At 33.7% G+C, this 60,756-nt stretch overlaps 1 protein-coding gene and 1 pseudogene across 3 annotated transcripts; one reads left to right on the top strand and one right to left on the bottom strand.

The window, feature by feature from the left end:
- The first annotated feature begins 3,986 nt into the window (after window positions 1-3,986).
- Window positions 3,987-4,952, top strand: LOC123239004 (annotated as a pseudogene).
- Window positions 4,953-29,029: 24,077 nt separating this feature from the next.
- LOC123239005 (caspase-13-like) lies at window positions 29,030-47,401 on the bottom strand. 3 transcript variants are annotated; one of them, XM_044666273.1, is made up of 9 exons: window positions 45,558-45,813; window positions 44,573-44,650; window positions 40,619-40,713; window positions 38,402-38,575; window positions 37,304-37,538; window positions 35,524-35,670; window positions 31,336-31,445; window positions 30,930-31,063; window positions 29,030-29,084 (listed from the first exon to the last, which is right to left on the bottom strand). In XM_044666273.1, exons 1-8 carry the CDS (start codon window positions 45,811-45,813, stop codon window positions 30,965-30,967), a joined length of 1,194 nt encoding a protein of 397 aa, XP_044522208.1. In that variant the 3' UTR covers window positions 29,030-29,084; window positions 30,930-30,964. The 3 variants fall into 3 exon arrangements, with proteins under 3 accessions (XP_044522208.1, XP_044522209.1, XP_044522206.1); XM_044666274.1 differs by lacking the exon at window positions 29,030-29,084 and adding an exon at window positions 47,345-47,401 and having other exon boundaries at window positions 30,682-31,063; window positions 45,558-45,800; XM_044666271.1 differs by lacking the exon at window positions 29,030-29,084 and having other exon boundaries at window positions 30,682-31,063.
- Between the last annotated feature and the right edge of the window lie 13,355 nt (window positions 47,402-60,756).

The following is a 60,756-nucleotide window of genomic DNA, read 5'->3' on the forward strand; positions in this document are numbered from 1 at the left end:
GGTAGGATTTTGGTTTCTAATCCTCTCTGCTTTTTGTTTCCTTTTTACGGGAGAGTTCATCCCATTCACTTTCCAAGTTATAATTATCAGTTGTGTATTCCCTGACATTTTGGTATCCTCTCCTATTTCTACTCCTTCTTCTTACACTATTTCCTTTTAAACCAGTGGTTTGCTTTGTGCCAATAACCCTTGTCCCCTCCCTTGATATATTTCCCTTTCTACCCCCTCCCTTATTATTCCCCTCTTTTTACTTTTAATGTCTAATGAATTCCTTCCCCCTTCTTCTCCCCTCCCTTTTTTGACTTCCCCACTCCCCTTCTCCACTTGGTTTATCCCTTCTGACTTTCTCAGTAGGGTTAGATAGAGTTGTATATCCCAATGGATAAAGCTACTCTTCCCTCTCAGGGTTAATTACACTGAGAGTAAGATTTAAATATTACCGCTTAATGCTCTCTTCCTCTCCTTCTTATTATAGTATGTATCCCTTCCCCTTCCCATTCCCTTTTTGTGTGTAATACAATATCCTATTTTTCTTATTCATTCAAGTTTTTCTTGGTTTCCTCTACTATTCACCCCCCTCTTTGCCACCCACCCCCATATCATCTTAGACCATTTAATATTCCAACCTATCCCTATGAATAATTCTTCTAATTACTATAATAGTGAGTGGAGTTCCTTACAGAGAATTATACATAACATTTCCCCACATAGAAATACAAATGATTACATCATATTGAAGCCCTTTAAGAGGCAAATTTAAAAAAATATGAGTTTTCTTTCTTTCCCCTCTGTTGTGGCAGGTCATTGCTGCTGGGGCTCAGGGTTCTGGAACTAGCAAGATTAGCAGCATCAGCAGCAAGAAAAGCGACGCGGAGATCACAGGGACTGGAACACTGGCAGGCTTGAGGTCAGGAAGCGGTATGAATGGAGATTAAAGGCAGAGGAAACTGGCTGGGTTCTCTGGCGTTTTAGCATCCGCAAGGGTCACCAGGCCTGGGGCATTGAGCAAAATAATTCACATCCCTGCAGCCATTAAAGCCATTGTCTCTCTTCCCCGTAAAACAGCCTTCCAGGCTGGGGAAAATCGGGAGAGGACTGGGAGAGGAAAAAAATCGCTTCTGAGACTCGGGGTCTGTTTGAGCATGACTTTTTCCTCTTAGACTATCCAGAAAATTGAAAGTTCGAATTACTCCCATGTGGTTGCCATAATTATAACGATAAAAAATGATAAATGCTGCTATTTTAGGCTCCTGAGGTCTCAGTTCTAGTTGTTCTCAGGGTCAAGCCTCCTGGTGATCCCCTTGCTTGTTCCTCTGCTCAAGGCTCCTTTAACAGTATCCCATAAATTTTGGTATGTTTTCTCCTTATTATCATTCTCTTTAATGATATTGTTGATTGTTTCTATGATTTGTTCTATTACTCTCTTATTCTTTAAAATAAGGTTAGTTTTCAATTAATTTTAGATTTTCTGCAGTCATTTGTTGAATATAATTTTTATTTCATCATAGATATCAGGGATAAAGTTAATAGTTCTTTTCTGCATTTGATTATGAGGTTTTTATGCCATATTACAGGTTTAATTTTTAAGGTGCCATTTACTGCTGGGAAAAACAACAACAACAACAACAAAACACATTGTACTTTCTATTTATTTTTCCTCCAGATGTCTATCATTTCATAATTATCTAAAATTCCATTCAATTCTTTAACTTTTCAGTTTTTAACTTTTTGTTTATATTTACCTACTTATGAAATGGGAAAGTTGACATTCCCCACTAGTATAATTTTATTGCCTTTTTTCCTTTTGTAACTCATACAAATTCTTTAGGAGATACTACACTAGTTGTATATCTATTTTAGTACTGATATCACTTTGTGTCTATGGTACTTTTTACCAAGATGTAATTTTGTTTCTTAACTCTTTTAATTAGGTTAATTTTTACTTTTGCTTTATATGAAATGATTGATAGCCCTAAATATTTTATCTCATTTGAAACATAATTGAATTCTGCTCCAGCTCTTTACTTTGACTCCATTTATGTCACCATTTATTAAATATGTTTCTTGTAGGTCGTGTGTTGTATTATTCTGTTTTTTTTAATCCACTCTGTTATCCTATTCCATTTTGTAAATGAGTCCATCCCATTCACTTTCACAGTTATGATTCCTAAGTGTCTCTCTCCATTTTATTTTCCCTTCACTTATTTTTTCTCTCTCCTTTTAACCTTTCCCTGTTAATAAAAAAATTTTTGCTTCTGACCATCACTTCTCCCAATTTATCCTCACTTTTATTTACTCACATCCATTCTTTTATTCTAACTTCCCCATAGGGTAAGATAGATTTCTATAGCCCACATATTGTATATGCTATTCCTACTTTAGGCCAATTCCAGTGAGAGTAAGTCACATCTTCTCCTCCATTGTATTGATCAATATTTAGTCAAAAAATATATATCTCTAGACATTCACAACAATAAAACAGAGGAGCAAAATATTGAGTTGATCATCCAAAAAACAAAAAAGATGGCATACTAAAGATGGAATTCTCCAAGCTCGTACAAACATGTCTCCAATCAATAAAGTCTCAAAATGAATTCTGGAGTTGCAGATCCAATAAAAGTCCTAGTGAAACACTATCCCAGTCAAAGACAATGTTGAAAAGATAGAAGGAAAGACTCATATCATTGGAACAAGAGAGGAGAGCAATACAGAGCATATAGTACTTGGAGGAACTGCTTTTAGGTGGAAAAGAGTTCAGCTCAGTTCAGCATGCATTAGACATCTGGAGAATCTGGCAATGTTGGAATCCAATTTGTTCCTACATAGCATCTAGACAGAATAACTATGTGCCTATCCGTAGCAAATAAGCCAGGTTGCCCTTCAGAGTATACAGTGCCAATATATATTCTCTCCACCCATCTCTCCAGCTGTGAAAGAGAATTCTTTACTCTATTGTCTATCTTGACTTAACACTAACTTAAGTACAAGCTTGAACTAGGTGGAGGAGCTCTTATTGAATTCATACCCTACTTAGTGCTAGGTGTGAAGCCAGCAAGATACTTGGAGAGTTCCACTTTTTTTCTAACTCAAATAGTCAGAAACTTGTGAATTCTTTTAAGAGTTCACTCCCTCAGAAACTGTTCAATCAGGAAACTGTGAACCCTTTTGATGAGATGTTGACCTTCAGAAGGTATGAAGTCAATCTCACAGACACTTCCCCCTTGGCAGTGCTTGACAATTTGGCCCCTGTGAAGAGGGAAGGAGACAAGAAGTTACCATAAAAGTAAACCCTGAACTCAGTCTGGGGAGATAGTCTTGGAGAAAATTGTCTGAAGAGATTGTCTTCTAGAGATAGCCTTCTAACTGGGGAGAGTCTTTAACTTTCAACTGGACCCTGGAGGAGCTCAGACTGAGGATTGATTTCTACTTTCTATTGGGACTACCACATGGGAAAGCGAAAAGGGCTGATTTCCTTTCCCTGACTTGTTCTGGAGGTACTAGCCTCTGAAAAGGCCCCTCATCTTGGAGGAGGCCTTGTGTCTAAAATCCTTGTTTAATTTACCTCTGAGCCCCCTTTGCTGGGGCCTCTGAAGCCCTGCTGGTTTCAACCAGGCCAAAGTAAATCTACTCTCTCTGATTTTCTTACTTTAACTCCTTTTGCAAATAAACTACCACAAAAACCCATTTGGAATTGAGTAATAATTCCTGGCTACCACACTCTTATAAATTTAGTCCAACTCTTTAATTTTAAGCCCCTATATTCTGGCCCTTATACAGCTGAACTTCAACTCAAAACTTTTTTTAAAAAATGTACATTTCTACATATAAAGCGGGAAATAAAATATTACTATAAAAGAAATTGAGATATTTATCAACTAGAGATTGATTGAACAAGTCATGGTATATGATTGTACTGGAATACTAGTTGTGCCATAAGAAATTATAACATTATTGTGCTATAAGAAAAAATGCCTAGAGTCCAAGATCATGGCTCCCTAGAACCCTCTGGCAGGGGTGGGGTGGGGACGGAACTGGCCATGTCTGAGGTGACCTGGAGTCTCTGGCAGCACTGGGGCACCAGCTTCAGGAGAGGCAACAACTTCGACTCGTAGGGGCAGCTGGTGGAAGCGATAGACGAGTACCAGATATTAGCAAGACATCTTCAGAAAGAAGCTCAGTCTCAACATAATTCTGAATTCACAGAAGAGCAAAAGAAGACCATTGGTAAAATTGCAACATGCTTGAAATTACAAAGTGCAGCCTTACAGTCCACACAGTCTCAAGATGAATTTAAACTGGAGGACCTGAAAAAGCTAGAAACAATCTTAAAGAATATTCTTACTTATAATAAGTAGTTCTGCTTTGATGTTCAGCCTGTCCCATTAACAAGAATTTTAGCACCTGGTGAAGAAGAGAATTTGGAATTTGAGAATAATGATGAAGAGGGTGGTGCTGGAGCAGGGTCTCCAGACTCCTTCCCTGCTAGAGTTCCAGGTACTTTATTACCAACGTTGCCATCTGAACCAGTAATGACTGTTACTATCAAAATTGAGAAAATTGGTCTGAAAGATGTGGGCAGTGCATTTATCCCTATATTACAGTTACTGTAAAGGATCTGAATGGTATAGATTTAACCCCTGTGCAAGATACTTCTGTGGCTTCAAGGAAGGAGGATACCTATGTTCACTTTAATGTGGACATTGAACTTCAGAAACACATTGAAAAATTAACCAAAGGTGCAGCTATTTTCTTTGAATTCAAACACTATAAGCCTAAAAAAAAGGTTTACCAGCACCAAATGTTTTGCTTTCATGGAGATGGATGAAATTAAACCTGGGCTGATTATAATAGAACTATACAAGAAACTCACTGACTTTAAAAGAAAGAAACTGCAGTTGTTGACCAAGAAACCACTTTATCTTCACCTCCATCAAACTTTTCACAAGGAATGACCATGGTATGTATTATCCTGAAACTTCAGTGATCTGAACCCTTCACTACAAAACCATGGTAGCTCTATGTAGCACATTGATCCTTCAGTAGACTCCTAGGAAACCAGCCCTCCTCATGCCAACAAATGAAAAGTGAGATCTGTTCTATAGCTGTACCACAGAAATGTTCACAGCCCTGCCTGTCACTGGAGGCCAGAACTACAGCATTCATTCATAAAAAAAACTCCTTTGGTCTACAGGTTTTTCCATAGATTTTTAAAAATCTTTGAATTGTGTGAAGGGTAACAGTTAAGTTTTAAATTTACTTACTATAGGAAACAACACCAGAGGCAGCCAAGAAAAACTAACCTCCTTGCAGGTTTTACTCCCCTAATTCACTTTTGTTTCAGTGCACTCCTTTGAATCCATGTGTTTATTTCCCCCCGAAAGCCAAAAGTAGAGCATCACTGTAGATATATCACAAATCATTTTTATTTTCAATTACTAGATTGCACTCCAAATCGTGTAATGGTAATCAGTTGTGAAAAATAAGTACTTTGATATCTATGACAATCCCCATGTATAGTTGGAAAATCTTGAACCCCTGGAACTGCATTGCCCAAAATTCCTTTCTGTATTACTCACAGTTCCTTTTGCCTTTCATATACGTATGTTGTTATATAGTTTGTATATAGTTTGGGTTTGCTCTGCCACGCCCTCTCTCTTCCATGTGAATTGAGTGGTAAACATTCCCTGTGTTCTCTAGCTCTCTAGTTAAATATTAATAAATTTTTATAAATATTATACTTTGGAGATGTTGAATATTAATTTTAAAATCTACACATAATAATCTCAAAGTACCTATAATTTAAAAATGCTTTTTACCTATATTGAGAGAACTGATGAAATATAAATATAGATTAAAACTTTTTTTTTTAATTATGGGAAATGTGAAATGTTTTATGTGACATTGTTATGGTTAATGGGCATTGTATTTTTTTTTATTTCTCACTGTATGGAGAAGGGGTTGAACAAGGCAGAAAATTTGGAAGTGACAATAAAAATTTTAAATTCAAAAAAGTAAAAGTCAATGATTTTTTCACTTTTCAGTTTCTGTGTTTGTTTACCTTCATTTTATTTCTTCTCTTGTGGCATTTAAGAAGTAAATATTTTGTTTTGATTCTTTATTTCCTTCTAAAACTTCCTTTTAATATCTTTTAAATTAAATATGCAGCTCTCTTTCATTACTATTTAAGCTCATATTTATAGGGTACATAGTATTGAATACATTGTTAAATTTTAGTCTTATATATCTTAGAGGATGCTGCGTGTAGTTTTTGTATTTTATTCTTTTTTTCTAGAGAAAATTTTGTATTCTTTTTATTGATACTTTTTTCCATAGTTAGATTTTTTAGGAAATTTGCTGGAAGCCATCGAGGCTGTGAAGTTAGCATGGCTACTCATAAGCTCTGACAATCCAGCATGGCAGGTTGTCAGGAGGATGGAGATTCCACACTCAGTTTACAGTGACATTCACTTGCATTGAAATTATTACAATCAATATCCTTATCTAGCTCAAAGGAGACACAGAAAAACAATACAGGTTCATGGCAAGAACAATCACAACCATAGACTACCCACTATCTCAAAATAAACCCCTGTACAACCCCCTAGAGTATAGACATTTCCCCTAGAATCAGCCTAGCAAAAAACCAGCAGTTAGTGAGTTAATGCAAGTTCCTAAAGTTCTCAGCAAGAAAATACCTGGGCTGAGTTTGTTTCCAAACTCCTACAGACCAAAGAAACAGTGAAACACAAAGAAATTAAGGCAATGACAAATTAGCACAGAATCACCCTGTCAGAACTGTATTCTTAGTGATCCTATAACAGAAAGAACACCATGGGAACAAAACTTGGACCAGACTGATATTATTGTATCTTATTGGATGTAATCAACTGCCATAGCTAGCTCCTTGATTGATGATGGGAATGAATAGTATAATGTAACTATATACATAATATAATTAGTTAAAATATAATTAACTATTATGCTTAGCTAGGAACTGATATACTTGTACCTTACACATGGCTGAAAATAATAAGATCAAACTAAGCCAGATCATAATGAATAATTTTTGACAAGCTTGCTTCTTTGTTTAACCACAGTAAGATATTTGGTAAATGTCAATCTTATGCTGTTTCAAAAGTTAATATGGGGGGCAGCGGGGTAGCTCAGTGGAGTGAGAGTCAGGCCTAGAGACAGGAGGTCCTAGGTTCAAACCCGGCCTCAGCCACTTCCCAGCTGTGTGACCCTGGGCAAGTCACTTGACCCCCATTGCCCACCCTTACCACTCTTCCACTTATGAGACAATACACTGAAGTACAAGGGTTAAAAAAAAAAAGAAAAAAAAAGTTAATATGTGATTTTGAATGTATGGGAAGAAAAAAACCTGTATGAGGTTCTAATGTTACTTTATTGATTTGCTCAATCACTCCCTTTCTTATTTCCAATTAGTCTGTGCTAATTTGTCATTGCCTTAATTTCTTTGTGTTTCACTGTTTCTTTGGTCTGTAGGAGTTTGGAAACAAAGAAAAGAGGGTATAAAAATTAAAATTGGCAGATGGCACTTCAGATCACCCACTGCAAACCTACTAGGTCTCTGGCTCTTCTCACTCCATTTTCCCTCAATTGTCCCACCCCCAAGGGGAACTGGACTGCTGGTAACCCCCCAGCAGAAATTGTCTTGTATTAAAGCTTTCAATTTTTTTCAACTTGTGTCATTCTGTGAGATTTATAATACTTAAATAGTCTCTATACATCTTACCCTTGAATTAAAAATATTTTCTTGTATGATGATGATACATAGAATTTTTGTTCATCTTTTACATAATTTTGTTTCTATTCCAGATTATCCTTTAGTTCTGCCTATTTGCATTTAAAAGTATTTCTCTCATTTCTCTCTTTTGTAATACTTGCCACCACTGATTCAAGTTATTTCCTTTCATCAATGACTTCTGTTATGCAAGGCATAACTTCTGCTTTCACAATTATTATTTTTTTAAACAATTCTGGAACATTTTTATGTAGTTCAATGACCTCTTAGTATCCTACATATTCTTCTGCCTCTTCTGTTTATTTATTTTCCTTTATCTTGATGTGCTTATTCCTAGTATAGATTTATTGAATTAATGTGGAAATCGTATCTTCTCTTATTATTAATAACTTACTTGCTGGTTTTCTGCTTATGCTCCAGGTCTTTAACTGAGTTTCTTTTCTCCTGAGATATTTGCTTCAGTTCAGTACTCCAACCTCAACCTTCCCTCTTGTGTTCTTATTGCTCATTGCTCACTTTTTTCACTCCTTCTTTGTGTTCTTGTTCCCTGAGTGTTACATCAAATCCATTTTGGGAAATTCATATTTTATTGGCCTCAGACTCTGCGCCATATCATGTGACTTCTGGCTATAGGCTAGATTCTTAGCTCTTTAGGGTTGGTAGAGAAACACAAAGTCACATATACTCATATATTCTTCCCCATTTTCCTCTGTTTCTTAGTTTTCTAGCAATCTCTATTACAATAGAAAGGATGTTCTGCTGCTCAGAAACAAGGTGGGCTTTTTTGTTGTTGTTGTTTCTTTGCTTGTTTACTTTTCTGGTTATCGAGTTGAGAAAGGTTATCTAATTGCAAATTTTTGTGTCCCTGATTTTGAATTGTGAAAAGTGAGATAGAAATTGCTAAGTAAGTATTTTAGAGGTCAGGAAATATACTGTCTCATTAGTTTAACAACTTTTTACTTCATTAGGGATTTTGTTGCCTTAGACTAAGGAAACAGTTGAAATTGCATTTTCCCTTATGTCTAATTTCTTTAGAAAAGTTTAAGAAACTGAAAGGATCAGAGGAAATGTCTAATCTTCCACCTCATTCATCCCAAGAGGAAAAATTCTAATGTTACTTTATTGATTTGCTCAATCACTCTACCTCCCTTTCTTATTTCCAAGTTATCCCTTAGTCTTTTCTTAAGCTGCTATGCATGCACACTGCTTATACCTCAATCAGTGACATTTATGTTCCATAGTATTCCTCAGAGATGTAAAAATGAGAATTTTGTTTGAACCTGAACATGAAAAAAATGTATGGTGAATTATTTTAAAAGAACTTATTAAGTACTTATGATACTAGTACCTCAATGACCAAAAGAGATGTAAATATAAGAATAAAATGTACTTTGTCATCAAGAAGTTTACATTCTAATATGAAACTATAACACATATAAAAAGGCAATTGCCATGAAGGGATGTCATGGTTTTGAAAATCACAGCCAATTTACATATGTAGAGAATTGGCAAATTTTTTTCAGGATGAAATTAGAATTAATTAAATTAGTTTCCAAAATTTGAAGTGGGTAGAGAAACAAGTTATTCATGAGATGACACTATGGCTGCTGAAAAGTTCAGAAGCTGAAGTACTGCTGAAACTCTCTTAGATGTAGTGAGTGAATGAGGAAAATACCAATCAACAGAGTTAAACCATAGGACAAGAGTTGAGTCATGAAAGTTTGATCTTCTTTAGGGCTTGATTTATGGATTGGGAAGCATAACAGCCATTGATGAGATGAATGGGTAGCAGAGTAACCATTGGTTTCCTAGAAGGTTTCAATAAGTAGAATCTGATTCTTAGTTCACCACAGCACTGAAAAATTCAGGACTATATATATTTTGTCATGAAATTGAATCATTATTCTAAAATAGAAATACTCTTTGAGTTTATGACAATTGAATAAAAACTCAATGGCTCAACAGAATAAGACAAGGAGATGAAGAAGGTTGTAATTATCTTTTAAGGGGAGCCAATGGTAATTGAATGCTGATTTAGAATTTATATTCTTTGATAGTTGACTTGAAGAATGAGGAACATGAAGAATGTACTTTAGAAAACAAGGTTACTTTAAATAAATTTTTCTTCTGAGTCCCCATCCTCACTTGAGTAAGGAAGGGTCATCTTTCTGGCAAGCTGAGAATCTCTATGCCAGATGCTCTTTATTAAAAGCTGACATGCTTCTGGACTTTTCTGAATGACATATTCAATTATGGCCAGGGCTTTATCCATTGTCGTGACATTTTCATCTCTCAATTCCTCCATTTTTCCCTGTGTTATCATTCCACTCTCCAGCAGATCATCTAGCAAGCCATTGATTATATCTTTGTTCACTGACTCTACAAACATGTCTTCTTCTCCTTCAGTTGCTGAACTTTTAGAAGCACAGTGAATATTCTTTCATTTGTTAGCAAAGGAAAATGTAAATCTCATTGTTCTTACATCTATTATACAAATAGTAGTTATAGTTCCAGTTTACATGGAAAATGTATGGGTATATCTTTATATGTATATATATCTGTGAATGTGTTTATATAGAGGTATGCTTATATTTCAATACATAATAGAGCTTTAAAAATCCATTTTATGTGAATTATGAATTGTAACAGTATCTGGCTCACTCTTTTATGAATAAAACTTAGGATAATATAACACATTTTAAGAAAATATATTTCATGGAAATATTTTAGCTCTAAATAATTAGTAATCCAAATGTATGGAAATATTTAAGTTACTCTAAAGATGTAAAAAATAATATTAGAACATGAAATTATTTCTTTCAAACATTAAAATGTAGATATATATCTATACTTTAAAATATTCATATGGCAAAATAAAAATGTTGAATCATTTTTCAAAATTCAAAGTATCAGAAGCAAAAATCCAATCTGTTCTGAACATTTTGTAGTCATAACTTAAGGCCTACAGTTGTGGAAAACTACCTATACTTTAGATTCATGAATATTGGTTTAATTAAATTGATTTTTTTCCTTTTTTATTCTTTGTTACATGTCAGGGCTCTATGAAGAGAGGAAGAGAGCAAGTTACATTCAGAAGTGGAAATCAAAAGGTAAGGCTATTTAAAAATGTTTTAGTTTAATTTCTCCTCCTCCTTGACCTTTTCTTAGAATCTTAGAAGCAGAAAAAGTACTTAGTAGAGATCCTAGACTTTAACACCAGGACCCATATAAAGAAGAACCCTTTTCCTAAGAAACTACAGTGTTCATGGAAAGCATTTTCCAATTCTAGAAATTAATATCTTCCCAAGTTCCTTCTCAAATTTATTTCTTCACAGAGCTCTCTGGGATTGCTCTTCTACAACTAATATCCTTCCCAAGATTTTGCCTCCTCAGAACAGTTACAGAATGCTCACTCACCAGCCGTGGCTTCGTTCATTTAGCAACTGTATGACTCCTCTAATATGGATGAAATCAATGGAGCTCTTCTCTTTTAGTTAAGGCTTAGTCACAGAAAATATCTCTGTATCACATGGTTTGGCAATGAAGCAAAAGACAACACCTTGATTATTTAAATTAAGTAATGTCATTTTTGTAAACTGGAAAAACCTTTCTATCTTTCTGGACTGATCATAATAATGAAGTTCTCATTGTATCTTTAAAAGATATATTATCCACAAGCACTTCCCCTCCAAAGCCAGAGAGTTTGCATCTGCTGGATGTTACTGTAAGGAAGCATAAGTGAGGGGGTGGAAATCCAAATAAATTGGAGAGAAAAGTATGTTTCAAGACAAGAGAAGTTCAGTTTTTTATATATTACATATTTGCTTACTTTAATATGTGTTCTAATTTTGACTTAATTTGGAAAACTGAAGGAGGAGAAATGCATAAAAGGAGGAGAGAAATTAAATAAGGACAAAGACATTATGGAAATAATTTGCAAGGTTTGCAATATATGTCAGAAGTTAAATTTGGGAATGAGAAATCAAAAAAATTGGGGATAAAATAAGAATTTCAGAAAACTATAATTTCCAGGGTCAAATGCTGGTTGAAATTTTACTTCCATTTAAAAAGAGGATCAGTACCAAAGGCATTTTGAGAATATATGTTAGAATTATGAATATTATATTAATAAGTGAGTAGTCTCCAGAAAGAAAAGAAAAGATATTTAGCAAGGAAAAATGATTAAGAAAAGATAAATCAATAGTAAGTGGGCAAAGCAAACTAATACAATGGAATGATGTGTAGAGAAGAGGTTTAGTATAAGGAACATTATTCAGAAGGAAAATGGAAGGGAAATAATAAATATATAATGAAAATCTAATTAAGCAAATTATAGGTTTTCTACAAATATACCCTTAATTAGTGGAAAAATATACTCAGGTAGGAAGGAAAAAATATGTTAATTAAATGTTCAATATGTTCTAGCCACTGTGTTAAGCACTAGAGATACAAATAAAGAAAAAGATAATCTTTCTCCTCGTGAAGCTTCCATTCTAATGGGAGATGACAACACACAAAGTTGTGCTGGGAAGCATGGGAGAGGGCATGAATAAACTTGTTTCATTTGTATATAAAACTTTAGAATATAGAGAACATCAAGAACAATAACAAAAGGAGAATAACCCTAGACCAGCCTAGAACCCTTCACAAATAAATAAGTGAATGGGACATATTTTATTTTATTTCATTTTTAATTTGGAAAATTTTATTTTATTAATTATTTTAGAATATTTTTCCATGGTTACAAGATTCATGTTCTTTCCCTCCGCTCCCTGAAACCTCCTCCCAAAGCCAAAGTGCAATTCCACTGGGTTTTACATGTGTCATTGAATAAGACCTATTTCCATATTATTGGTATTTGCACTAGAGTTATTGTTTAGAGTCAATATCCCCAATCATATCCCTATCCGCCCATGTGATCAGGCAGTTGTTTTTCTTCTGAGTTTCTACTCCCAAAGTTCTTCCTCTGAATGTGGATAGCATTCTTTCTCATAAGTCCATCAGAGTTGTCCTGGATCATTGCATTCCTGCTAGTATAAGAAGTCCATTACATTCGATTGTACTACAGTGTATCAGTCTCTGTGTACAATGTTCTGCTGGTTCTGTTCCTTTCACTCTGCATCAGTTCCTGGAGGTCATTCCAGTTCACATGGAATTTCTCCAGTTCATTATTCCTTTGAACACAATAGTATTCCATCACCAGTATATACCACAATTTGTTAAGCCATTCCCCAATTGATGGACACCCCCTCCTTTTCCAATTCTTTTCCACCACAAAGATTGTGGCTATAAATATTTTTGTAAAAGTCTTTCTCCATATGAACTCTTTGGGGTATAAACCCATTACTGGTATGGCTGGATCAAAGGGCAGGCAGTCTTTTAGCACCCTTTGGGCATAGTTCCAAATTGACATCCAGAATGGTTGGATCAATTCACAACTTCATGGGGCAGATTTTATGAAGGAATATTCCAATTAAACATTTTGTCAATATGGCAGAATGTTCCATAGCAAGGAGGCTTGAGATATCAAAGAAAGCTCAAAGATGGGATAGCAGTAAAGATATAATTCTGAAGACCAAAAGAAGGAAGGATTGAATTTAGAGATTTTATATATAATATATATTTAAATAATGTGTATATGTTTTATGAAATTATTTCAATCTATGTACATTTTATTACAAATGGATTTATTAATATACATCTATAGTTTTATTTTAGGCATATATAGGAAAAACATTGTCAGGGTATATATCTGGAGTAATTTCTCTATAGGGAACATGTATAGCAAGCAATCACATGTGAATGGATATCTGTTCAGTGTCATATGTGCAAGTTCAGTTATGGAGAACACATGAATGGAGGGTGGGGAACACATAGAAAGAATAGAGAGTATATATGGATTGGATCACTCTTCGAGAGACATGCATACTCAATATATATATATATATGTATATATATGTATATATATATACATATATATACATATTTAGGTATTTAATTGCAATAAATATTTGTGACCAAAGCACACATGTAGAAAAGGAATCTCATGCTCAGGACACAGTCAGGTTGCAAAGACCCAAGATTCCATGAGTGCACCCTCTGTCCCCAACTCCATAAAATTATCTGCATTATATTTTCCCACTCTTGATTTTTACTTTACCAAATCTCTGGTATTATAAATTATCTCCTTATACTATATAATTTTCTTTCCAATATATTATGCATTTCTGAATTTAGGAATTAACATTGTAACAGCTAAAGCAAAGATATAATTGACAGAAAGATAAAATCATAAAGTTTCCAAATTATTTGTGGATAGAGTGTGTGTCAAGGATAATTTTTGAGGATTAAAAATTAGATTATTTTATTTGAGGAGATGGGTCTTTAAAAGCAATTTAAAGGCTTAAAGAAACTTGCATCTTTAGTATGAAGGATTAAAAGAAGAAAGGTACATGAAGTTTTTGCATTGATAAACTGGGGTCCTGATGTTTGGGGTATTATAAAAAAATAAAAGCCAGATGTGTAGAAATACCAAGTCAATGGTGCTATATGGAAGGAAATATAATGTAAGTGGGGCAGGCAAGAAAAAAAGCAAAATGTGAAATTTGAAAACAAAGATCAAAATTTTGTGCTTGAACTAAAGGAAGATGCCTTTCTCCTTCTGGTCTGTTGTGTAAAGGCAGAGACAGAAGAGAGTCACAGTTATAAGAACATTACACAGCAAGAAGATATTAAGATTTATAAGTTAACCTGTTCAACCTCCTCTTACCCTATTCTAGGTAGTCTTGTAGATAAAATAAGATAAAGGTATTTAGAAATTAAGTCCTATTTACCTCCTGTGATTACAAATATCTTCTTCAGTGACACATAGCCACCTATGTCTGCCGCTACCTAATAAATAAATCAGAGATTGATGCTTACCAAGTTTTTGGAGAGTCATCAGGATGGGCAGCACCAGATTTCTGGGGAGAAATGAGTTATGATCTCTCACTTCCTACAGTATTACTCTCTTTATTCATAGACCATTTCCCTATTTTACAAAGTGGAAAAAAGGTTAAAATGTTGGTTACTTTCCAGAGTTAAAGAAACTCTTATATGCGTTTTATAATAAGCTTTTTTTCCTATAGGAGGATGAATGAGCATTGCTTAATCACTGCTTGAACAAGATTTTTCTTTGACATATCACTAAAATTATAAGTTTCAGCCCTGTTCTGGTGGAAATCAGGCAGTTACTGTTGGGCATTGTGACTTATGTGACTGTCAGGATTAAATAATTGAATCCTTAAGGTTTACAAATTCTTCTTTCTGCCTCTTCTAAACATGATAACTAATATCTTTTCTTCTCTAGTCTTTTTTCTCTCTTTCATTTGATTTAGAAATGCTATCTCATACCTATTTCAGTGACATATTCTAAATTTGAAACTTTAAATTTAATGAATAATAGTATAATATGCTCAGAGGATGCCATAATAAACTACGTCTTTTTCCTGCTTAGAATGGTGCCTATCATATAATCAATGCTTTATAAGTGCTTCTTGACTGATAATTTTAAAGAATGGCAATAAATAAGTTCCGAGGATATTAATAAAGAGAAGAAATAGTTGTGAGATAAAGATATAATAGTTACTTTATTTTCTCATGCACAACTAAAAAACTCTAATAATTACATTTATCCCAATGTCATCTTAGCAACAAATCTGAAAACTAGAAGTGACTAAAACACTTGAAAGGTTGATAGAGGCATTGAGAGAATAAAGAAAAACTAGGAAGAGTAATAATAACAGTCAAGAGAGTAATAGTGTGCCTGAGGGAAGAGAGGGGATCTTGGCAGACATATCGATGGAAATCAAAGAAATGCTGATGTTTCATTTAAAATATTAGAATCCTGCTGACAATCACCTGGACAAAATTTTATTGTAATCTAGACCATTTTTTAAAACTTTTATTTTTTCTTCCTGTGTAAAACTTCCCATTTGGGTCATTTACATGGATGTTGTGGATGGATTAATACTCACAAATAATATATAATATATATATGTATGTATATATGCATATACATATATATGTACACACATTTGATTCATTAGGATTACACATCACATTCAGTTGTGCTCTGTTTATAATCCACATCTACCCTTTTTAGTGTCTTCAACACCAAGACTACTTTCACTCTATTTTCCATGTTCTATTCATTGTTCTTGGAAACATCAAGATCCATGTTGACACTTACACTCTCGAATCCCAAATTCTCAGTTCCTTGTATTCCATAACTCCAATGATTTTCATTTTTCCTTCACAGATTCCAAGCACAATTACAACCCTAATTTGACCAAGGACACACAGTTAGGAAATGTCAAAGGACAGATTTTAATCCAGGGCTTCCCATCTTTAGGCCTGATTCTCTATCTACTGAGTTACCTAGCTATTCCAACAAATTGAATTTTCTTCCTTTGCTATTTTTAAGCCCTTAACTTATGTCTTAGAATCAATACTAAATATCAATTCTGAGGCAGAAGAGCACTAAGGAATGGGCAAATGAAGTTAAGTGACTTGTTCAGGGTTACACAGCTAGGAAGTTGCTGAAGTAATATTTGAACTCAAGTCCTTCAAAATCCAGGCTTTATCTTCTGTGCCATATTGCTGGTTATATTTGAACTATTAAAGATGAAAGATGAAATTTAAGCCTTTCACATTCTTAGCCTACTTGGAAATAAAAAGGGCCATTGATTAGTATTTTCTGTTTACTATCTTTTCTTCTGCACAAAAAAATCACTTTATATACCTATACAAAATAATTAAAATGATTTGACTAGTTATGTTATCCAAAAAAAATAAAAAAGTAGTTTCAAATGAAATACATAATTTTACTTTTTTGGTGAAAAGGCAGTCCAGCCAGGAAAGGGACTGCATATGTGAAAATATAGTGATTAATTATAATGAAGAAAATTCATACACATTTAAACAATGTTTTTAAGTTTCAAAAACACTTTATAAACATTAGTTCACTTGAGGCCTATAAAAACCCTATGAAGTAGGGGGCAGCTGGGTAGCTCAGTGGAGTGAGAGTCAGGCCTAGAGACAGGAGGTCCTAGGTTCAAACCCGGCCTCAGCCACTTCCCAGCTGTGTGACCCTGGGCAAGTCACTTGACCCCCATTGCCCACCCTTACCAATTTTCCACCTATGAGACAATACACCGAAGTACAAGGGTTTAAAAAAAATTAAAAAAAAAACCCTATGAAGTAGAAAATATTACTATCTTCAATTTATACTTCATGAAGATGAGGCTGAGGATAAAAAAGTTGATTTCCCAGGGTAACAAATCTAGTAATTGCCTCAAAGGGAATTAAATTTAGTTTTCCTTGACTTGAGGTTCTATACTGCCTCAATAAAAAAAAGAAAGAAAGATACTTACAGGGAATAAAGCAAACAAATAGTATTAGTCACAAACATTATAACAAATAACTTGTGTTCAACAAAACTAAAGAACTAAAGTTTTGGGATAAGAATTCCCTATTTGGTAAAAATGGTTGGATCACTTTTTGACCTTTTGGCTAAGTTCAAGTGTAGTAAAAATGGTTGATAAAATTGAAAAGCAATCTGGGGAACAGCTGAGTGGTTCAGTGGATTGAGAGCCAGGCCTAGAGATGGGAGATCCTGGGTTCAAATCTGACCTCAGATACTTCCTAGCTGTGTGATCCTGGGCAGGTCACTTAACCCTCTTTACCTAGCCCTTACTACTCTTATGCCTTGGAACCAAAACACAGTATTGATTCTAAGATGGAAAGTAAGGGTTTAATTAATAAATAAACAAACAAATAAATAAAAAAAGCAATCTGGCAGAAAATATGTATAGACCAAAATATTATACCATTTAGCAAGATAAGATATGATATAAAGAGAGATATCATAAGAAAATTAAAAGAACATGTAACATTTTTCTAATAAGATCTATGGAAAGAAGAATTTGCAAATAAACAAGAGATGAGAGCATTATAAGATGTAAAATAAATCATTTTAGTTATATTGAATTAAATACTTTTGTACAAATAAAACTAAGGTAACCAAAATTATGGGTGGGAAAAAAGCAGTGTACAGGTATAGACAGTTTTTCAGAGGTCTCATATCTCAAATATATAGAGAATATTGTCAGATTTACAAGAATATGAGTCAGTATCCAATTGTTAGTGGCCAAAAGATACCAAAAGACAGTTTTGGATGAGGAAATTAAAGCTATATGTAGCCCAAGGTGATCATGACAAAAAATGAAGACCCTCTATGTTCTCAAATATTTATAGGAGCTTTCTTTTTTAGTGGCAATTGAGGAGGTGCCCATTTAGTCAGGGAATTGCTAAAGAAGTTGTGACATGATTATTATAGAATACTTGTGCACTAAGAAATTATGTATAGGTTAATTAAATAAAACATGTAAAGAACTACATGAAAATATGGAGACTGAAATGAGAAGAACCAGAACATTCTATAGAGCAACAGAAATATTGTTTTTTGAAGAATTAATGTGAATGTCCTCCTCCAGAAAAAGAACCAATAAATATAAACATGTGAGACATAGTTTATAAACACACTAATGTACATACGCACTCACATATCCAAATTATAAAATAATACCTTCTCTATTGTGGAAAGGGATGAATGGAAGGAGATACTTGGAAACTATAATATAAGAAACATTCATTTTAATAAAAGAACTTTTGATTCTTTGATGGAGCTATGAACTCACTGACAGATTCCCTCCAACAATGCAGATTACAAGTCATCTGTGTCTACTTTTTGACTATTACTCTTGTGCCTTTTGTAATCACAACCCAACCCAACATGTTAATAGCCTTTCTCTACATTTCTTGTATAGACATCAGTGAAACACAACAACTGTTTACTGATGATCTTTCATTTGTAATACATAACTATTCTCTCTTTACTTGATTTTTTTTTGTCTCTCTCCTACTTTCTCACATACAATATTCTAATTATTTGCTTTAGGTTGCTTTTCCTCTACCATTAATGAGCTGTCACATGCTCTATTTTCATCTGCCTTCATCACCCTATTTTCATCTTCCAGGTACCTTTCTTTTCCTCTGATCAAACCTTGATTACAGTTCTTTGGAAATTCCCTGATATAAAGGCATACAATATTACTGAAAAATATTTTCATAAAATAATGAGCCTTTTTTAGGGAAAAATTTTAAAAGAATGAACATGAAATTCTTCATAATTATGCAATTAGGTATATAGATTTGTTTGTGGGCATAATTGCTCATATGTAGAGAAAATGATTTTAAAAATCATTTATAAGTATTTCAGAATTAGGGAATCAAACATTTCTTCCATTAAAGTATCATTTCCTTGTTTCATAGCATAAAACTTTTTAGAAGTCCTAAAAGCAAAGCATTTATCTCGAATGATTAACATAGCTATAAAGCTTCAGATGTTAGCCCAGTAATTGAGTATTACCTAAAAAGTTCAAATTCAGAAAGAGGAACAAGATAAGGTTATTCACTAATTTTTTTATAAAGTAATTGATGATGAAGACCTTATATTTACAATAACTGAAATTTATATAGTTCCAGGGAGGATACAAAGAAATCGTAGTACTTTATCTCATTTAGTCCTTATAATTACCTGAGAAATAGATTCTATGGATATAATAATCCCTATATAACCAATGAGGAAACTGAGGCCAAGAGGCTTTGCTCTTCACACAATAAATGTTTCATAGGTAGAATTTGGACCTCTCTTTATTGAGTCCAAGTCAAAAACACTTTCTGTTTAAAAAGTATTATTTATAAGTACTATCTACTAAGGAATAAAGTGTCTTCAATTTGTGACAGTAGGAAAACCCATTAAAGAAATCATCTATTTTAAAATATTGAATTTTTTGTGTATATGTAATTTAGTTATGGAGGCAACTCTTGCTTATTATGTACTGTGTCAACAGAAAGTGGATTTTCCAGGTTCTTTGTGAAAGGTCTAAAATAAAGACCTAGTCATGGTCTGTCAAGCAGTTATTTTAGAACTAACCAAACTGGGTACACATAGTATTTTCATCAAGTCAGCTATATAATTTTCCAGGGACAGAATTTCACACACACACAGTCAAAAAAAAAAAAAAAAGGTAGTTCGCACAAGCAAATAATGCCTATGCTGATGATTTTTAGGTCCCTATTTAATTGAAACATATATGTATACATAAAGAAACACATAAATGAGCATATGCACGTATACCCACAAATATACAATCCACCTGACAAATTTTATTAGGAACATGGAGTTATATGAATCTCACACATTCTAGTATGGTATAGGAAAGAAAGGGTATAATGGCTACCATAGGCTCTGTTATATGTTTAAAAAACAACATAGAAAAATTTCTTTCAGAGAAGGGAAATCTATCATTAGTAGAGTAATTAACTATATGAGCAATGAGAAGATACTAGTGATTTGAAAATATTTCACTGCATTATTGAAAATACAGCATACAAAACAATACTGTGCAGAAAGTAGTCTATGTGTCTGAGGATTGGAAATTGTCTTCTGTTACTGATGTTGTTTTCACACTGGTATGAGGGAGTCCAAGGTTCCCACCCTCATAAGTAAGTATTTCATAATTCTGATAGAGCTCAACTCAGTTCCAAAAGTAATGTTAATCAAATTGTATACATGTGATCAAACAAAAGAAAAATAATTTTATAACTAGGGAGACTGCTACTCAATAATTAACAGGTAAGATGTAGCTCCTAACCCCTTACCATCATACTAACACACACACACATCTGTATATATCACACACAATGAACCTTGGACTTCATCCCCCAGAAGTCCATTAGTATTTCCCAAAATTCCCTTTAATCTCTCCTGTGTCTCCACATTTGTATGGTCACATTATTGTTTCATAAGCTCTGTAGCTCCTCCTTCTCTCTCTTTTTTCCTCTTGAAAGTGGGCTGAATAGATACATCTCTTGCTTTAGTTATTATTAATGAACTTTAAAATATAATACTCAGAATGTTGGATATTAATTTTTAAATCCTCAGTCAATATTAATAAAATTAATATGATGTCCACAATAAGGAAATAATAATTAACGTAATCGTTTATTTTATTCTTTTGAAAACTGAATATGTTGTTTCATCTGATTAGGAACAGGCTGAATAATAAATGTGCTTTGTAATCAATGGAAAAGAAAAATCTCAAGTTGTCTTTCCATTTTCTGTATTCTGACATTATCTGGAAAATAACTGAATGTTTTCCATGAAATAATTTGTGACAGACTTAGAATAAAACAGTTGGTATTTGGTAAGTTAATATCTGTTTCAAACTATCTTTTGTAGCACAATTCTTAATAGTTCAAGATCTTTTGATTTCATGAAATAGTGAACATAATGGGAATTCTCAGCATATTACATATGTTGATGAAAATATGATGTTTCCTTTTCATGAAAAGTCCTATCTCATTGAGAAACTTCATTTATTGATTTCCCCATCTAACTTCAAATATAAAATTCATTTCCTCAAATCCCTTGGAATCTCTGGATTTTCTAAAAGTTCATATAACATAAGATACCCAACTGAAAATATTTCCTATTCTCCCTAAGTGTTATTCCTTTCTCAAATGATTCTGCTTACTTTTCTTTCCCTACAACCTACCATTTCTCCTATATGATCTTTAGTCGTCTCAGCACAATAAATATAATATTTGACTACTGTTTACTAATTTATAGTGAGTGGCAGAGAATTTTATACAGAGCAGATAACTAATAACATGTTTACCGAATTAATAAATTAATGACAAAACCAACCAGTTTATCCATGAACTTCCTAATTAGACACAAATCTTTGAAACTATTCCTTCTCCTTTCTATGCTCTAAGCAGCTTTTAGGGTCATCTTCATTAAGGATAAGACACAGTATATTGCTCTCTTGAGTCAGAAGATATTGTAGTTCCCTATTTAAGGTAATGAAATATAAAATCTCCTGCATGTCAGTCTCTTTTTATCTTCTTCTAGTTTAATTTTCCAAATTAATTTCATATTTTTTTGTTTTGCTCCATTCACACATTCTTTTTTCCAGTTAATTTGACCTACCTGCCATTTTTTTGTATACAGCTTTCCACCCTCTATCTCCATGCCTTTGGACAGAATGGATATCTTCCTTACTTGGATTCACTACCTCTACATCCTTACATCTTAGAATCCTTAGACTCAGTGATTGTTAGTGCTTTATCCTAAAAATAATTTATATGTATAGGGGTATATACCTCTGCTGTCATAGTGTGATCTAGTAGAGTACAAATTTTCTTGAGGACTTTATATCAGTATTCCTGTCCCCAGCACAGAGACTTGTAAAAAACATTTGTTCAATTAATAATTATTGGATAGAATGGTATTAGTTCTCATTAATTCTCAGTTCAAAACCATGAATACTCATCAAAAACTACTCTGATTAAAACGCTGACTCAGTTGTTGCCAAAAATTTTTAAATAAAACAATATTCCTTCTCAGTTATGATGTAGTTTTGAGGCAAATGAAGGACAGAAGTAGAGATAGGCAGAGATTTTATTAGGTACAAGAAAGAAGGAAACAGAAAATGAATCAAAAAAAATCTTTGTCCTCAAAAAGCTTATATTTTATTGAGGAGATGTAAAATGTAAAAAAATGAGAATGAATTAAGTCAAGTTTTAAGAGGTAAAGGAGTGATCAGTTCCAAATACTATAGATAAATGTGAGGTAGGAAAGAAAGAACACTAATAATTATGAAGAATAGAAATAGGTCCAGCAGATTATAAGCAAGCTGAGACTTGAAAAAAATGTAAGAATTCTGAAATCAAAGGGTCAGAGAGATGAGGATTGAGAAAAGACCCACCAGAGTTAGCAGTTAAGAAATCTCTAGAGATTGAAGAAAAAATAAAATCAATTCTACAACCACTGATAACTCTTAAACCACTTCCAAAACAGGAATTGTTCACTACAGGTAAAGCAATTACAACAAACTAAGTACAAGGGGAAAAAAAGGTCTTATAAATAGTGAAGAATGCTCATCTTTAATTTTTATCAAATCAAGCTAACACAAGTTTTCTTTTGTTAATCATTCAGCAATTTATCTTCTCATTTGGTATTTTCATAAGCCCTATTGCAACAAGAAGGAAACTTGAATTGTGCCTAAACATGTGAGGATGAAGGAGAGGAAAAGGAAGGTAGGGTCCCTGATTTTCTTCCATCTGAAATAGATCTTAGATTAGGTATACCTAACTAGGCAGATCTTTTAGGAATAACTCTTCTGGTGAATATGATAACACAAAAGAAACTGAAGTGATACCTGAGGAAATCTTAACAGAAAAGGTATGAAGTTATATAAAATATAAGACTTATACAAAAAGTAATAAGTAGAATAGAAAAATGTGAATAAACAGTGGCTATGTGAAAACAACAAATTTTGACTACATATATATGTAACTTAAAGAAAATGTGAAAGAAAAGCAGAAACAACAAGAATAATACAATACCTAATTTCTGTATACAAGCAAAAACATTGACCTTGAAGACAAGATTCATAGAGATAACTTGAAGCTCATGTATTTTCTAGAACAATATGATAAGAATATCACAGATAAAATCTATATGAAATTGCTTACCATTTGAAGGGTAGGGAAAAATGGGAAGGAGGAAGAGAGAATTTGAGACTCAAAATTCTTTTTAAGATGTTGGAAACTATTTTTTCATGTAAAAATTTTAAATAAAAAAGAAAGGTCTACATTTGTTTATAAGCAATGGAGAAAGAATAAAGTAGAAGTTAAAATGAAAGGATGAATGGAATGGATTGATGATGCTCCTAAAATGAAAATAGTATTTTCAGCCCTATATTTGGGAGAAAAAGAAAAGGCAGATAGAAGTATTGCCAGGAGGGAATTTGGCATGGTATGGTTAGCAGATGGATAAAGGTACAAGGGTTCAAAGGTAGAAGATAGAAATTTCTAGTAAATTATCAAACTGGTTAACTGGCCAACAGTAATTCAATTTTGCCATTGTATCTCTAGAACCCAGCATAGTTTCTGGTACCAACACAATTAGTTTCATTATCTCATCTCTTTGAGTGATCCATTTCATACAAGGAGTTTCCACTTTTATTTGTATTTTATTGTGATCACCAGTGAAGAGAAACAAGAGAATGTAGGCTAGAGCTCTAATACATTTCCTTCTATCTTGCTTGGATCCTCATAGTCTCCAAAAAGAGCAATTCATTAGTGGCAATGCCAGAGGCATCCAATGCATCCAATGTATGTACAGAGTTCTAGTTAAGATAAAACAGGCAGTATATAGCAGCCTTTGGGGAAAGATTTATTAATAGTTCCATTTAATTCAATGTGAATGTCTAATGTTTAAGGCCTCTGAGAACAACTATACTCAGTTTCTTTATCTTTCTAATTATTCACTGGAGGATACTGGGTTTACAAAACCTAAAGAATTGCTTATGTCTTTCTCAGGATCAGGCTCATACGAAATTCAAATCTCTTAAAGTAAGACATATTTTTATTATCATACTTATAAAGGACAGAGCCTCTCACCACACCACACTCTTATGTTGGGAGTCAGTTCTCAAATATGGAGACAAACATTCTTAAAAGTTTTTGATACATAGGTGAGAGTCTTTAAAGACCTATTTTGTCCTACTTGATTAATTGTTTTATATGTTCTCATATAACATATAATATCATATAACAAATAAAACAAGCATGTAATATATTAGCATATGATAGCATATCAATAATAGGAATATGGAATTTGCATTATCTACACCTTTCATTCAATCTATTATAATAAAACTGTAGTCTACTGTGAAATATCATTTTCAACAGCCTATATCTTCTCTCTTAATAACAATCTTGAAGACATCCTCAATGTAAGTGTCGATTATTCTCATTAAAAAAAGATTTTTACGAGACATCGGGTACATATATTGGTAGTTTTTGAGATTTTCTCATTCAAATTTTGGTATTAATATTGATTTTTTTCTCTGAACGTTTGTCATTTTCTCCTTCAACTATACTGTGGAGTATATTAACAATATATTGTGAATCAATAATTCAATATTCATACCATTGAGCTCAATTGTTTTTACCTCGACAATAGATAACATTACTATATATTCTGGCCTAATCTAGATGTCCTGCTAAAGGTCATTTCTACTTCAACAATAAACATATAACTGTATAAGATATTGGATTTTATTGGATATATTTGGTGATGAAATAATTCATGAATTATTTTTTTTAATCCTTGTACTTCTGTGTATTGTCTCATAGGTAGAAGAGTGGTAAGGGTGGGCAATGGGGGTCAAGTGACTTGCCCAGGGTCACACAGCTGGGAAGTGGCTGAGGCCGGGTTTGAACCTAGGACCTCCTGTCTCTAAGCCTGAGTCTCACTCCACTGAGCTATCCAGCTGCCCCCTAATTCATGAACTTTTTTGGTAATTCTTTTGTATTTTTCTTTTATTTATTATCCTCTTCTTTGCTTCTATAAATTACCTTAGGAAGACTTTAGTTGAATCTCTTGTCCATCTTTTATTGAAATAGTTTTTCCCTGTATAACTTCTTTCTGCTTTGAGATTTGATTCTATTTATAAGCTCCCAAAACACCCTTTTCCCTAAGATTCCATAAACCATTTTATACATTCAATCTATGTTGCCTTTCATTTCAGTCTCTTTCCATTTGATAAATCATGTACATCCTCACATAGGTATTTTTAAAGTTTATTTTGGCCTACTTTTTAGGGCAATTGTTTCACCTCAATTAAATTTTTATAATCAATCATTTTAATTCATAATGATGCCTTTCCTTCTATATATTACCCAATAATCATGATAAATAACTTATTTGAATATAAAATTGAGGTATGATTAAATGTCATAATTAAAAACTTTTAAAAACATTTTTACAGATACATTTTTAAATCTTTGCTTTAAAACATTGGTGGTCTCACTATACATAAGTTGCTGATTCAAAACTAACTGAATTTACAGTAAGAATATCATGACTGATTAGATTCATCACATCCAGTAATATGCCTTTTTTATCATTGGATTATTATCTCAAATTTAGAATTCTAACTGTTGAATTTAAGTTTATAAAGATACTAAAAATCAATTATTAGAATCCTCTCCTCTCTTTTATATAAAACTGTCATCAGAATAGCACAAATGGAAGAAGGTCATATTGGGCTAAACATCATTTTTTTTTATTTTTTTGTTTTATGAGTTGTCACAGATAGAGAAGATATGAGCAGTCAATTTACCTGTGATGAGACTATCCAATAATATACTACTACATGTATATTTGTGTAATGAGTATGCAAATATGTAGATATATACATATATAACATATACAAAATTTTAAATTTTCCACTCATATCAAATTGTACATGTATATGTCTAGTTCATTTTTTCTTATCTTTCATTTTCAAGTTTATATTATCTAGGTTTAATATTCCATTGAATTATATGCTTTATAATTTTTAAATGAATAAAAACTCTAGGACTTGTCACATGGACTCAGTTTTTTTTTCATACTGCAGAGTTTTCATTAAGGACAGATATACTTCCTGCCCACATTCCATTTACATATTGATGGGCTGTTATTAAGGAGGGAGAGTATTAATAGGAACAAAAGAGGACAGAGGTCAAGAGAGAATTAATGGTAACTAGGGAAGTTCATTTTTGAGTTTTAACCTTATCTTGCTTGAGAAGATAGCACAGAAAGTACTAATGTTGATATTTACTTTGAAGAGGAGGGTTTCTAAGGAGGGTTTCAAGAACTGTGATTCTTAAATTTATATACATTTTAGGACTCATTCACTAATTAAAAGTTGTCTCTTTGCTTTCTTTCTTTTAACGTAACTATATTCTGAATTATTCTGAGAAGTAGCATGGTGCTGTGGACCGATGTCGTGGCCTGAATTCAAGAATAAAAGAGGTTCTGTGTACAATATCCTGGTTGTGCAGTGATGAACAAGCCATTTAACTTCTCTCATAAAAATTGATAAAGAGAGTTTCCATAACAAGTAGTTTCCTACATTAAAGAAGTCACAGGTCTAGAAATCTGTTCTTACTGGGGGAAAAAAAGTAGCGTGAACACTTCCAAGTGAAGTATGTATTTTAGAAGTTTGAAGAACAGAAAACATACATTTCCCTACATTTCCCTCCTGGTGGCAATCATCAAAAAAAAATGAGGAAATTCACAAAGAGTACATAGGTCTCTGAATCTTGAGTGTTTCTGACAAAATAGCCTACATGCTATTTAAGGATAAAAACATTATGCAAATATGACTTATTCTGTGAACAACAAAAACCACAATAATAATAATAATCTATTTCAATTACTTACGTTATAAATAGACTCCAGATAGTAGCAATTCCAGGAAAATATTATTTTATAATTATTCTTTTATAGATAATGCTCAATAGAGTATTATATAGGTAGATAAGAATTGCCTTTTAATGTGGAATTAAAATATTAGGACATAAGCTCATTGTGAAAACATGATCTGTGTGAGAAATTTCATGTATCATGTTATTTCTAATTGGTTTTTCTCTTGCTTGATTCTCTCTTGATAGCTCTCTATATTTTGAAAGTGATTGTTTTCTTTCATGTATTAAAATTTTATTCTTATTTTTTTATGGGACAATGCTATGTCGGTGTCGTTGTTGGGAATAGTTCTATATTTTACAGTTATCCATTAATAGTGGAATTGATTTGTTGATTTCCCAAAGTTATGTTGAAATTTGTACAGTGAAGTTTCTGATTTCTGTTAATTTCAAATGCCCTGATGTTGTAGCATGTACTGGAATTCATAACATTTGAAGTTATAATTAGGTAATTTGTATCATGAATATATTTGTAGTGCCAATATTCAATTGTCAACTTGTAATAAAAATATTATTACAACTACATAAGCATAAATTTCCATTCTAATAATATAATAATATAAAAAATAAAAAAGCAACACAAAATGAAATATCATTAAGAATTCTATAATTTTTATTAATTTTCAAAAATCTTTTGTTTTTGAAGATGACCAGTGACATTATGGGGTGAAATTTTGATTTGAATTGGATTTAAGTTAGACAACAGTGCACAAAATTATCAGCCTCACTTTAATTTCCAGTGGCAAGACAACAGTCGGGATACTGGTGATAGCTCAGGGTGCAGAGAATGATCTTTGGGTCTTTGATGTCTAAGCAAGCTCTAAATGCTGCATAGTGCTTGCATCACCTGCCTTCATGGCTATTGGAACAAATTGCTCTTATTGGACCATTCCTCGGGGGCAAGTCTTCAAATGCTTGGGGTTGACATCCTGTCTAACTTATTATAGAGTCTGAGGCATGCTTATTACACTCAACCTGGTTTACCAGGGTGCGGTCACTGTACATAACAACTTTGTAGAGTCATAGGTGAGAATAGGGTGATAAGTGGACATCAACGGTGAATAAATAGTATAGAAAAAGGCTCAGCAAGTGGGGGCACCTGAATAACCTATATCCCCCTGTATAGAGTATATCTTAGAGTCCAATAAAATATTATAATGGATAATACATCTCCCCTCCACTAAGCCCTAATGCCATATTGAGAAATGGTGGTAACTGAGTTTTTGAGGGTTAAGACAATAAATCATACGGTCTGAAGAGACCAAGTTTGGGAGGATGGTTTTAAACTCATATGTGTAATGGCTTAATGTTGGCCACCTAGTGGTGATTTTTTTCACTAATGAAGCCCATCTACTAAGATGTCAAAGTAATGATCTACACTAGATAGAGATAGATCCTAAATTAACAAAATCATACTCTATAGAAGTGAAAGAGATGGGTGTACTGGTCTTTTGTTTCTATGCCTTTCCCTCTAAGCAAGAGACTCACATCTATCTAACTTTATGTTGTCCTTTGTTACCATTTTTCCAAAAATAAGCTGCTTTCTCTTTTATTTGGAATTCCTGGGAAAAGACCCTGCCTTTTGTGGCATGAAAGAGTATCTATGATGATAAATTGATTCTACACAGCTGGACCTTAAAACTGGAGGATTTAAGGTATACACCTCCACTAGGGAATATGCCATATAATTTAATAGAATACATAGTTGTGTATTAAGAAATGATGTACTAGTATAGTGATGGATGACAATAATACCTGCTATTGATATAAAGGCTGGTGGATCCTTTGAATTCAGGAGTTCTAAATGTAAGTTCAAAAGTAATTGGGTATCTGCAATTTTGCAACATCAATACGGTGAGTTCCTGTAAATAGGAGACCTCTAGGCTACCTAAGAATAAAAAAAAAAAACTGATGGCTTAAGTTAGAAATGGAATTGCTCAAAACTTCTTTTCTGATGAGCAGTGCATTTCAAGTCTGGGCAAAGTAGAAATTCAGTTTCAACAATTAGGATAATGTTGATATTGAATTCAAAGAAACATAAAAATTGTATAAGAATAAGAACCAGGAAAACCATGTATTCAATAACTATATTAATGTAAATAAAATGATATTAAGAACAAGTTAAATGCTGTGCAACTGTAGAGACAAATCTTGGCCCCAAAAGAGAGATAAAGAAATGTATATAGATAATGTCCTTGCAGAAATGGCATGAATTTGCAATGCTACATAATCTGGGAAATCCATTCATTGGTACCATAACTGATTTTTTTCTTTCTTAAAAAGAGAAACATTAGATTGTCAAGGGAAAATCTATATAAAAATTGGCCTGTAAAAGGTCACTAATCATTTGTATGATGTTTCATGGCTAGCCTGTACACTGTAAAAATTTCAGTAATTGCTTCAGAACCAAATTGATTTATTTCATTCAGTATTCAGAATTAATAATTGAGGGTATCCTAGTGACCATAACTATGAAGATAAAGGAAATAGAAGACACTGTATGTTTTCTAAATCATTTGACAAAATAATAGAAACCATATGGCATATTCAAATAGAACAATTGAAATTTTAAAAAATTAGACAGGGGACTAAAACTGTAGTTTGAGAGACAAATTTGTTCCACCTCTTTTTGTATATACCATCAAGTAAAGATGTTGCATATATCATTTTAAAATTTAATAAAACTTTATTTAAATTATTTAAAACAACAACCCTTTCTTAGCACAGTGGATGAATTTGGTTCTTGAGCTATAGTTTGCCAAGTCTTGAATAAACTATAATCTTATCTGTAATGTACTAATATGTGACTTTAAATTTATGAAAGCATTAAAATATCATAGAAAGCTTTTTGGAGGCTGTGTGATTTGAGATACAACTTGAAGAATGAATTCTATTTGCTTAGACCATTATAGGATTTTAGAAGGCCATATGCAAAAATGTGGAAATACAGTTGAAAATTTGTGGTAGAAGCACCATAAGGAGAGAGTATGGAGGGAAAAAAGTTTTACACACAAAAAAAATATCCTTCTGGAAGAACCAAGTGTTTCAGGGCTTCTTAGCCCTGAAAAAGGAAAAAGAAAAAAGGATTACCAGGACAAATAATAGCTCTGGACCAGTCTTTGCTGAGAGGCCTTTAAAAACCAACAAACAAAAACATGATGAAATGTTTAAACCAGATTTAGAGGAAGATTTGAAATAGTCAACAAAAATAATAAAGTTTAATTTATGAAAATAACATTTTAGTAGTGCTTACTTTCTCCTAGATAAGACTGTAAAATGATCCTCACTAACTGAATGTGAGGACTATTTCACATTAGTTCTTTAGTTCACAAATCTAAATTGTGATTTTAAGTATTGAGAAGTTAAACTTGCTGATCTATGAACTCATTAAGAACTAGTTTGAAATAAACGACAAAACAATTTCTTCTTTCCATTATTTTAGTAGTATATCCAAAATCAGAAAGTCAAGACTAAATTTTTAAGGTCAAAATCATATGTCTGCTCTAATTGGGTTAATGTTGAACTTGTCTTTACCTATGCATGTAATGACCCATGTAAAATAAAACAAGTTTGAGGTTACTCAGACTGTCATCAAATCCCACATGCAAGAAATTGTAATATCCCAACTAGCAGAGTAGTTTATCCTCCACCAACTTTTCTCTGTGTTCACCAGAACTCCTTTTATCAATCTTGAGAAGGAAAGTCTTGCTTCTAATCCCTTGGAACCATTTACCTTTGTTTTAAAATGGCTGGTATTACTGCATAGTTTCAAATTCCTGGGAAAAGGTAAAAGTATCTTGTCATGGATTGCCTTTCAATGGTGGGCATCTGGATAGGGACTTGTGATGTTGCAAATGATTTCTGGACCTGAAGGAAAGAACAGATATTTGTAGACATCTTTTAGAAGGAAAATCAATTTCATGGATCATCTTATTAAGAAGTCTGTGTATTAGAGATAGCATCTGGACACTAGACAAATAGGAGAGGGAAGTGTCAGAAAATCAGGAGGGAGATTCAGTAAAGACAATAAAATGTTTTTATAGCTCCTGGACAAGAAGTATAGGTATTAAAATAATTTTGCCTAGCAGGAGGTTCTTGTCCTACAACAGTTCAACAGTTCCATAGGGGGGTCTACTAACCTTCTTGAAAAGATCTTCCACATGACAGCACCAGGAATATTGTTGGAAGCAATCAGTGAGTAGGGTGACGAAGAGGGAACTTTCTTGATTATCTTCCAAGGAAATGTCATCTGAACATAAAGGAAAAGTAAGATTTGAGGCCCTGAATTTTGTTTTTAGACTATGAGATCTAACTTTATGACTTTATGTCTATCTTAAGAGGGTAGAAGAATCAGTGCAATTCAATTGAATTTCACTTAATTCAACTAAACATGAGTTATTAAATCATCAGACCATCACTGTGCAAGCTACTGTGCAAATAATCCCCAGGGGAAATACCATACTTCTGATGGTCTGGTATACATTGTCCAAATAAGCTAATGGCAAAGAATGACACCTAGTGGCCAGGTATCTTAGAGAGACTATAAATAATATTTAAGCAAGAACTTGACTAAAATCTTCATCAGTTTGCTTTATCTTCTCCTCCTACCATTTGATTTTCTAGATAAGAACTTTTACTCCACTCATTATAACTAACCCCCAATGCTTGTGAGAAACATTCCTATTAAAAATATCAGAGTAGAGCATGAAGCTTACTCAACTTCCTAATACCTCCAACAAACAACTAAAAATAACCCCACAGGATAAATGCTGAAAGCAGCAGAAACAGATAGGAATCAGGAGTAAATTTGAACAGCCAGGGACAACTAGAGAGGATGGCTTCTAACTTCTGGCTTCAGTCCCACCACCATAAGATCTAGTGGCAAGAACAGAGTAAACAGAGTAGAATCCAGAAGGTAGTCTCATGGAGAAGGACAGCAACCTCACTTTGTTTGCTGAGTGCCAGAACTTACATCCATGACTATACCATGGGAATTGGCAGGTGGAAGGCCCTAGGAATAGCTATATTTGCTCTTAGGCCATGACTCTGGAAACCCCATTGGCCCAAAGAAGGAGTGGACACCACAGAGACGTCAGGAACCCAGTCCTAAGGGCAGAAACTAATGCTTCACTATTAACAAATAAGGGACTATAGAGGTCCAAACAATGAGGACTGTCTAGATACTTGCTTTATCTCAGTCTGGAGCAACATCAGAGGAGGAATGAAAGAGAAGCATGCACTGCTATGTGTGGATTCTGAAAGACTAAAATCCAGCCACCTGTGGTCACTTCCAGGAGGAAAACTGACTGCTTGCAGTTACAGGGGCAAAGCTGTCTGAGGGCTCTGGTTTGAACACTTGACATCAACCTTGGACTGGGGCTTGAGTGGGAGAACTCAAACTACATCATACCCTGGACTATAGAAATTAGAATAACTAAATAGGACTCAGGAAAAAAGCAAACTAAAAATTTCCTGAACCTAGGGTAAGATATCTTACTAGAAACTAGAAACACTAGAAACTCTGTGACGCCAGCAAAAAGTCAATGATTAAGTCTATTAGCCTGATTGCTAAAATGAAAATAATAAATATTAAAATGAAAAATAATAATTTAAATAAGCAAGCCAAGGAGAAAGAACCAAACTATTAATAACTACTAGTCTTCCAACCCCATCCTCCCAGTCTCTTTGGCATTTGCTTCACTCATTCCTCCTCAATATGAGATAGCTATTCCACCCTTTATCCTCCTGGTCTACTACTATTACTATTCAGCTCATTTCATTACATTCACCTTGATATCAAGTCTTACCTCAATAATACCCCGTTTAATATACCCATACAATGATGCCTTTCCTAGGAGCCATAAATAAAATTTTCTATACAGGAATTGAATAATTTGATCTATTAGGTTGCTTATGACTAGACTAGAGAAGATCTCAGACCAAACTCAGAAGGCAATGAAGTTAAAAAAAACCTACTTCAAAAAGAGCAAATAAATATAATAAATGGCCACAAGCTCAAAAAGAGCTTTTAAGGGGCAGCTGGGTAGCTCAGTGGAGTGAGAGTCAGGCCTAGAGACAGGAGGTCCTAGGTTCAAAACCGGCCTCAGCCACTTCTCAGCTGTGTGACCCTGGGCAAGTCACTTGACCCCCATTGCCCACCCTTACCAATCTTCCACCTATGAGACAATACACCGAAGTACAAGGGTTTAAAAAAAAGAGCTTTTAGAAGAGCTTAATAAAGATTTCAAAAACAATATAAGAGAATTTGAGGAAAAAATTAGAAAAAATAAGAGCAATGCTAGAAAATTATTTAATAAAGATTATTAAAATGGAAAAAGATCCAGAAATTCAGGGAAGAAATTAATTTATTAAAAATTAGAATTGGGCAATTAGAGACTAATGATTCCCTAAAACATAAAGAATTGATAAAGCAAATTTTTAAAAAATGAAATAATAAAGAAGAGAATATTAAATATCTTATCATAAAAATGAACTGAGCTGGAAAATAGACCAAGAATAGATAATATAAGAATAGTTGGGCTCTTGGACAGTTACAATAGAAAAAAAAAGTTTAGACATACTAGATACTTATACTCCAAGAAATCATGAAGAAAAACATCCTGGAGATTCTAGAATCAGAGGATAAAATGGAAATCAAAAGAATCTACTAATCACCACAGTCAGAATAACACAAAACTTAGTAGTACCATCCTTAAGAGATTGGAGGGCTTGAAACAAAGTACTTTATAGAACAAAAATTCTGGCAGTAAACCAAAAATAACAAATCTAGCAAAGTTGAACATACCAATAAAAGGTAAAAAATGGATATTTAATGAACTAAAGAATTTTTAGGGAAAAACACAGAACTCAGCAGAAACTTTGAATTGTAAGAAAGATACAAAGGTAATAACGAAGGACTAGTCATAAGCAACCTAATAGATCAAATTGTTCAGTTCCTGTATAGGAAATTTTATTTATGGCTCCTAGGAAAGGCATCATTGCATGGGTATATTAAAGGGGGTAATATTGAGGTAAGACTTGATATCAAGGTGAATGTAATGGAATGAGCTGAATTGTAATAGTAGTAAACCAGGAGGATAAAGGGTGGAATAGCTATCTCATATTGAGGAGGAATGAGTGAAGCAAATGCCAAAGAGATTGGGAGGATAGGAGTGGAAGACTAGTAGTACTAGAACCCTATTCTCATCTGGTCTGGGATAAAGAGAGAACAATATCCATAATTGGAAAAGTAAAAATCTCCTTAATATACAGAGATATGGGAGGAAAATGAGATGAGATAAGGAAGGGACTGGGGGGGGATCCTTTTGGGGCTGAAGGAATAAGAGAAGCAAGGTGGCTTAAAAGGGAGGGAAGGGATGGATACCTAGAGAGGAGTACATATCAAGAGGTATGAAGTGGGGAAGGTGAGGTGATACAGGAGGGACTCAAAATTAAAAATGGGAGAAATTTTTGGAATCAAATTCTTATCAAGAAGTTGGAGAACACAGTTTGGGGATAAGGAAGGGATTTTCAGAAAGGTTAATAGAATGAGAATTAAAAGATAAAGATGAAGGAGAAAAGGAGGGACATTTGAAAAGGCAAGCCAATATGCAACTAATAGGGCAAGAGGAGGGGATAAAGGAGTTTTGGGGGAAATAGTGTGACTTGGAGAGATACTGGTCAAAGGAAATTGGACATCTGAGGAGGGATATGGTGGAAAGAAAGGATGAAGGAAACAATCAGTGAGGCAGAATGGAATAGATAGAAATGTGCAGCTAGTAACTATGACATTGAATATAAAACCAGAACCTGACAATGTGTTGTTTATAAGAAACACACTGAAAATGAGAGACACACACATAGATTTGAAGGTGAGGGGAAATGGGTAAATCTGAAGCTAACTATTTACTTCCATTAGAGGTCATTAAACAAAATCTGGTTGATGCATATCATATAAGAAACTCTTTTTTAGGATGGTATTGACTAAATGTGTTCTAAAGTCTCTACAGACTTGGAAATTCTTTGATTCTATTGTTATTTTGTCTGTAATTTTTCTTAGGCTTTTTTATTTGATTCTGTGATTCAACTGCCTTGTCTGTATTGTCATCACAGTCTTATCGATTTGGGGAGTACCCTTAACGCAATAAGGCAGCAAGACAACTGGCATTAAAATACCAAGACATTAATTAGCAATCCTCCCCATCATCTAAATTCCCCTACTACACTAGGGACAGAGATTTACTGACTTGACAAGGGAGGAAATAGCCAAGGTCAGTGTATGTGAACTAGTCAAAGAGTTATAAATTTCATTCAAAGAAGCCACTTACTTGGAGTTACAGAGTGAAAACAAATGAAATCCTTCTCCACATGCTCTTTTCTAGCAGCATCCTTCTCAAAGCCCTTTGGGTCATTGCTGGAAGATTGGTTATAGCTTTCTGCAGAAGCTGCCATTGCACCTTGTTCTGAAATTATCCCTAGGTCATATGGGTAAAATGGTGTTACTTGCCTTGGCCACATTACTGCTAAGATGACTACTAAATTAGTCCATTTAGGGGAGCATCTTCACACATAATGTACATACATATGCACATGTACAAAGATAATCCCTTGTTACTGCTATGAAGGAAATTGTCTGTGGTTTTGAAATGAATAAAAATGTAAATTCAGAATAGGATAGATCAGCTTTGGAAAGATAGCCAATTTCCAATTGGACAGATTAGTTTTCAATATATGAGGGAAGTTGGTAATGATTCTAAGGAATGGTAAATATAGTTTGGCTGAGTCTATTGTAATTTCCCTTCCCTATGCTAGTGACTAGCATAAAACTGTGGGTCAAGAGCTGCTTCTTTCTCCCTAGGAAAGAATAGGCCAGCCTCTTGAGGTCTAGGTCCATAATGGCAAACCTGTGGCATGTGTGCCAAAGATGGCATGTAGAATCCTCTCTCTGGGCATGCTCAGGCCCCTGGCTTGGTGACTGGGAGGTTGACCTTGCCCCAAAATTCAGGGGGTGGGACATTCTAGCAGCTTTCCACAGTTGCTGAGTGCAGATAAACTGGGCTCAGCCCCAGGCCTTAGCTGCTCCCCTCTACCACACCTCCACCCCACTCCCAGGCTTTCAGGAGCTGAGCTGGAGAGGTAGCCACTCCCCTTAGATTGGACACCTATCACCCTGCAAAAGGTACAAAGTCCTTTTAGTTTTTGTGGATCCTTACTGGGTGAATAGAACAAGTAACAAACCTGCTTTTGTAAGCAAAGAATTGATTGGGTCTAGGCCCAACTGCACTGACCCTAATTAAAATAATTCCCTGAGAAAATCTAAGGCTGATCCTCTTTCACCAACACCTAAGGGAAAATGCTAATCAGATCCTCCCTAATCCTTCCCTGGAGGATGGAGAAATCTCACACCCAGCCCAAACAGAGGAATAGAACCAACTAACACTAAGATGGGAGAGTCCCTATCCTGGCATCCTATCCACCACCACTACAAAACTGGAAGAGCAGAATACATGGACTCAGAAACTGGTGGCAGTCTTCTCCTAGGTTTTGAACTATCCATACCCATCTACCTGGGCAGATAATTCCCTAATTTAATTATCAGTAGCTACAGTAGATCCCTCAAAGGGAAGAAAATCCCCAGCCCCTAGTGGTCTCAGTGCCTCAAAGGCCTACCAAATGCTTAGCACTTCCAAGAAATTTGCATCTACTCCATTTCTAATGGCAGCCTTATACTTTAAATATCCCCAGGCCCACCAGTATTAGTGTTTTGATAAGGGTTGGGTCACTGACTCTTTTCCTTTGAATATGACTTATTTACTGTGTAGAAATTGCACTGGGAATCCTGTCACCTTCAGGAAGGGAATGTGAGGATGCCTTCCTCCAATGTACATACTGGCATCATTGGTGGCCATGCCCTGAATGCAGTCAGGGGGTGGAGCATGCAGTTGGGGGCAGAGCATGGCATGCAAAGGGGGGTGGGCACTGACACTTAGTCTGGGGAGGCGGACAGGGCATGGAACGGGATCCCTAAAAAGTTCCAAAAGGTTCCCCATCACTGGTCTAGGTGAATGGCTGGCAACATTTAGTACAATATATAACCAAAATACTTACCTTCTTGGCATTCCTGGATAACGATAATCTTTGGTTTATGTCTCAATCTGGAACAGTTACTATTATTGAAAATTCTAAAGATAGTATCATTGGCCAGGACATCTGGTTCTAGCTGTTTATGTTTTATTCCACAAATACCAGCAGTGGTGCCATAAGACATGAATACGAGGAAGGTGCTGTCTGAGGACTGGTGTTCTGGGCGGGCAGCAAACTGCTTCAACACTGACTCCATGTCCTGAGAGACATTCAAAAATTAATGACTAGGGAAACTAAGCACATTTGAGCTACAAGTGAGGGATTGAGTGATGTAGATAAATATAATTGACAAGAGAATTTGCATTGAAGAAATAACAGCAACAGGTAACATTCATATAGCGCCTACTATGTGCCACATAATGTACAAAGAACTTTACAAACATTATCTCTTTTGATGCTCATAACAATCCTGAGAAGTAGGTGGTATTATTATTCCTATTTTACTATGAAAGAATTTGGGGCAATCAGTTTAAATAATTTTCCCAAGAATATGTTTCTATAGTGTCTATGGTGGGTTTTATTTTTTTATATTTTTATTTTTATTTTGAGTATTTTCCCATAGTTATATGTTTCGTGTTCTTTCCCTCTCCCCAAGGCCCCCAATACCCTTTTAGCCAATGCACAATTCCACTGGGTTTTACATGTACCATTGATTAATACCTAATTACATATTATTGATAGTTGGACTAGAGTTACTGTTTAGTGTCTTCATCCCCAATCATGTCCCCATCAGCCTATGTGTTCAAGCAGTTGTTTTTCTTCTGTGTTTCTCCTCCCACAGTTCTTCCTCTGAATGTGGCTAGTTTTCTTTGTCATAAGTCCCTTAGCCTTGCTCTTGATTCTTGCATTGCTGCTAGTAAAGGAGTCCCTTATGTTCCATTGTATCTATGGTAGGTTTTAAATTCAGGTCCTCCTGACTCCACCTGAACTCTATCCCCTATATCACCTAGCTTATGTATAAGATAAGGAAATGCAAAGGAGATGAGATTAGTTCCTCACAGTGTTTGCCTTTGGGGGAAAGGAGAGGCTAGGGTACCACTGTTGCATCTTTGTGACTCTTACCACTGATGAAAGTTCTTTTTTGACTTCTACACTATATCCCAGGTCCTGAAGTAGCTCCTTCATTCTCTCAATGTCAAACTGAGCCTTATTTAGCTCATTGAGGTGGTCAAATTGAGTGTTACATATGATGAGGGCTAGGCGTGTTCGGGATCCTTTTTCCATAACCGAATATATCTGTAAGAAATACATATGTATATAAAACATCTTTTTCTGTTCCACTTACAACACTCTCCCTTAGTTTGTACTAAACTCTCCTAGGTTTTGTGTTTATAATATTAGAAAAACACTCAGATCTGTCAGGAGTATAACTAGGAAAATGAGAAAGAAATGTATTCTCTTGAATTCTAGAGACCTATACGTTATTGCATGTGATCATTGGTAAGAAAAAGTTCAGAATCCAGATACATATTATAGATATTCTTTGGATCCAGCCATTCAACTAATCCTTAATCCAACTAAGTACATTTTCATTTATTCCAAATCTATCAATATTTTCCATAATATTATGAGATATTCTATAAAACTACTTTGTATGATTAATGATTGTTTCAGTTTGAGTCTACATTTTTTCCTTGATCTCCTGGTTTAGAAGTCATATCAAAAATTGAAATCAGGTTGTACTCATAGAAGCTATTCTTGATGAAGCTTTTTTTGGTGATTCATATTTCCTTTTCTCCACATGGTCATTATCTTTTAAAAAATGTATTCTAGAACTTGGTCAAGAATTAAAGTCTAGGTTCAACTTGACTATGGTTTATACTGTCCATCTAGTCTTATTTTTTAAATGATAAAATATTTTCTCTTTTTCTATTCCTACTATATTAATGTCCTCTACAATCATTCAGAATTCACTAATAATGACTCAATTATCACATTTGGTAGTTTAGTGTCCTTTGATGTAGATCATCTGAGCAAGACAACATAAGTTTGTAAAAAGACAAGTAGGTGGTTTTATGTTATTCCAATATTTGTATTTCTTATTAACTTTCTGATAGACAATTTTTTTCTGTTTTGTCTAGTCCAAAGATAATTTTCCTTGGCAAAAAATATATTTACATAAGAACTGAGCAGGGAAGTCTTCCTTCTGCTATCTAGTCTTATCATTCCATTAACTATTTTTATAAGTTCTTACCTTCCATCTTAGAATCAATACTGTTAATTGGTTCCAAGGCAAAAAAGCAGTAAGAACTAGACAATGTGGGTTAAGTAACTTGGCCAGGGTCATACAGCTAGGAAGTATCTGAGGTCAGATTTTAACCTAGGACCTCCCATCTCTAGGCCTGACTCTCAGTCCACTGAACCATCCAGTTGCCTCAATCCCACTAACTTTTATCAGTGATTCTTATTTTTTTTCTAAACTCCTTCTTTTGGCCCTTCCTTTTGTTGTCATTATTGTATGAATCTGAGATTTTACCAGTGGTTCATGAAATCCCTTTAGAAGAATGTCAGCTTCTTGGCAGCTAGTATAGTCTCTGTTGTTGTTGTTGTTTTTTTTTTTTTTTTTTTTTTTTTCTAATACTCTACTTCCCATCACCTTCGCAATATTCTTATGTTCATTCATGGCTCAGTTCAAGTGCCCCCTTCCTACATTTTCTCTCAGTTATTGGTACTCCTCCTCTTTCAGTATTATATATCTGAGTAGAAAGCAATTTCTTTGAGGGCATTTTGTCTTTGTATCTCTAGCATCTCATACAATATATCACATAAAATAGATACTTAACAGATTTTGTGGAATTGAGTTGAATCTTTTCCTTCTATTAAACTCATTTTTTCATTATTACATGTTTCTTGTAGCAATCACCATATCTTACCTTCTAGAAAAATTAGGTGAGTCTTTCCCTGATTGCTTCTCCAAAGTGATAAACAGTTTATGTTAATTTTCTATGTTTTTACCTAGAAGACTGTCACAAAGTAGATGTAATAAGTATATCTTTTAAATGAGTTGAAGGAATGCAGGGTCACAGGGTGAAAATAAGGGTCAGACTTATGATTTTTACTTAGGAAACAGAAAGGGAAATCAGGGGTATATATCAGAACTAGGAAATGGAAGGAACTCTAAATCCTGGGCATAGATATAGATAAGTTAGGGAGCTCTCCAGAGCATTTGGATCCCCTCAAGGCATTTTTAGACAATAGAAAAACACACTAATTTCTTTAGGCTTTATAATTTGAAGATCACTGATTCTCCTTTTATGGGGAATTCATCCCAAAATATACCTCTTCCCTCTTTGCTTCACTCAGTTCATAGTAGAATTCCGTAGGACTTAGTTTGACCTTGTTAAGGTATTCAGCAGCCTGGATAGCTGGAGGTGCTACAAGAGAAAGAAAAAAAAAAACATTCCTAATGAGCAAGGACATCCTTTAACTTTATACTTCTGTTAGAATCTACTCTCCTTCTCAGGAAATGCCTTTGAGAATGACATATTCGCATGAATAAAAGAAAAAGGGAGGGAGAGGAAACTATTTTTTAAAAAAAAGGCTTTCTTCTGAATTCCATTGGGAGTTATCTTTTAAACACTTAAAACACTGACAACTTCAGACTCATAATTTCTTTTTACCAATCTCTTCACTTTCTTGAGTATCTTGTATCTGATAATTCTACCACCATTTTCCTAGTCATCCTGTACTCAACCTTCTGAGAGTCCTATGATTCAAATGTGTGTTACAATCTGTATCCTGTTAGTTACCAAGTTCTTTTGTTTTGCCCTTAGAAATTTTTTCACATTCCCTTTCTCCTTTAAGTTCCCACCATCAGTGCTCTAGTACTATAAGTCTTTAATATTGGATCCTTCAATTATGACAACTTCCTCACTTTCCTTTCTACCTCTCCTCTTTCCCCATCCCAGTTTCTTCTCAGTGTTACTTAGTGTTGCTGAAACAGTGCCTTGATCATGTCACTCCCTTGTTCCAACACCCCCTTGCTCAGTAGCGCCTTTTTATTTACAAATGCAACATTTAGGGTGTTGTGTGTGCCTCTGAGACTCCTGTTACACAGATTAAAATTAAAATTCCTTCCTTTGGACCCCAAGTCTCTCTGTGATTTGCAGCATCTTTACAGTGTGGCTTCTCTAGCCTCTCCTGCTTCACTTTATACCCTAAAAAACTTGTCCAACTCCCATACACTGAGTATACTGTGAAACTTTTTTACTCTAAGAATAAGGAAGGAGCAATGGTATGAAGAATGAACTGAAGGAGCTGAAGAATGATAAAGACCAGAAAGGTATCTGGAGGACAAGAAAAAGTTCATGAAAAGATTAGGAATTCCATAGGCTCGAGGGCAAAATGAAAACTTATATGATCTAATTTTAACAGGCTCTTGAATGTAAACAATCTTTTTGTTCCTCTCTGTTTAATTCTCTAACCCAGTGATGGGCAAACTTTTTAAAGAGGGGGCCAAAGGAAAGGGCAAAAAAAAAACCTTTAGGCAGGCCAATATAATTTATTTAAAAATAACATTTATACGTTTTACAAAATTCTTGTATTTTTGTGATACTAAACCCTATTAATGACTAAAAAATTATGAAGAAGGGCCACTTATGGCCCACCGGCCATAGTTTGCCCATCACTGTGTCCAAAACTTCCTTCTTTAAACTTGCAATAGTATCTCATTTCTCAACTTTGTTTTAAAAATATGCTCTTTACTGAAAACTTCCTCTTTTACCCTTCTCATATATTGTTGTTTTTGAGTATCCTCCATCATTTCCATTATTATAGTTTTTGAAGAAGGATGAACTCTTGGCATATATGATGTGTTTAACAATTGATTTTGCTTTCTTTCATCCTCCTCACTGAGACCAATCACTCCACATGCACCATTGATCCTATACTCTCCTAAATGTTCTAGCAGTTTGCCTTTCATCTTATCTTCCTAGTCTTGCTAATCGTTAATCTCTCTATAAATATTAGTTCTGTTCCTGCTGCCCACAAATATTCATACATTTCTGTTTTCTCACTGTCTCTGTCTCTCCCTTACATCAACTCCCACGGGTTCAATTACTATTTCTATGTAGACCTCTCTCGAAAATCTCTAAATACAGCCCAATTAAGTCTCTTTCCTGATTTCCATTTCCATGTTAGTAATCAATCAGTCAGTCAATAAACATTTATTAAGCACTTACTTTGTTCCAGGCAATATGCTAAGTGCTCAGGATAAAAGAAAGGGCAAATTATGGTTCTTGCTCTCAAGGAGATACAGTCTAAAAGACACTAGTGTAATTACAACTTGAACCCTAAAACTACAATTCCCGGTACCCCACTTTCCTTCTCACATTGTGTGCTGATGTAGGGAGGATATAAATTTTGTGTAACCCGGCCTTTCATGCTCTTTCAGTGATCTTGTTTGGTGGAGGGGGTGTGAGGTGACAGTCAGGAGAATTTTGCTCATGTGGTCTTATTTTTGTTAGATAATTAGGTTTTTATTCCTTTACTTCAAGTGATTATTAATAAACTTTATAAAATATAATACTTGGAGTATTGGACATTGATTTAAATCCTACGTGATTTTTGTGTTGGATATTTTGAACTGGATATTTCATAAACATATCAATCACAAGAAGATAAAAATCACCATCTTTCCTTCAAAACCCATAGCTCTTCTGAACTTCTCTGGTAATGATGAGGACACTAATATCTTTGCAGACTTCTAGGAATGCAAATTTGGTGCTATTCATAATTCCACAGGCTCACTTAACACATCCATACCATTAACTGTCAAAGGTTTTTATCTTCATAACACATCTTCAAAAAAAAGCCCTCTCTTTTCCATTTAAATTTAAATAATAATAACTCAACTTTAGGCCCTCATCACATTCTTTATGGTCAATTATAATGGCCTTCAATTTCATCATCCTGCCTCAAACTCTATTTTCTCTGTTCAAATCTTTAATTCAATCACCAATGTGATTTTCTTAAAGCAAAGGTTTGATCATGTTTGCTCTCTGTTTAAGAAACACCAGTGTCTTCCTGTTTCCTCTCAGATCAAATATAAAGTATTTTAACATTTACATTTTTTCATATTTTTCTCCTTCCTATCTTGAACCTTACTTTTCTATTCATTCTCTGTCTCAGTAACACATGCTGAACATTTGCACTGATAGTCCCTAATGCCGGTAATAGACTCTCACCTACATATGTTAGACTCCATGGTTTCCTTCAAGTCTTTTACTTGGTTTACTCAATTCAAGTACCACATTATCACATTAAGTACTTCTTGGTTCCCCAGGTGATAGTACCTTTCATTCTAAAATTAACTTGTATGCATTTCTAGCTTTAAGTTGTACAGAAGGTGACTATTTCTTTAATAGTATATAAAATATGGGCAGCACAAATTTAAAGAAATCAGGTCAAAACAGGCACAATAAGTTTGTATATTGAAGTAAGAATTTATCAAAGCCGTATCATAGGCTCAGTGTCATATGAATTATACTTCCTCCAGACTAAATTGGGAATATGTTTATTTAAAGAATGTCTGGAACGAGAGTTGTACCATTAAAAAAATGGATCTAGTACTGTATTTGGGCATTACAGTAATAGAAAATTCATTCTATTTATACTGTATTATATAGATATAATTTTATGTAGGTGGCATCTAGGTGGCATAGTAATAGAGTAATGGGCATGGGGTCAGGAAGATTTGTCTTCCTGATTTCAAATTTGGACTCAGACACTCTAGGTATATAATCCTAAACAAGTAGCTTTACCCTTTTTATCTCAGCTTCTGCATCTGTAAAATTAGATGGAAAAGGAAATGACAAATCTATCCAATATTTTTGCCAAGAAAACATCAAATAGGGTCACAAAGAGTTAAACATGACTGAACAATAACAACATGTAAATATGAGAACAGTTCCACATTCAATATTTCATTTAATATTCCCAATGATCTTGGAAGAAATTCAGGATCAAAATTATTAGAGCCATTTTGGAAGTGAGGAACCTGAGATGCAGTCAGTTTAAGATCTGAATATGAATACTCAACATGTGTAAGAAGAAACTCTTTAATTTAAACCCAGGTCTTCTGTTTTCTATCCCTAAATTTCTCATTTGCATCATACCACTTATCTAAGGATATCCTGGCTTAGTACCCCACCCCTCTAAGTTCATTCATAGTTCAAGGAAGAGAGTAGTAGAAATAGACTCCAAAGTCATTTCTAAGTATAGAGACATAGTTACCTGATAAGAGGGAAGTCACTGCCTGGGACATCCCTTCATTTTCTGTTGGCTCCAAATTTTCATCTGCTCTTTGAGTTCCTTAAGCACAAAATGAAAGAGAGGAGTATGAATATGATATTGTTAATTTGGGAGCTTTTGATACATGTTGATTACTCATATGTCATTTAGTAGATATTTTAAGAGATTTTTTGAAGCTTATATAATTTGTCTATCATCACATAGCTAGTGTTAGTTGCAGCATTTGAACACACATCCTCCTTATTATAAGTCTAACAATTTACTCAATATAGCATATTGTTTCTTTCATATATTTTGAGTTTCACTAGAGCCATCTTTCATTGTAAATTCTGAGTTCCTGGAGAACAGGATTTGACATTCTTCAAATTACCTACAATAGCCAAATGAGTTCTCAAAATGTATGCACCAAGTAAGTGATATGGATTCTGATTCAGTGCCTGAGGGCTCTTGTGCTACCCTATGCTCCTGGAACTCAAACAGTGTGAGGTGAAGAAAGTCAGGGAATAAGAATCATTATTAACATTCCTTGAACCTTTACCCCATAGAAAAGCAATTAATGTGAGGAAAGATCAGAGAGGTCTGAATTTTAACATCCAAAGGTCACCTGGTAAAGAAAATTGGATAAGACCATAGATTGCTCTCAAAGGGCCAAATTACCCACACCCCTAATCCCGAAAGCAAGAATCTTTCAAGCTTAAGGCAGATACCAGGTTGGATCCCAATAATGTGAATGAGGGTTGAAGAGAATAATAGCAGAATGTTGAGAAGAAGCATTAAGATGAAAATAATGAAGAAAGCAGACCATTAGATTGTTCAAATTGAATGGTCCTGAAGATGGAATTGATCCATTTTTCTGTATCTATTGGAATCAATGATGAAGCCAGATATTGAGTTCTAAGTAGAAAAAAGATTTTTTAAGGGTTGTGGACAAGATGTGGGTCTTTTAGTTGATACGGTTGAGCCTTACCAGATTGCAGTTGTCTTGCAGATGTCAATACTCTTTTCGCAATAATTTCACCAATTTGGCTACTTTTATGAGTGACAACCTTAAGCAAGTCTTCACTCTTGTCCTTGACTGATGATAATTGTTTGCCCATATTCTTTATTTCATTTTTATTGAAAACCTCTTGCTCAATTAAATCATCACAAACACCTTTAACTATTTTCTTGGCTGAAGTCTTTAACACATCCCATAGATCCTTTTTTTGTTCTGTTGGAAGCATATCAGAAGCATTAGCCACAGTTTTGAAATATTGTCAGAAAATCATTTCATTTCAGAACAAGAAAAATCTTTGGAAATAACCCAATGCAATTTAATAACTTCACAGATAAGAAAGTTGGTATACCAAACAAATATTAGACCTATATCTGGTCCTTGCTTTGCTACTTTCTAAAAATGTTAGTAAATAGTTCTTTTAACTTTCAACCTCAGTCTCATCATCTGTAAACAGAAGGCTGAGACAGATGTAATGAAGAATCCTACATAGAGCCAAAGTTCTAAGATTATGAAATTGAAACCCAAAGTATATAAGAGACAACCACATTTTTCCATTTATATCATGCTGGATTGCCAGGGCATAGCTATTAATAAAAACTATGACATTTGGTTTAATTATTATGATAGTCAAGATAGTATTCCTTTAAAAAACAATATGAATTTTTTGAGCTGCTATGAAGTAGTACTATTTCTTGTAGTGGATAGAATGATGAATTGGGAATCCAGAAAATCCTGGGTTAAAATCTTGCCCCATATATTTCATTGTCAATTAATCTCAGTGGACATCAGATTTCTTTGTAAAATGAAGGTGGTGAGCAAGATAACCTCCAAATAACCTTTCATCTCTAAATCTGTGACCAAGAAGCTGTATTCAAAAAAAAATAGTTTGTGTGGACTTTGTTCAGAGCAGAGATTTAAAAATTCTTCAGAAGGAAATGTGCTGATGATGCTTTTTCTCTCTTTACATGTAACACTTTCTAACACAAGCAAATCTCTTAGAGTTCATAATTTGATTGTAGTGTTTTTTTCTTTCTTTTTAGTGAAGGATAGTGGTGGGGGTAGAAACATTAGTTAATGAAAGTAAGGCAGTTTTTAGACCAGGGTCATCGTACAAGGCTGAGAGAATTCTCCCCTTATTCAATTTCAAAAGTTTGAGATTGAAACCAGATCCTGGGGTTTTATAATCACAGTGGAAAGGACATCAGACAAGCAGTCAGGAGACCTCCGTTTGTTTCTGACTCTGCCTTTCACAATCTATGTGACAGTGGACAAGCCATTACTAAATCACAGTTTTCTCTTCTATAAAAGGGCACTTTGTGACACAACAGTCTCTTCCATCCCTTTCAGTAATATAATTCTATAAAACTGTGGACTCCAGACCATCAGCAATTTAATCAGTCATGCTTCTGGAAAGTAACAGAATAGGAAAGAAAAAAATTAAAAAAAAATACGGTTCAGAAGGCAATGAGAGGAAAATAGTATAGGGACTCAGTATAAAGTCAGTTTCTCCTTTACCTCTCTTTCTGAAATTTTGGAGATGGGATCTAACCCCTAGGCCTTTGTTCTCATCCCCCTCTCTCACCCCCACCACATAAAGTTAGCATAAGAAAAGTTCCAGTTTCAAAAAGCAGCACCATCATCAGAAAGCAATTCCCTAGTATGTCCTGCTCTGAACTCCCAGGTTTATTAATAGGCAAGAGATCCCTCAAACCAGGCCTGAATATTTTCCCCCTATTAACAAAAGTACCCCCACTCACCAGCCATGGTCCTTCTAACTCGTGGTAATGCAAGACTGAAAATGAAAGTATACTTTAACCTTCCTGTGTACACTCATCTGGGAAAAGGAAGGGAGGAGGGTATTAAAAGACTGAAAAAATTGCCTCAGTATTTCATTGGATCTTTCCCATAATAGGAGAGTCTGGCTGCCAGAACTCTGTAATACATGACTAAAGTTTTTTCTCTTAATCAAAAAATAAATAGAAATATGTGAGAAACAATAAGGGACACAAAAACAGCACATGTTCACAGACTTTCAAGTTTGGCTCATGATCGCATCCATTAAATCAAATTAAACACTATCTTGATTACTTCAACATGGAATGAGTGTACATTAAAAATCATATTGAGCTTCTGAATCCCAGTACCATAGATCTATGGTGTATTACACAAATTAAGGACCTTGGATATCATCAACATTTTCTTCAAACAGATAAGGAAACGTATGCCCCCAGAATATGAAATGACTTTTTTGAAGTTGTGCAAGTTGGTAGCAACAAAGTCAGAATTTAATCCATCATTTTCAAACTCTTGTTCTTTACAGAATATGATGGGGCCAGTTCTTTATATTTCAATTTGTTTCTTGGACATACTCATCTCAACATCGAAGAGTTATTAAAAAGACAGATACTCCATCTAAGATCAATAAAATATCTCTCTCTCTCTCTCTCTCTCTCTCTCTCTAATCTATCTATCTATCTATCTATGTATCTATATATATATATACATATGTATATGTGTGTATATATATGTATATATATAATTTATTATTATTATTTTCTTTGAGGACTATGAGTAAGTAGTCTTTTAGCCTAGGAATATTTTCTTCAACTTATTTTAATTAATGGCCAAAGATAGTCAGAAAACAAAAAAAAATGAAAATATAAAATTTATGTAATATGCAGACCATAAACTATCCATGTTCACATTCACTGAGAAAATGCTGAAATAAAAGAAACTATAGTCTTTAATTAGAAATTAGACCTTATGAAGAGAATTCTTTAATGGTTAAAAGGATAATCTGCATCCATAACTATAAAGGAAACATTCCCTCTTTCCTCTCTCAAAAAAATAAGAAGTCCTTTCTTTATTTCCTGTTAGATAATATCTAGACTGTTTTTTTAATTTCATTTTGTTTGGNATCTATCTATCTATCTATCTATATATACATATGTATATGTGTGTATATATATGTATATATATAATTTATTATTATTATTTTCTTTGAGGACTATGAGTAAGTAGTCTTTTAGCCTAGGAATATTTTCTTCAACTTATTTTAATTAATGGCCAAAGATAGTCAGAAAACAAAAAAAAATGAAAATATAAAATTTATGTAATATGCAGACCATAAACTATCCATGTTCACATTCACTGAGAAAATGCTGAAATAAAAGAAACTATAGTCTTTAATTAGAAATTAGACCTTATGAAGAGAATTCTTTAATGGTTAAAAGGATAATCTGCATCCATAACTATAAAGGAAACATTCCCTCTTTCCTCTCTCAAAAAAATAAGAAGTCCTTTCTTTATTTCCTGTTAGATAATATCTAGACTGTTTTTTTTAATTTCATTTTGTTTGGTTTTTAATCTTTCCAGCTTTTCATGTAAGAGAGGACATAAGCTTTTATCCTTCAGTCTACTTATCTGAAATGCCACTAGTTCTTCCCTAGTAAAACATTTTAAATTCTTTGAAAGGCAGTGAAGTATATAACGGATAATATAAAAAGTTGAAAGGAGAAAAATTTCCACTTCAAATCTATTAAAACTTTATTAACCACCATATTCTAGGTACAGTAATAGTAATAGAGTAGTACAGTAGTTCTATTGATATCCTAAGGATCTCAAGGTCTTATCATTTGTCCTCCACTAGTCTGAAATTTCTGTATTACTGGTCTTTGCCACCCTTACTGAAGTTGAATTCAAAGGTATTCTGAGACTTTCTATCTTTCTTAATGAAAACCACATCCTACAGATCACTGGATCTTTCCATACTCCATGTAGGTGAACCCTCTCATATACATACACATAACACTCAAAAATTTATTTATATAATCATTTCTATACATATATTTACATTTACACATACACATATACCTTAATTAGAATGTGAATTCCTTAAGGGCAAATGATGTGATTCCTAGAAATTCAATGCTGAAGATAACTTTAAATTCAATAAATATTTTATTTTCCTGTTTTCAAACCTCTCTTTCTTCATGAGCTGCCCTGGTGGAAAAAAATTTCACTATATTTTTTGTTTGTTTGTTAGTTTGCCTCTTCCCATCAAAATTTGATCTGGCTCTCATCATTTATTGTAGGAGATGTGACTGAGTTAAGGCAGAACTGCTAGCTCTTAATCCATTATATTTGCGTTGCCTCTTCATCGGAAATATTCTGACACCTTGTTCTTAACCCTAGTGTTTTGCTATATGATGCTTACTGTGCCCCACTCCATCAGACATTGACAAAAACTGGAGAAGACCAGTTGAGAAGGAAAGGCATACAAAGTTTCTTTTGCATGTCTTCCCACATCTGCCATACCGGATTTCTCAAGGAAGACATGAAAAATTTTAAAATGATGTTAGGAGTACTTTTTAGGTTTGCAAAATGATTCCCATACATTATCTCATTTGAGTTGCACAATACTGTGGGAGAGTTACTGAAATTTTCTTCTCATTTCAGGAAGGTTGAAATTGAGACAATGAAAAGTTAAAGGATTTGCCCATTATTTTTTACCTAGTTAATAAATTTCAGAGGGGACTTGGGAATTCAGGCCTTTATTTTTTTTTCTTCCTGCCTAGTATTTTATCTGTTGTGCCTATTTACTACCTAATAACAGTTTTAAAAAAGTGTCAGAGAATTTAGATTCAATGAAGTCAGCAATTTTTTTGACCATCTACCCCATTTCTTCACAGAGAGTCCTTCACCAGAGATGTCACTGAACCTGCATTAGCTGACACAGTAACAAGGAGATTAAGGGGAGAAATACATACTGAAGAGACTGATTCTGAGGATATTTGGAGTTAACAGGGGAATTCATGTAGTTGGACTGAGCGGAAGTTGGAGAATCAGATGTCAGCAGTTAGGAAGAGGAAGTACAGCTTGGATGGAAACATTCAGGATCCACCAGATGTCACAACATAAAAGGAGAGAAGTAGCAAGTAGCCTGAAAACCTCTCATGTGAATCAAGAATGTGATTCATAATTTATCCATTTAAGTGAAAAGATCATTTTAATATTAGATATTATATTACTATAGATATAGTACTAGTGATAGCTTGCAAAGTGAATAACACATTTCAGTGTTTGTTTTTAATAAGCACACTGGTAAAATGTGCACTGGTATATCTGTTTCTTTGTGGCTATAAAGGAAAAAGTCAGAAAAAAAGAATTGTGAAAGTACTAATGCCTTTTTCTTTGCCTAGTGGATTGCACTCTGATTCCAGAGAATCAGAAATATTGTTTGAATTTTGGGTTCCAGTAAAAACCCAGCTGGCTTCTTATCAAATTAAGATTATTTATTCTTTATAGACATTATCTGACTCAAAATGATACTTTAGTCTTGAAATTAGATTTGTTTCTTATAACATGCTAACATTACTTGCTTTGCAAATCTATCCAGTAGATATCATTATTTCTTCTCTTGTCCCTAGATAAAAGGTGAAGTTCCTTACACCTCATGGCCAATTCCTATACATTTCTATATCTCAATTCCTTTCTCTGTTAAATGTGTAACATTTTGATTATACTCTTACTCCTTATCTTTGTTCTCTCATCTAGTAACCTTCAATTTAACCTCCCTACCATGTAGGATTCTTTAACAAATGGTCACAGGCTCCTCCACCCCACCCCATACCATCTTTAGGCTTTAAGACACACTTATAAAATTTTGTTATATCCTAATCAAGTCATCAATCTTCCCACATCCTTCCTCCTTCACTCTTTGAAGTTCATCATGCAATAGGACATAGTATAGTTATCTGTGTTTTTGTCTTTAGTTTTACTATAATTTTAATCACCCTGGTGACTATGCATGGCGCCTTATATAAATTTTGGATCTCTCTTAGGGTTTATATATAAAATAAGGGTGATATAATTCATGTACCTAAAACCATCAATAAATGTTACTTCCAATGAGAATAAGATAGAAGCCTTCCCAATAAGTTTAGGAGTGAAGCAAAGATGCTACTTATTGCCAATACTCTTTAATGTAATATTAGAAATGCTAGCAATAGAAATGAGAAGAAAAATAAGTTAAAGAAATCAGAATGGGCAAATAAGTTATAAAATTCTTTTGTCAGGTGATATGATGGTTGACTTAAATGGAAAATCTTATAGATTTAACTAAAAAGTAAATTGAAACTATCAATTATTTTAGCAAAGTAGCAGGATATAAAATAAACACACACAAATTATCAGTATTTTATACATATATCATTAACAAAGTCTTGCAAGAAGAGAGGAAAGGATTCCCCGTTTAAAATAAAAATGTATAGAATAAAATACCTGGGAGTATACTTGTCAAAAGGAATCTAGAAATAAGAACACATTTATAAAAATACTTCTTTCACAAAATTCAGATTTAAATAATCAGAAAAATATGAGTTGTTCATGAGTGTGCACAGACAATACAATTAAAATGAAAATCCTATCCGATATATTTATTCAATTCCATCACAATTAAATTAGCAAAAACATTTATTGAGCTAGAAAGATAAAGCAAAATTCATTCAGTAAAACAAAAGATCAAACAAAAAGATAAAAACTAATGGAAAAAAGTAAAATACAGAGGTCTAGGAAAACCAGATCTAAAACTATATTGTAAAGCAGTAATTATCAAACCTATCTGATACTGTTTAAAAATAGAAAGATAGGATAACAAAAAGGCATACAACAAATATTAATAAATTATTATAATAACCTTGTATTTGACAAAAGTATAGATTAAAGTTCTTGATAAAATTACTTGTTAAAAATTGTTGGGCCAAATGGAATGTAGATTAGCAGAAACAAGGTGTATAAAATATCTTACAGTACTATTCACTAATATAAGATCAATCTGGATACATAAACTAGGCATAAAATGAGATATCATAACAAATAAGAACAGGGAACATTCTACCTTTTAGATTTGTGTATAAGAGAGGAATTTGGAAAGTACTATGAGGTGTCAAATGGATAATTTTTATAACAAGTTAAGATTATTACATACAAATGAAACTATTATAACCAAAATTAGAAGGAAATCAGCGAATTTGGGGGAAATTTATACACATTCGTTCAGATAGAGTAAACAAAAATCATTTAGATATTGAGGGGATGTCTATCAATTGGGAAATGTCTTGACAAATTATGGTATATGATTGTAATGCAATATTACTATGATGTAAGAAATTTTGAGCAAGTTAATTTTAAAAAGCTTGGAAAGATCTACATAGAGTACTGAGAGAACATTATATAGTTATAGAATTAATATTTGAAGAAAAACTTGTGAATCTCCACCTACAGAGAATGAAGTGAAAAAATATAAATACAAAAAGACTCAAGCTATACATATGTATCTTGTTGTTGGGTGAGTTCTTTTGTGGTGCAGGGATGGTAGGAAGGGCCTGAAAAATCTGGGAATAAATTCTATTAATTTTTTAATAGTATATAAACTATATCACAGGTCCTAAATAAGATATTCTCTACCTGTGAAGTAGTCATTTAAGCCTACTTTGTTAACTCAGTTTTTTATCTATCTATCTATCTTATCTGCCTGTCTGAATGTACATAGATATATAAACTTGAATATATCAATATATGTAACTTTTCTTTTTAAAATATGTACACACATATAAACATGGAATTACATGTGAATGCATGTACACATTATACAAAAACACATACACATTTATATATTAATTGTGTATGCATAGATATACATATATATCTTATATGCATAAATATGCATATATGTGTGTGTGTTTAATTTCTTAGTGGAAAAGTGACTCAATTTGTAGATTTGGAGGTGGGCCAAAGGTATTTTAAAAGTCATTAGTCCTTTAAAATCCACTTGCTTATTGAAATAAGTATTTATTAAAGTCTCCAATCAATATATTGACTAACCATGACTCCAGAAGACAAATGATAGCCATGCTTCACATCTTTAGCAGGGAGTTCGTGAACTAAAGTTGCAGATTGAGACATGTATTTTCAATTATTTCTAATGTGTGGTTTTACTTCATTTACTAGGCCTATTTGTAAATAGATAATATTTTGAGGGGGTGGAATTATGTTAGGGATTGGACTGGCTTCAATGAAACATTTAAAATATGAATAGAAGAGTAGAGGGAAATTCAGAAAGGGGTTATAGACAACCATGGCATTGTTGGCATTCTCATATTAAATTTACTATAAACTAAAAACCCAGCTGGATAAAATGAATCAACAATTTTATTTGTACTTCTGTTTATTTAAAATATGGGAAAATTCAATTTTGATGCTTGTCAAATTCATAATAAAAATAAAATTCCGTAAATTAAAAGGCATGAACAAAGCCATAGGAACAATTGTTATTCATTTAGTTTAAATGTGCTTTAGAGTACATAAAGAGTAAAATGAGATAAATCTAGAAAGATGTTGCAGAGTTTTCAGTCTACAGTTCATAAATTTGGATTTGCTTTTGGATAATAGGGAAAAAATGTTTTCCATTATTAGAATGGCAAATTCAGCTCTTTGAGTAAAGATTAATCTGGGAGAAGTGTGTTTCATTTCAGAAGTTATTAAACTTTTTCCATTAGTGAGTTTTCTAGGGACCTACACTTGGAGGTGTGGCCTAAGAAAACTTATACTTAATTTTCATGATGATGATACCTTGCTTTATATGTCTCTTGACTTGGCTCTTGTGCATCCTTTCTCCCATTACCAACTTCTTCCTTAAATCTTCATTGCCAGGGCAAAGATCAACTTTTCCATTTCCTTATTATCTCTCCCAACCAACACCTCACTCTTTATCTCCATTTTTCTATGCTATGTTAGCATCTTTTAAATTTAAGCCTAGCTAGGACAGTAGCTGCATATATATTTCTAGGTTCAAAGTTAACAATATTGGTGAAGAATATAAAATATAAAAACTCAAATGAAAAATAGTCTCTGTGATCTATACAAGATATCAACTGTTCAAAATAATCTATGTATACATGTGTATACATATATACATGCATTGTTTTATTTATTAAACATTTCCCAATTACATGTAAAAATATTTACAATTTTTTTTAAATTTTAAGCTCTAAATTATCTCCCTCACTTCATCTCCCCACCCTCCTTGATAAGGCAAGTTCAAATCATGTCAAATTTATTTCCATATTAGCCATGTTACAAAAGAAAACATAAATAAAATAAAATAAAAATAAATAAATAAAGTCAAAATTGTGTGCTTTAATCTTCATTCAGAGTTTAATTTGATCACTTTCTAGAGATAGAGAGGACTTTTCATCATAGGTCCACTGGAATTGTCTAGGATCATGTATTTATGAGAATAGCTAAGGCTTTCACATTTAATCATCCTCACAATAGTTCTGTTAGTGTCTACAAAATTCTTCTGTTCTTGCTTACTTCAATTTGCATCACTTCATATAAGTTTTCCTAGGTTCCCTTGAAATTATCCTGCTTATTATTTCTTAGAGCAAAATAGCATTTTGTCAAAATCATTTATCACTATTTGTTCATCTATTCCCCAACTGATTTTCTTTTTTAAACTATTACATTTCATCTTAGAATCAATACTGCATATTGGTTTAAAGGTAGAAGAGAGGTAAGGGCTAGTCAATGTCAGTTAATTGACTTGCCCAGGGTTACATATGATGATGACATATGTGAGTTTATTTTATATGTTGCCACTTAGCTTAAGTTGTTGTCTCAGTGATTTTTTTAGTTGATTTTAGCTTTGTTTCCTCAATGATTATGCTTGTTTTTCAGGGACTTTTCCCCTTGCTTTACTGTTATAGCCAGCATTTCAGGTAAAATATTGAATAGCAGTGGTGATAATGCATGTCTTTGCTTCACTCCTAAACTTATTGGAAAGGTTTGAAGTTTACTCCGTTTATAGACAATGCTTGTTCTTTTACCTTATATAAATACTAATGATCATTTTAGGAATGGTTCCATTGGTTCCTATTGTTTATAGCATTTTTAATTGGAATGAATGCTGTATTTTTTCAAAGGCTTTTCCTTCCTTCATTACATTGTACATAATAGTTGTTGAAATTCTACTTCTTTCTTTCTTCTTTCCTTCCTTCCTTTCTTCTTAGATTTTCCACATATGATTTAATCATATTATATGTAACATATTTAAAATGGATCCACATATAATTTAGAAAGGAGTCAATTTGAGATAAACACTATGACAGGAATATGTAGTATTATAACATTAATGTAAAACGACTTTTAGAATTATAGATCACTAATATGTTGAATCTCTAGTTGTTTTTCAGTTTCATAATTAAAATAATTTAGTGACTCAAAAAAGGTAAGTAAATAACCAATTCCAACTTCACAACATCACAATATTAAGCCTTACTATTTGGAAAGCTTTATGAATCTTAGGTAGACTAGGTTTCCCAACTTTGGGAAATGTGCAAAGAAGAGGAAAGATTGCCATTTGCCTAGGGAAGATTAACATATGGTCTAAAAGGTCAGCTTCCCCTTCAAAGGTAACTTCCTAACCTATAGTTCAATTAATACAACTCTAGAAAGATGAAAGAAATGCAGTCTCCTTTTTAAAAATACAATAGACAAAGTTGACGCAAGTTTGTTAAATCTTTATGGCACTTTCATATATGCTAGGAATATAAAAATTAGATAGATGGAAATTATGCTCTCAAGGAATCTGCTTTCCAGTACAAGAGTTTGCATAGGCTTCCTCTCCCTTACAAATATGTTCTCGAATGCTTTGGGATGGAGTTAGGTATACAAGGGGGAAGTGAAAAACTATGTACCTGGTGAGCTTCATAAAGAAGTATTTGTCATCTGCATTGTAATTGAATTCTCTAGACATTAAAGTTCTCAAAGCAGATCTCTTTATGATTTCAAGTATCAAAAACAAAGTGGAAGTCATGTGCTGAATTCAAAAATGACTAAATAATTTCCAATACATGAAGGAAATAGGCTATGATTATATAGAAAAAAACAGTGAATGTGAGAACAGACAAATATTATAAGTCATTAATGAAATGATGCAGATCTGAGTAAACTAAATCAGACTGTGAGTGGGGGGAGACAATACACAATAATCCTAATAATACTTCTGCATCTCTTATATATGCATTCTTCTATCTTGTGGTATTACAATTACCTGGGGAAAGATAGTCATAATATCATATTTGGTTTATTGCAATAGCCTGAAGATTTATCTCACTGCCACATTTCCAGTCATCTTAAACATTGTTTTATTCCAATTCCAAATGATCACATGCTGTGTGATTCAACAACACTGACTCCCTTGTTGTTCCTCGTAGAAAGCATTCCATCTCTAGATTCTATACAGTTCCATTAAATGTTCCAAATGCTCAGAATGTTATCTCTCATTGTGGAGCCTCTTACTCATCTGCTGAGAGGGAAGAAGTATCTTCATAACTCTGACTTCAGAGGGTTATTTTAAGGATCAAATTAGTTACTTATTTGTAAAGTGTTTAGCACACTTCCTAACACATAGAAAATTAATTAATCAGTTGTTCTCTTCCCTTAGATCACCATTGTTTTCTTTTTTAATATTCAGAGTCCCATTTCTACTTAATGATCTTTTAGATTACATTGTTGTAATTTTTGTTGTTTGTCTTATTACTGATGGCTTTTTGATAAATATATATATATATATAAGTTGTTGTGTGATACTTATGCCAATTGCTTATAAATTTTATCATTTCTTACTTCACAATAATATTAAATCATATTCATCAGCTTTAATTTCTGATCATTTGCAATTTAATGATTAATAAAATGTTTCCAGTTTTTTGTACCAAAAAAATAGTATTTTGCCTTCAACTTCCTTGTGATATATAACCAGGAGTGGAACTGATGAGTCAAAGTGTTTAAAAAGTTTTGTTACATTCGTATACCTGTTTTCCTAGTGTCTATTCAACATTTATCAGTCTCATATTTATTTTCTCTTTGGCAATTTTCATGGAGCAAGTGAGACCTCAAAATTATTTAAATTTCCATTTCTTTTTCTCTTAATGATTAAAAGGATGATTTAATGTAGTCATTTGTAGTTTGCAAATCTTCCTTAGAAATTAGATTGCTTCTTTCATTTAAATATTTTTCTACTAGGTATTTATAGGGTATTTCTTTTGGCATTTTATATGTCAATTCCCTATATATTTTCAAAAGGAATATAATATACATTCCTAGGTAATGTGTTTTTGATAATATAGAATATAAGAATTTTTTCTTCCTCTATCATTCTCTCCTAATTCTATCATCATTGATTTTACTCATAGTGATTCATATATATGTGCTGTAGTGCAAAGTTGCAAACAATCCTGCAAAAGGTTAACTGCAGAATTTCTGGCAGTTAAGAAGGGTTTAGAACCCTGACTAGAGGTCCTGGAGGCTCGGGCAGAGCAGAAGGGTCAACTGAGCTCGGTCTTGGGGCTGAAACTTGGCCTTGATTCCCTGATTCTGTGCCTTTTCTCTTAAGATTTTGTAGCTTAGCTAATTCCTCTGGATCTCCCTGACCTTCCCTATTCCAATCACCATTTCCCTGCCTAATTTCCTGTAGGTTTGGGAGTAGGGTGGATTTGGGTGGTAGCAATCAAACTTTTAAGACTTAGTTTTCCCCATACTGAAGTAGAGCTTACCCTTGATACAAATTATCTCCTGATTCATTGCATGTAACTTCCCTAACCTTAAAGGCAACAAAACCTACAGGGACTGAGTGAGGGCAGGCCCTTTCTCAGTCTCCCATTCCTGTGTCCCTCCCCCACCTGAAGCTTCTCCTTAGGCGGTTGTTAGAGAAACCCTGTATCCCTCTATCCTTTATAATCAACCCCTAAACTCAATAAACCCTGTTGTCATTTAATCAAACCTTTTGCTAAATCATTGATTGAATGATAAAAGAGGGTAAGGAGAGAAAGGAATAGTTCCTCTCTGGGCCCTGAGTGGAGTTGGAGGTGTCCATCTTGGAGGAAGTGGAGGTCCTTATACTTCCTCTGAAGAAGCCCATCTATTTCACAGACAGGGAAGAGCCTTGGGACTCTGTCTGTGTGAACCTGAGAAACTGACCAGAAAGCCCTCTAGTTAGTTTCAAACCATTTCTGGCTGGCCTAACCTTTTGTCTGTAGAAGTTCCCTTCCTACCTGAAGGGTTCAGCCTGTTTCCCTTCAATGTCCTCTGTCTCAAGCCTGTGCACCCAGTCTGTGTCTCCCTGCTGCAGCTGCCTGCCCAACTACCTCAACCTCCCCCCCTTGCCGCTCATTCTACTTCATCATCTTGTATTTCCCTAAACTCAGTCATTCCCTTACATCTCCTACCACCTCAATTTACTACCTTCCTTTCCCACCTACTGACTTAGGGACCCACAAACCCCATCCACTTGTTTTATCCCCTTATTACAGTGCATATATCTATATGTACACACATTTATATTTGAAATTGAATAATGAAGAACATTAACATATTATATATTTTTCTCACATTTGTATAAGAATCATACATTTCCCCAGTCATATTTGTGAAGCTAACCATTCTTATTATCTTCAAATTACATTAATGTGAACTTTTATATTCAGGTTGCTTATCCATCCTGTGTTTATTGTGGAATATGGTTTAAGATATTATTCCATAAGTGATGAAAAGTTAAGTGAGCAGAGCCAAACTTTATACACAGTAACAGCAACTGTGTAAGACAATCAATTGTGAATAAATTAACTATCATCAGCAATGCAAAGATCCAAGACAACTCCAAAAGACATGATGAAAAAAGCTATGTGCCAATAGAGTGGGAAATAATGGAGTCTGGATGCTGATTGAAGCATATAGTTTTTTACTTTATCTCCTTCATGAGTTTTTTTTTTCTTTATGTGAGTGATGTGTCTTCTTTCACAACATCGTAGACATATAACATATCATATGGCATCTCAGGGAGAGGAGGGTAAGGTTGGAGAGAAAATTTTCAGAAAAAAAATATCAGAAAACAATTATATAAATTATAACAATATGTCAAAAAAAGAAAAGGAAAGAAAAAGATGTTCACATTCTAAACTCTTCCAAACTTCTTTCTAGTTTTCACAAATATTATTGACAAAGAAGGAAATTCTTCCTCTAAAAATTTGTTCTTTTTTATTAAACATTGGAATTTCAATCATTTTCAATCATATGTAACACTTTGTAACTCCATTTGGAGGCTTTCTTGCCATAAACAATGGAGTTGTTTGCCATTTTTTTCTCCAGCTGATTTTATATATGAGGAAACTGAGGCAAATATGGATAAATGGCTTATCCAGAGGCACACACTAGCAACTGAATGAGGCCAAATTTAAATTCGGAAAGATAAATCATCCTGGCTTCAGACACAGAATTTTATTTACTTGGCCATCTAACTGCACTCAAAAACTTTGGAATGTTTTCTATTGGTTTTATATCTATATTTCTGTTTTCTATTGATTATATATCTTATTTCTTTAGGATGTCCTTTTTTTAGAACAGTAGCAGATAGTTTCGATGACTACTTATTTATAAGGAATTTAGAAAACTAATAATGTCACCTTCATTTATATTTTTTTCTTATTCTTTCCCTTCAGATTCTAAATATTTTGTTTAAATTCATTTTTGTTATTAACTTATCTAATTACAAAAAAGGAATGTCAGTAAAATTTTCTCAGCATGAAGGCAAGAACTGTCTTTTGACATTTTTTGAATCCCAAACTCTTAGTACAGTTTCTGGCACATAGAGTAGCCATTTAACACCAGTATGATTGACTAATTTGACCTCCTATATTAGAATATCATCATCATTTTTTTTAAACCCTTGTACTTCAGTGTATTGTCTCATAGGTAGAAGAGTGGTAAGGGTGGGCAATGGGGGTCAAGTGACTTGCCCAGGGTCACACAGCTGGGAAGTGGCTGAGGCCGGGTTTGAACCTAGGACCTCCTGTCTCTAGGCCTGACTCTCACTCCACTGAGCTACCCAGCTGCCCCCTCATCATCATTTTTTAATATTAGCACTATCCAAATATGAGCTATGAATGACTATTTTTGTTTATTTTCCATTCTTCATTTCTGCCAATTATGTTTCATAGTTGTGTTCATGTAAGCTTTGAATTTGTGTCATAACAAGTCAAACCACTGGAATTTTATGCCTTTTGTAGTTCTCTCCATTATCAGAATTTTCTATTATCTAAAGCCCTGTCAT

This window comes from Gracilinanus agilis, chromosome 3, assembly GCF_016433145.1.
Source record: "Gracilinanus agilis isolate LMUSP501 chromosome 3, AgileGrace, whole genome shotgun sequence".
Lineage (NCBI taxonomy): Eukaryota > Metazoa > Chordata > Mammalia > Didelphimorphia > Didelphidae > Gracilinanus > Gracilinanus agilis.

Coding starts and splice junctions, on each gene's coding strand:
- LOC123239005 (XM_044666273.1), bottom strand. CDS start 45,813: ATGCTTCCAACAGAACAAAAAAAGGATCTATGGGATGTGTTAAAGACT. Junction 40,714..44,572: donor AGTGACTTCCCTCTTATCAG/GTAACTATGTCT, acceptor TTTCTCTTGTAG/CACCTCCAGCTATCCAGGCT. Junction 31,446..35,523: donor TTTTCACTCTGTAACTCCAA/GTAAGTGGCTTC, acceptor CTTTATGTTCAG/ATGACATTTCCTTGGAAGAT.